At 45.0% G+C, this 72,089-nt stretch overlaps 1 pseudogene; it reads left to right on the top strand.

The window, feature by feature from the left end:
- Positions 1–2,539: 2,539 nt before the first annotated feature.
- On the top strand, positions 2,540–56,411 carry LOC120930425 (annotated as a pseudogene).
- The last annotated feature ends 15,678 nt before the right edge of the window (positions 56,412–72,089 follow it).

Consider the following 72,089-nt stretch of genomic DNA (forward strand, 5'->3'; position numbering starts at 1 on the left):
GGAGTCTGTCAGGGATGGACTGGCCATAGGGACTACAGGGAGTTTCCCGGTGGGCCGATGGCTCAGTGGGCCATTTTTTAAAACAGAGATGCTGCTTGGATGACTTTTTTTAATGCCCTGGCAGCGCCCCAGTGTGAAAGCACTCAGGCTTTACAGGCGCTATTTTTAGCCCAAAAGCGCCTAAAAAACGCCTCAGTGTAAAAAGGGGTCCTACACTCACCCCCTCTCTTTTACACTCACTCTCTTTTTCTTACACACACCCCCTTTCGCTTAACCCTCCCTCTCTCTCATTCCCCTCTCTCTCACCCTCTCATGATATACAATAATGGATGTAGGGGATTTTGGTGGGCGTGATTTTTCGGGGGGGGGGGGTGGGGGCAGCATTTTATTGAATTGAAGTGGGCCGGTCTGGATGAAGTCCAGGGCCAAATTTTTGTCCCAGTCCAGCCCTGGAGTCTGTCAAGGGCCGGACATAGTGTAGTGTTGAAATCACCTAACCATATTGCCTGTACTGAGGGGTTACGAGACATAAAGGTAAAGCCTTCCAGAACCACTGTTGTGCTAAATGGAGGAGGTATGTAGAAAGCCATGATAAGGAACGGCTCACCGTATAACTTAGCATGGAGAAATACATATCGACCTTCGGGGTCAGTGCGGAGCTCACAGAGTTCAAAATGCACCGATTTGGCGATCAATACGGAAACACCCCTGGCATGAGACGTGTGAGTGGAGTGATACGCCCACCCAACCCAAGGAATGGCGGAGGGCCATTTGAAGTCTGCCCTTGACGTGCGTCTCAACCAGCACCACCACGTCTGCACGTTGTTTTTTGAGGAATGCAAGGGCAGCCGAGCGTTTAATTTTCTCGCGCAAGCCCCGAACATTCCACGTGAGGAATTTTATAGTCGCCATAGTGCTGGGCATGGATTATGACCTCGCCCCAATAAAACACGTATCCTAAGGTCTAGTGGAAAACATAAAACATAACAGACCTGAAATGCATTAGACACTGTATATGACACCCATTCAGCATATATACATTCTTCCCTGAACGGTTTCTGAGACACTGTATGCACTTTTAAAGATTGGAAAAATAACTGTTGAACAATCCCCTCCCCCCTCCCCGCCTTACACCCACCCCAACTTGTGCAGGCATGAACCCTTAACAACTCTTTACCGCCATCTGGGAACAATAGTGGCTGTACTTGCAAGGAGAAAATGAGGAACAGTCTTAGCAACTGGGTCAGGTAGTGGTTCCAGGACCGCCACCATACGGAATGATGAGGACGGGGCCCAGTAGTGTGCCCCAGCAAGTTGGCATGAGAAAAAAGCAAAAAGACCCAGTTTCTCTGTTCATCCACATAGTCCGGGTTCCCAGCGGTTAGTGGGGCGTATATTCGCTGCACTGTGCATGCAGCTGGTAGGACTAGCGTGCCCCCGTGGCTCCGTGTGACAAATAAGTTGAGGAGTATGAAAAAGACCCCCATGGGGGGGTAACGAAAAATAGTAAGTTGACTCAAGATATAAAGGGGAAAAAAATAATAAAAAATAAACAACAAATTATTCATGCCAACGTGTGACATAGTTCAGGATAGCAGTGCAATGAGGAATTCAGGCAGGTCGAGTAGCAGTAGAAACAAGAAACAAAGTGTCCCGCCGTGTGGCTCACCTGGTGAACGGTCAGTCAGCTTCTCCATGTTCAGGCCTGCGCTCCAGCCAGGAGATGACCTCCTCTGGATCCTCAAAGAACGATACGCGACCATCGTGCTCCACCCGCAGACGTGCAGGGAAAAGCATAGAATACTTCAGGTGACGGCTGCGCAGCCTGCGCTTGGCCTCCATGAAGCTCTGTCGGCGTTTCTGTACCTCGGCCGAGAAGTCAGGGAATATTGCCACTTTGATGTTTCCTACTGGGATGTTGCCCTTCTCTCTCGCCAGCCGCAGCGCAGCATCCCGGTCTTTGTAGTTCAGGAGTTTTGCAATGAAGGTACGGGGTGGAGCTCCCTGAGGGGGAGGTTTAGCAGGCATCCTATGAGCCCTCTCTACCGCCAGCATGGGGGAGAAGGCCTCCCGGCCATATGTGGTAACCAGGAGCTGCTCCAGGAACGACGTCGGGTCCCTCCCTTCCGTACCCTCCGGGAGACCAATGAATCGAAGATTGCATCTCCTCAGGCGATTCTCCATGTCATCTTGCTTGGCGATCAGCTGGTTGATCTGCCTCTGCATGTGGTCAGATCCGGCCTGTAGTGGCGGCAGGACGTCCTCCACCGTGCTGATGCGGGTTTCCGTTTCCGTGACCCGGAAGCGAAGTTTCTGAAAATCCTGCCTAATCAAAGAAATGTCTACCTGAACCTCTTCAATCTGGGCAGTGAGGGAGGTCCTGCAGAGAGTAATTGCCTCCAGCAGTTTATCCGTGTCTCCTTGCCCGCGTTCACCTCCCGTCTTTTCAGCGCTGCCATCTCCCTCAGCCTCCTCCCCCTCATTTCGGCGGTACTGTGCGAGCTTTGCCGCGGTAGATTTTTGGCTCTTTGGTGGAGACATGGTATCGGGTGTGATGGGTGGCTACCAGGTTCAGTATGCCAGGGAGGGCGGAGAGAAGGCCTCCAGGCCGTTAACAGTGACAAGGCCCCACACTGGATCAGGGGTACCAGAACTATCACGGACCTCCGCACACAGGCCAAAGCTGCAGTCTCCACCGTGTGGTCAAACGTCAGAGGAGGCCAGGTGTGGAGCAAGGAGGGCCCCCGGGCCGGCAACAGGAACAAGGCCTAATGCAAAGAGAAGTACCAATATGGCCGCCGACCTCCGTGGGCAGGCCGAAGCCGCGGTCTTGCCTAAACATGGCCCCCGTGCGGAAGGAGCGCTGCTCCGATCAGAGCACCCGGTTGCTGGGGGTCAGCGGAGGCCTGGTGTGGCGTGGGGTGTGCCTCTTGTCCGGAGGCAGGGATCGGGCCCGGCGCTGGGCGCGGAGGGAGAGTGCCAAAATGGCCGCGGACCTCCGCAAGTAGGCCGGAGCCGCGGAATTTCCTAATCCCGATCGCCGTGCGGGAGGGCCGCCGCTCCGCTCGGGCCGCCGGATGGCTGGAGGGCAGGTGAGGCCAGGCAGGATGTGGAGGGGGACCCCAGGCAGGCGGCAGAAACTGGAGGGAGGATTAAGGAAGAAGGAGTAATGGACGGAGCCTATGGTGCACACGTCCTACTCCATGCTGTGTCAGGCCACGCCCCCATTTAAATTCCTTTTTAAAGAGAAACCTGGCTGAGGCTAACAGGCTGACATTGAGAAAATGGATGAGGATGACTGTGTGGGGATGAGTTACATTGTGAAGAGGATCTCCACAATGTAACTCTCATATCCACCCAGAGTGATCCTCATCCATCTTCACAATGCAACGCAATCATCTTCATCCCCACCCAGCACCATCCACCCCTCTCCAACGCATCCTCTGCACAATCCATCCATCCATCCATCCCTTTCCACAACACATCTCCACCCACGCCCAGCACCATCCATCCCTCTCCACAATGCATTCCCACCCACCACTCTCCACAACACATCACCACAATGCATCCCCACCCACCCCTCTCCACAACGCATCCCCACCCACGCCCTGCACCACCCACCCCTCTCCACAACGCATCCCCACCTAACCCTCTCCACAACGCATCTCCACCCACCCCTGTCCACAAGGCATCACCACCCACGCCCTGCACCACTCACCCCTCTCCATAACGCATCTCCACAGCGCATCCCCACCCACGCCCTGCACCACCCACCCCTCTCCACAACGCATCCCCACAACACATCCCCACCCATGCCCTGCACCACCCATCCCTCTCCACAACGCATCTCCACCCACCCCTCTCCACAACGCATCCCCACCCACGCCCAGCACCATCCACCCCTCTCCACAACACATGGCTGTGGAGGAGGTGGGTACAGAGAGAGGTGGCTGTAGAGGAGGGGGGTACAGAGAGGTGGCTGTAGAGGAGGGGGGTACAGAGAGGTGGCTGTAGAGGAGGGGGTACAGAGAGGTAGCTTTACAGCCACCTCTCTGTACCCCCCTCCTTTACAACCACACCTCTGTACCCCCTCCTTAAAATGACTAAGATTTGTATTTTTTTTTCTTTTTTAATAATTATGAGGTGGCACTGATGGGCTGCACTGGTGGGCACTAATGAGGTGGCATTGATGGGCTGCACTGATGGACACTAATGGGCTGAACTGGTAGGCACTGATGAGGTTGCACTGACAGGCTGAACTGGTGGACACTGATGAGGTGGCACTGATGGACACTGATAGGCTGCACTGGTGGGCTGCATTGGTGGGCACTGATAGGCTGCACTCCACCTCTCCACCCTAAACAATAACCTCCTCCCCAATCTAGATTTTCTGAGATAATGAAAAAAAAAATCGGCCTAAAATATCAGCCGCAAAAATCGGCCTAAAATATCGGCCATCGGCCGCCCCAATTTTGAAATATCTGCATCGGTATCGGCCAGAGAAAAACCCATATCGGTCGACCTCTAGTCAGGACTGTCTCTGTGGAATGAAAGGCTACTTGCTCAGAGCACACAGCTCCTTCTACTGGCCTCTTCTACTGGCTACAATTTACCTTCACTAGTAAGGAGGCATGTCCATCATTGTAAGGTGGCACTACACTACTAAACACTAAACACATGTAAACACATGTAAGGGAATACTATACTGACTGCAGTGCATACACCAAAATGCTCTCTGTAAGCTGTGCTCTATACTATATAGTTCTAACTAGGTGTCAAGAACCAGCAGCAGGGATGGCCAGATCTGTGTGGCTAGTGGCTACACTCAGGAAACTCTGACCAGACTATCTATGCTTTCAGCAAGGCTATTAACAGTGAAACAAAACACATGCATACACCAGCAACCAAAATATACAGCATCTGTGAAAATACAGGTGAAACCATAAACCAAGTGACAAAATACCTAACAAGCTATTTATAGTTAGGTATATTGTACAATATATACAAAATGGGGATCACAGAACAGCAGGGTAAAACTGAAGGTGGAGGGAACATATAGGAAGGGGGAACTAAAACTAGGACCAGGAACGAGGTGGAGTAGGAACAAGGCAGCATGGTTCAGGGTATAGGTAAATGGCAAAGAGCATGATCAAAAGAAGGAACAAGGTAAACAGCTAGCAGTATCTGGCAGCAAAGCAAAGCAAAACACTGGAGCATAAGGGAACAAAACACCCTATAAGGTGGAAAATGATTACTGGGATCTGCTGGCTGCTGGAAGACACCAGAACTAGAGCTTTCTGCTTTTGAAATAGGGTTGCCACCTTTCTTCAAGCCAAACCTGAATACATTAGCAGCGCACAGCAATTTTTTTTTTCAGTAGTACATTAAATTCATTACCTCCGTACAATGCAAGGCAATTTTTATGTATTTATGTAGTATACACTATACATATATTTTGTGATTAAATAACATTTCTAATCATACGGAGTTAATCACAAGAATCCCCCTTTACATCAGAGTCAAAAAAGTTGACACTCTTGGCTTACAATTGCAGTGAGCAACCGTGCTGGGTAGCCACAGTCTGGGCCAGGGGTGGACTGATAACTCATGGGGCCTCAGGGCAATTGAAGATCATGGGTCCCCCAGGTTTTAAGATGTCTGTCTCATGGGAGCCAACATTAATGTGGCAGGCCGAAGCTTAGAGACACAGAGCTCTGCGACATGCAGAGTGGCAGAAGGAGTGTGGTGGGGATGATGGGGGTATGTACAGGAGAGGAGTGTGGAGGGTATGATGGGGGTAGTATGTATAGGAGAGGAGTGTGTCAGGGATGATGGGGGTACAGTATGTATAGGAGAGGAGTGAGGAGGGGATGGTGGGGGTAGTATGTATAGGAGAGGAGTGCGGAGGGGATTGTGGGGGTAGTATGTATAGGAGAGGAGTGCGGAGGGGATTGTGGGGATAGTATGTATATGAGAGGAGTGCGGAGGGGATGGTGGGGGGTAGTATGTATAGGAGAGGAGTGCGGAGGGGATGGTGGGGGTAGTATGTATAGGACAGGAGTGTGGAAGGGATGGTGGGGGTAGTATGTATAGGAGAGGAGTGCGGAGGGGATGGTGGGGGTAGTATGTATAGGAGATGAATGCGGAGGGAATGGTGTGGGTAGTATGTATAGGAGAGGAATTCGGAGGGGTTGGTGGGGGTAGTATTTATAGGAGAGGAGTGTGGAGGGGATGGTGGGGGTAGTATGTATAGGAGAGGAGTGCGGAGGGGATGGTGGGGGTAGTATGTATAGGAGAGGAGTGCGGATGGGGATGGTGGGGGTAGTATGTATAGAAGAGGAGTGCGAAGGTGATGGTGGGGGTAGTATGTATAGGAGAGGAGTGCGGAGGGGATGTCAGGGGTAGTATGTATAGGAGAGGAGTGTGGAGGGGATAGTGGGGGTAGGTATAGGAGGGGATAATGGGGGTAGTATGTATAGGAGAGGAGTGTGGAGGGGATGGTGGGGTAGTATGTATAGGAGAGAAATGCGGAGGGGATGGTGGGGTAGTATGTATAGGAGAGGAGTGCAGAGGGGATGGTGGGGGTAGTATGTATAGGAGAGGAGTGCGGAGGGGATTGTGGCGGTAGTATGTATAGGAGAGGAGTGCGGAGGGGATTGTGGGGGTAGTATGTATAGGAGAGGAGTGCGGAGGGGATGATGCCAGCTGGATGTATGAAGTGACCTGGGGGGGGGGGGGTGATGCACCTGGGGGGAGTTGGGGGCTGAGAAATAGTGATGTATATAAAAACAAAAGCTATTGTACTTATCCACTAATATTTACAACAGTACAACAATAAAAACTGCCGCTCTGACTCTGTAACCCATCCCACCCCCTGCCAGCCAGATAGTATATTATATAATGACAATGACATGCAATTTGCAAATGTGTGTGTATGTTCACTGCTCTACCAAATGCCAAGTATGTATCAAGCCCCCCCTCCATGAGCCCGCATTTGATTTGCGCTGGTAAGGCCGCATTTGATGGGGCGCTGGTGAGGCCGCATTTGATGGGCGCTGGTGAGGCAGCATTTGATGGGCGCTGGTGAGGCCGCATTTGATGGGCACTGCTGAGGCCGCATTTGATTGGGCGCTGGTGAGGCCGCATTTGATGGGCGCTGGTGAGGCAGCATTTGATTGGGCGCTGGTGAGGCAGCATTTGATTGGGCACTGGTGAGGCAGCATTTGATTGGGCGCTGGTGAGGCCACATTTGATTGGGCGCTGGTGAGGCCGCATTTGATGGGCGCTGGTGAGACCGCATTTGATGGGCGCTTCATTAAAAAGGTAGGGTATACAAATATTATACATAAGCAGGGCAAAGGGGGTGGAGTCCGGGGTGGAGCCAGGGGGGGCGGCAAAATTAGGTTTCGCCTAGGGTGTCAAAAACCCTTGCACCAGCCCTGGGGGAGACAGGATGGAATAAGCTTTAGATTCTAACAATTACCCCAGAACAGTGTATTTATGGAGAAGCGGTGACACGGCTGCTGTCTCCACAGTGACACATATGCTAATGGAGCTCCCCCTGCCTGATGATCTGTCCGGGTTTCAGAGAGTCTGAAAACCGGGCAGATGATTCAGAACCTGGACTGTCCGGGTGAATCCTGTACAAGTGGCAACCCTATTTTGAACGCACTGTTCCACTAGAACAGGGATATGCAATTAGCAGACCTCCAGCTGTTGCAGAACTACAAGTCCTATAAGGCATAGAAAGACTCTGACAGCCACAGACATGACACCCAGAGGCAGAGACATGATGGGACTTTTTTGCAACAGTTTTGCATATACCTGCACTAGAAGGTGATCCACGTCCTGACACTAGAGATGAGCCGACCATACCTGCGTTTGGTTTGCAAGACATTTCTCAAACAGCTCACATGTTCTGAAAATTATTCTGAACCCGACTGAAGTCCACAGGAGCCATATCTGACAAATTCTGACCATTTTCAAGGCAAATAGACAAGGGATTGTCAAACAAATTACATGGGAGGCTAGGCACTGCCAGGGGTGACATGTACCAATGCCACAACAAGTTTTAAACAATACAGTTTTTCAGGGAGCATAAATTCTAATTATGTTTAATGTGAAACATTAAAAATGTCCAATGACTGTGAAGTGGTGCACCTGTACAATGTACACAATTGTATTACAGCAAAACTGACATTCACAATAAACAAAATGGAGCCTACATTTCTAAATGACATTGTGACATTTCTCTGCCAGCTTGGATTTCTTTGTAAAAAAGAAATAATAAAAAAAATATTTGACTAGGTGGGCCAAACAGGCAAAATTTTAACCAAAACCTACTTCTGCTCATTCCTAATCTCAACCAAATGTTAGCCCAGTGTATACCACAGACACGTATAACAGAAGAGTTATATTTTTAGTTTAAATAATCATTTGTCATTCAGGGTTATGTGTGCTTGTGAAACTGTTGCTTGTGGTTTAACCACTTCAGCCCCGGACCATATTGCTGGTCAAAGACCAGGCCACTTTTTGCAATTTGGCACTGCGTCGCTTTAACTGGCAATTGCGCGGTCGTGCAAGGTGGCTCCCAAACAAAATTTGCGTCCTTTTTTCCCACAAATAGAGCTTTCTTTTGGTGGTATTTGATCACCTCTGCGGTTTTTAGAGCGACAATTTTGAAAAAAAAAAAATATTTTTGACTTTTTGCTATAATAAATATCCCCCAAAAATCTATAAAAAACATTTTTTTCCTCAGTTTAGGCCGATACGTATTCTTCTACATATTTTTCGTAAAAAAAATCGCAATAAGCGTTTATTGATTGGTTTGCGCAAAAGTTATAGCGTTTACAAAATAGGGTATAGTTTTATGGCATTTTTATTAATATTTTTTTTTACTAGTAATGGTGGCGATCAGCGATTTTTATCGGTACTGCGACATTATGACGAACACTTCGGACACTTTTGACCCATTTTTGGGACCATTGGCATTTTTATAGCGATCAGTGCTAAAAAAATGCATTGATTACTATAAAAATGCCACTGGCAGGGAAGGGGTTAACACTAGGGGGCAAGGAGGGGGTTAAGTATGTTCCCTGGGTGTGTTCTAACTGAAGGGGGGGTGGACTGACTTGGGGAAATGACTGATCACTGTTCATACATTGTATGAACAGACGATCAGGCATTTCTCCCCCTGACAGTTTACACACACATAAAGTATAAAATGGAGAACCTGCACGTAGGAGTGGCTTGTTGTAAGACTGCAGCCCCATCTACTATGTTCCCCCTAAGGAGAGCATATAACAAGTAAAATAATAAAAAGGAAGGGTGATGGCGCTGTCTTTTCTTTCCCCTACAACTAGGGGGTTTTAGCTAAGCTGACCACTTACACAAGAAGTACCAATCTATATTACTAAGAAAGCAACTTCCGAGCCAGGGTCAAACAATAGATGTATATGGTAATTGTACCTGTGATGTCACACACAGGGATAAGTGATAAAAATATATATGACGCGTTAATATGCGTTAATGCAGTGTAAATGTGTACTGGGGTAGAGCATGCCCCAGGGGCTATTATCTAACCAGAAACTATATATATAATTATACAGTGATATATAGTTGTAGTTTTTAAATGTGAATATAATTGCGCAAAATATGCGCTATTAAACTTGGATAATAAGTGTAATACTTGTGTATGTATAAATACACAAAAAATACATAAAAATGAAAATATATCAACACAAGGGGCCAGATTCACAAATGAGATACAACGGCGTTTCTCCTGATACGCCGTCGTATCTCTGTTTCTATCTATGCGACTGATTAATAGAATCAGTTACGCATAGATATCCCTAAGATCCGACAGGTGTAATTGTTTTACACTGTCGGATCTTAGGATGCAGTACCGCAGCCGCCGCTGGGGGGAGTTTGCATCGTAAACCAGCGTCGGGTATGCAAATTAGGAGTTACGGCGGATCCACAACGTTTTTTTTCGTTCGCTACGTCGTCCGTAGTCAAGTTTCCCGTCGCAAAGTTACACTTTTTTTTTGGTGCCTTAACTTTAGTCAGCAAGTGTATTGCTGTCTAAAGCAGTGTTTCTCAACTCCAGTCCTCAAGGCGCGCCAACAGGTCATGTTTTCAGGCTTTCCATTATTTTGCACAGGTGATTTGATCAGTTTCACTGCCTTAATAATTACCATAGCTGTTTCATCTGAGGGAAATCCTGAAAACATGACCTGTTGGTGCGCCTTGAGGACTGGAGTTGAGAAACACTGGTCTAAAGTATGACCGTCGTTCCCGCGTCGAAATTTAAAAATCAACGTCGTTTGCGTAAGCCGTCCGGGAATACGGAAGTACGATACGCGCGTCGCCGTTCAAAAAAATGACGTCACGGCGCGCAAAGCACGGCGGGAGTTAGGAAACGGAGCATGCGCAGTAGGTCTGGCGTGGGAGCGCGCCTAATTTAAATGGCACACGCCCATTTGAAGTGGCCCGCCTTGCGCCAGAGGCCGCGGGCGTAGTTTTCATCGCAAGTGCTTGGTGAATCAGGCACTTGCGATGAAAAATTGCGGCGGTGTAACCTATCTAGGATAAGTTACGCCGCCGCGATTCTACGTGAATCTGGCCCAAGGTGTATCAAATACAAGTGTGCCACCAATATCAAACACGGTAAGGCTGCTACCTGTGAAATTATAAACATAAAGTCCTAGGCGTGTTTGTGATACAAAAGTTCAAACATCAATAAAGTTAAATAAACAAATGAAATTGCATATGCAACTGCGTATGTCAGCATCAGCATTGAGAATGTATCAGTCCAAAGCCGCATGTCAGATCCATCCAAACGGTTATCTTGGCGCAATATATATCACAATTAGTGCTCTAAAACGATCAATAGTGCTTCCACGCGTGATTCCAGTGCTTCCCCACCAGGGTCCCCACTCACCAGATGTCCCAACCCCTGCAGGGGTAGACAGCGTAGTATAATTTTTCCGCTCTGGGATATAGATGTCCTTTTTCTCTCCTTCTAATCTGCTGAGGTGTGCTGTTCAGGTCAAGTTGTCAACAGATGCCAGTGATCAAAACAAAAGAGATAGGCTTCCATGGTGTAGTAAAAAATAAAAAGTTTTTATTTGTAATACCCCCACAGATCCAGGGAGATGCAGAACAGGATTGGCTTAACAAGAAATAGCCAGATAAACGGTAATTAAAACAAAATTATAAAAAGTAAAACAAAATTAAGCTAGCATCCAGCTTCCAGATATTGGGTTCTGTGTCTTGCTGGTATGAACGCTGTGTGCTCCAGCTGATTAGCACAGGCGTCTCAGATGACTTCCTGGAAGGGATGCAGTAGCAAGTGTGCGTGCTACCCGCCTGACGTACGTTTCGTGTGTCGTTTTCAAAGGCCTTTGAAAACGACACACGAAACGTACATGTCCACAATGGAAGATTTCCCCTCTATTATTTTTATGGGGACAAACCAAAATTTGTGATTTTCTTTTAATTTCATTTTTAGTGATAACAGTAAACAGGACAAATAGAGAGGGTAAATCTCCTTAATGGGGACACAGACAGCAATAAAACTGACAGGCGTTCTAATCCAAAACTATTGCCAATCTGTGCAAAACTAAAAAAACAGAAATTGTTTCATACTTACAGTAATTTTCCTTTCTTGGTGCATAGCTACGGCAGCATACTAGTGATAGGGTCCGCCCTCAGGACTATTATAAAAGAAAAGGTTTAGGACTCTCCCATCATTCTCCATGATATAGAATACAGAGGCAGGGTGAGTATGCTGCCATGGATATGTACCTGGTGCATCCATGGCAGCGTACTAGAGATAAATAACTATCTGAAACGGGTGGGTGATGCTTAGAAAGAAAAAATAGATTTAGTTGAAACAAAATCTGATTCAATCGTCTTTTTGCCTAAATCAACTGATGTCAGAGTTCCTGGGTCTACCCTATAGTGCCTCCTGAATGTGTGCTACGGGGACCATGTTGCAGCCCTGCGGCCCATGAGGATGCAACTGCTTTGGTTGAGTGTGCCCTGACCAAGGAAGGGGGATCCAGTTCTTTGGACCTGTATGGCTTCTGGATTAATTCTACTATCCATGTTGCGTTTGTTCTGGCTGAGGCTTCCTTGCCCTCGTTTTTGCTTCCTGGCAGCATAAATAGGTTTAACCACTTGCTGCCGGCCGTACGACTTTATACGGCCACAGTGTGGATCCCAATTGCCGGGAGGCCGTCTATATACGGCCTCCGGCCTCCAGCCACTGGGGGCCGCGATGTCTGCCAGGCACCCGCGATTGGCGGTTACACAGACAAGGACGTGGATCTGTGTGTGTAAACACATAGATCCACGTCCTGTAAGGGAGAAAGGAGACCGATGCTGTGTCCCTTGTACATAGGGACACATTTAACCCCTTCCTCGCCCCCTAGTGTTAACCCCTTCCCTGTCAGTCACATTTATACAGTAATTAGTGCATATTTATTAATAATTAGTGCATATATATATATATATATATATATATATATATATATATGTCGCAGTCCCAATAAAAATTGCATTACTAGAAAAGAAAAAATAATTAAAAAAAATAATAATTCTGTCCCCTATTTTGTAGGCGCTATAATTTTTGCGCAAACCAGATGCTTATTGCGATTTTTTTTACCAAAAATATGTAGAAAAATACGTATTGGCCTAGACTGAGAATTATTATTTTTTTTTTTTAAATTGGGCTATTTATTATAGCAACAAGTAAAAAATATAGATTTTTTTTTCAAAATTGTCGCTTTTTTTTTTTGTATAGCGCAAAAAATAAAATCCGCAGAGGTGATCAAATACCACCAAAAGAAAGCTCTATTTGTGGGGAAAAAAGGACGTCAATTTTGTTTATGAGCCACGTCGCATGACTGTGCAATTGTCAGTTAAAGCGACGCAGTGCCGGAAGCTGAAATTTCACCTGGGCAGGAGGGGGGTATATGTGCCCAGTAAGCAAGTGGTTAAAGATTTCACAAAGGAAGTTTTGAGGCTCAGATAGCATCTGAGAACAAAGGCAACATCTAACTCATGTAGGGAGCTTTAGGTAGAGTCTGAAAACACTGGAAAGCCCAAGGTTCTGTCAGAGAAGCCGGAGTAGATACTTTAAGAACAAAACCGTGTATTATGCATAACGCCACCCTGTCTGGGTAGAAGACGATGTGCTCTTTCTCCGCCTGTAGGGCTTTTAACTCTGAGACTCTTGAGCCTGATGTTTTTGCTATTAGGAAGGCCAACTTTAGGGTCAAGTTCTATATTGAAGCTGTCTCGGATGGGGCAAAGGGTTGCTCAGACAAAACCTCCAAAATAAGGGGAAGATCCCACTTGGGAAAACACTGGTTGGTGGATGTAGCTTCTTCACTGCTAGTCTGAAGAATTTTACTACAAGAAGGTCCTCTGCCTGTCTCTTGTCTGTGGCCACTGAGATTGCTGCCACTTGAACTTTAAGTATGCTGAGACCTAGGCATAGGTCAAGGCCTGTTTGGAGAAAGTCCAAGAGCAACGAGGTGGAAGGAACTGAAGGGTCCGCCCCCCCCCCGGACCATCAGAAAAAGCTTTAAACTTGTCACAGACTATGGAATACATGTTATTGGTTGACGTTTTTTGGCTTTCATGAGAGTTGAAATTACCTTGGATGAACACCCCAGCAATTTGAACCTTTGCCTTTCAGTATCCAGACTTTAAGGTTCAATCTGACTGGGTTGGGGTGTGAGAGGTTTCTCTGGAAGAGCATGTGTGGCATTATCGGTATCATGACTGGTCGTTGAGTGCTGAGATGTATTGCTAGGGGGAACCACGGACGCCATGACCAATAGGTGAGAACCACCATCACAGATATTGGGTCTGCTAACAGCCTTGTTAGAAACCTTGAGATAAGAGGGTGGGGTGGAAATGCATAAGCCCAGGTGCATTTCCATGGGTTAAGGAGGGCATCCACCGCTTCTGCATTGGGATGAGGAAGGCGCAAGGTAAACCCGGTTAGTTTGGTGTTGGCAGCTGAGGCAAAGAGGTCTCTCTCTGGAAATACCCAGCGACCCACCATTCAGCTGAAGACAAGGGGATGGAGTGACCACTCGTTGACGTCCTGGAAGTTCTGTGACAGATGATCGGCTTCCTGTTTCAGGTGACCTGGCAGATAAACCGCCTTTAAGTCCATCAAGTTTCTTTTCGCCCATATGATGGGCTCTACTTCTGTTTATAAGGCTTGAATGTGTGCAGGATACAGACGCACGATTGTTCATGCGCAGTAAGACTGACTTGCCCTTGATCTGGGGGCTGTTAGTACCAGGAATGTTGCCCAGATCTCCGGAATGTTCGAGACAGTCCCCTGGTGTGAAAAGACCATTTTTCTAGTACTGATGTCTGATCGCAATGTGCCCCCCCAGCCCTTCATGCTGGCATCTGTTGTAATTATGGTCCAGGAGGTGTACCCCAACTGGTGTGGTCTTGACAGCATATCCTCCTTTGACCACCATAGAAGACCTCTCCTCATATGGCTTGTGAGATATTTTGCTTGAGACATAGGACGTCTCCTCCATTGAGACAGGATGCCCAGTTGGTAGTGTCTCATGTGCCAATATGTCCATGGCAACATCGGAATGCAGGGAAATACAATGGGTGGTGGGGCAGGTTATAGTATAGTGATATGCCATGTACAAATCATGTGGTAGTCCTTTGAACTGGATCAGTTCTGTGTGGGCTACGCAGTCTTTTGTTGATAGGGCAGCCTTTTATAGGGAGTTGAAGCCACTCCAAATATGGAAGAGAGAAAAACAAGCAACAGGCGCCTCTTATTATGACTGATCAACATTTAATGACAAGATGCATTAAAAAACTCACATTTAGGTAAGTGTAGTCAGGCACGGGGAGGTCCAGTACTGTCACTCTTCATCTCTGTAGTCAGCATGATGGTGTGCTCTGTTTGTCCAAGTGGCCGGCATCCTGTTCACAGGAGACTTTCAGGGTTTGTGGCAGGAAACAAAGCGAGGCCTGGAGCGCAGCCTGACAATCACAGAGAGAGCTGGGATGCAGAGTTCAGCAATGTGACGTAGCTGGCATACAGCAACCGGTTTCTGAGCATGAGCACCAGGAAATTGTACGAGGTGCATGCTCCTTTCTCAAGCTCTGGCTCGGGCTTGAGAAAGGAGCAAGCACCTCGTACAATTTCCTGGTGCGCATGCTCAGAAACCAATCGCTGTATTCCAGCTACGTCACATTGCTAAACTCTGCATCCCAGACCTCTCTGTGATTGTCAGGCTGCACTCCAGGCCTTGCTTTGGTTCCTGTCACAAACCCCGGAAGTCTCCTGTGAACAGGACGCCGGCCACTTGGACAAACAGAGCACACCATCATGCTGACTACATAGATGAAGAGTGACAGTACTGGACTTCCCTGTGCCTGACTACACTTACCTAAATGTGAGTTTTTTATTGCATCTTGTCTTACTAAGAGGCGCCTGTTGCTTGTTTTTCTCTCCAACATCGGGATGCAGGCTGCCATAGTCCCTATCAAACTCAGACATCTGGAAGCTGAGAGGTGATGAGTTGACCTGAGTGATTCCATCTTCTGGGCAATAGACACTATCTTGTGGCGAGGTAAGGCAACTGATCCTTCTGCCGTATCGAAGAGGGTTGACAAGAGAAAGATTCTCATGTCAACCCTCTCAGATTTCGGGTGGTTGATGAAAGAAAAGAAGAGCCAACATATACCAACACAGAATATGGTGTATCTAGGAGCCCTCTTCGAAACGGAAGAAGGATCCTAGATACACCATATTCTGTGTTGGTATAAGTTGGCTCTTCTTTTCTTTCATCAACCACCCGGAATCTGAGAGGGTTGACATGAGAATCTTTCTGTGCGACAATAGCTGGGCTGGACTTTTTGCCAATAGAAGTATTTTTTCTATATAATAAAAAGACTCTGAGACCTTCTTCCCTCAGGGGAGCAAGTATTACTAGGATCTTTGTAAACACTCCCGTGGAGGTATAGAGTCCAAAGGGCAGACTCTGAAACTGGAGATGAAGCTGACCGACTGCGAAACCTCAGCCTGTATAATTGTTTGGAGTGATTCCATTTTGAAAGAATCCAGGTGTATCTAATGGTTTAATCTTTTCAGGTTGATTAAGGTCTCCAGCCCCCACTCTTTTTGGGGACGTGGAAGAGAGCAGAGTAGAAACCAGAGAATCTCTCTGTCAGAGGAATTGGGACTATCACTCTCTGTGTTTGTAAGGATGTTAGAAAGTGTCGCAGAGCTTCTGCCTTCTGAGAGTTCAGGATTCTTGTTGGTTAGAAGTGATCTTGAGGGTATTGGTTTGTGAACATCCAGAAGTAGCCAAAGCGAATCGTAGAGACTGCCCAGGGATTCGTACATCGGCGCTGCCAAGTTTTGGAAAACAGCTGGCCTGGCGCTGATTTGAAACTCCTGGGATGGCCCAGAGTCAAAAAGACTTAGAAGTGTCCTGAGGATTAGGTGGAACTCACATATTTGATTTCAGGAAGGTAGCCTGTGTGCTCCTCCAGTTTCTATTGAAATTCTGCCTAACTGCCTAAAGCCTGTTTCTTAATGGTTGGGATTTGGACATGAAGATTCTTGACCTCCTCTTTCTATCTTGTGGTAGATGGCCGGTATTTCCACCTGTCACTCGGGAAATGGCTTTCTCAAGCTTTTCCCCAGAGAGAGCCTTCCCTTCAAGTAAGATTCTACACCAATTTTGCTTGGAAGCGGCATCCGCTGCCCAAGGCCTTAGCCAAAGTGCATGCTTTGCCATGACAGTATGGAGCATTTTATGACTTCAATAGAGGCCTCTTGAGGACCTATGACTGGCACTTGAACAGTCTCTAGAAGAACGACCATAACAGTCTGGGCTGAATCTTCTGGTCTCATGCCTGAGAGTCTCCTTGGACGTTCCTTAGCGTACAGGACTGGGGAGAAAAAACAAAAAGATCCCAGTGTAAATGCACTCTTTTTCCCTTTTCTTCTTCTCTTTACTTCTGAAATGAAGGCCCTTACCTTAGGACGTGGCTTGAGGTACAACAAGCAGCTGAAGGAAGATTGAAAATTAGAGAAAGAAGAAAAAGATTTGCCTGAATCTCCAGCTCTCTTTTCTCCCATTTTCTTTTTTCTTTTTTTTATATATATAACTTTTTTTTATATTCTTTCCCTGTCCTCCTTTTTTCCCCCGTTCTCTAGTTTTCTTTTTTCTTCTTTTATTAAAGATTCAAAAGAAAAAGGAAATCTTACAACATACCACACAGGAAACCCTCTGCTGGATAGGGGGCTGCATACTGAGCTCCACTACCAGAGCTTAAATCTAGAATATGGGCAGTCCTATGAAGATAGGACCACCCACCGCCCGTAGACAATGAACAGAGGGCATTTTGCCATCAACCAAGACGGCCGCCGTAGCTTTCTCTTGGATAGACACGCGCGCACAACATACCAGGTTGCTCCTGGCTGCCCGCCCCATTCAGGCCCATTTGCCCCCCAAAAAAATCACAAAAAAACAAAATAAAATTGAATGACTTTGAGGGTTGTGAATCGGTGACCAGTGGTCACTGAGACAACTTTTTGGGGTAGGTAGCTGGAGACCTACCCCCCACTGGTCAAAATGTGGGGCTCCTATAATTAATGGTTCCAGAGATATGGGGCTGCTTGCGCAGCCTGTAAGAAGCAACATACAGAGAGGCCAGTTTAAATACAAGCTGACACACTCTGCAGTAGACTGAGAGGATTAACTCACAGTGCTTATAATAATTATTTGTATATTACTTAAAGTAATTAACCCCTTGCCACCCAGGTCAATTCTGACACTTCTCTCCTACATGTAAAAATCATATTTTTTTTGCTAGAAAATTACTCAGAACCCTTAAACATTATATACCGTATTTATCGGCATATAACACGCACTTTTTCCCCCTGAAAATAGGGGGCAAATTGCGGGTGCGTGTTATATGCCGATAGTGTACCTTGGAAGGTAAGAAGGGGGACAAACAAAGCCAGCATTTTTGATCTTCTGTTCGGGTCTTACTCAGCTCTCACATCACACACACAGTCCTGCCTCCGCCACTGTCTATCACAGAAGCTGGTCCAATGCCGATGGCAGGGGCGGGACTGTGTGTGTGACTGCCAAGTGAAAGCCGAACAGCCGGAATTCACGAGCCGTCATCTCCTGTTCGGCTCTCACGTCACACACACAGTCCTGCCTCCGCCACTGGCATTGGACCAGTGTTCTGTCTATCATAGGAGCTGGTCGAATGCTGATGGCGGAGGTGGGACTGTGTGTGTTTGTGTGACTGCCAGTGTCGAGTGAGAGCCGAACAGGAGATGACAGCTCTGTGATTTTATGCACTGTCCAGGCTGCATTGATGGTGAGGTTGCATTGAGGCTAAAAAGGGGCATTGATAAGGCCGCATGATGAGATGGGCATTGATAATGCTGCATGATGAGATGGGCATTGATAAGGCTGCATGATGAGATGGGCATTGATCAGGCCACATTGATCAGGCTGCATTGATCAGGCTGCATTAGTGAGATGTGCTGCAGATGGGCATTGAACAGGCTGCAGATGGGCACTGACCCTTATTTTAATTAAAATTTGTTTAGTTAAAAAAAAAAAAAAATCCTGAAACTTCCCCCTTAAAATGTAGGTGCGTGTTATACGCCGATAAATACGGTATATATTTTTAGCATAAACCCTAGGGAATAAAATGGTGGTCGTTGCAACTTTTAATGTTACACAGCATTTCCCCAGAAATTTTCAAATGTGTTTTCTTTTTTAAAGAAACTGTTTCATGCATGAAAAAACAAACAAAAAAACCCCACAAAAGTAAGCACGATTTTTTACAGGTTACAGGTTACATGTTTGGAGTTACAGAGGAGGTCTAGTGCTAGAATTATTGCTCTCGCTGTAACCTGTGTGTATCTGGCTCTGATACTAGCCAGTGCCTCACCAGCCACTCACCTCACCACATGTCCCGGACCCAAATCTTAAAAATACATTTAGACAGGGCTGTACGAATGCCGTAGCTGTGATGCTTTACTTCACAGTAGCAACTTTTTTTTTCCCGTCATTTCTTTAGCTGCAGCATCTTTAACAGAGTTTGTCAGGCAGCACCGCCTGTCAAACTCGCCTATTGATTTCAATGGGGCCACTCTGAAACTGCAAGTCAAACTGGCTCGCAGTAGCAGCATAGTCCCACAATGTAAAACTACCATTCAGCAAAGTAAAAAAAAAAAACAAGGAGGTTGCAGTAGCACCTCATGAACGCCAGAGGGCAGTAAGCATTACCGCAAATGTGAAAGAAATTTGAAACACATCATCCATTTCACACTCACCACCAACCATGTCACTCCCCAGCCACTGCCCATGTTAGCCACCTCTGTTCAACCTATATCACAGGTGACCATTTCCCAACCTGCAGATGACAGACCCTACTCCAAAAGATATCACTCCACGTTACTCCCCCCACCCGCCGATTGATATCCCTCCATGACCACCTCACAGCCCCCTGCTGACAGACCTCTGTCCCCAGCCTGTCCCCACACACCCTCTCACCTGCTGACCTGTTGATGGGGTATTCACTCCCGCAGTGTTATTGCATCTCCTATACATAGTGCCTACTGTCATACCCTCTACACTCCTCTCCTGTACATACTGCTCACTGTGTTACCCTCCACACTCCTCTCCTATACATAGTGCCCACTGTCATACCCTCCATGCTTCTCACCTACATAGTTCCCACTGTCATACCCTCTGCACTCGTCTCCTGTACATATTGCCCACTTTCATAAACTCCTCTATTGTACATAGTGCCATCTGTCATACCCTCCACACTCCTCTCCTGGGCATACTTCCCACTATCATACCATACACACTCCTCTCCTGTATATCCTGCCCACTGTCATACCCTCCACACTCCTTTCCTGCACATACTGCCCCCATCCTACCCTCCACACTCCTCTCCTGTACATACTGTAACCCAACCTTACCCTCCACACTCCTCTCCTGTACATAATGCCAACTGTCATACCCTCTGCACTCTTCTCCTGTACATACTGCCAACTATCTTTCTCTCCACACTCCTCTCCTCTCCTGTACATACTGGTGAGTGCGGGATACAGCAGAGCACGGCGGAAGGGAGCACGGAGTGAAACACAAGATTAATATATTAAGTCAGGCACAAAGCACGCAGCACTTTGCATGGACTATTAAAATTTATTTAGCAGCCTAAAACTATATGGATATTATTAATCACTTATTTAATTGATCTGAACATACCATTATCTCAGGATCATTTATTAACATTTATATTTTTAGGTTTATATATTATTTTTTATTTTTCTACTAAATGTGTATCTATTAATGCATTTTATATATTTATGCACTTCAATTTTCATTACACTTGTGAATTAACACTTTAGGTGCACTCACAGTAGTGAGGACACATTATTCCATATCAACTCAGAGTTTATTTATTTATTATTTTTCATCAGTAGGCACCACCACCTACTTCTTCCATTTGTCCACTGTCATACCCTCCACACTCCTCTCCTGTACTTACTGCCCACTGTCATATGCCCCACGCTCCTCTCCGGTACATACTATCCTCTGTCATATCCCCCACAGTCCTCTCCTGTACATACTGCCCATTGGCATACCCTCCACACTCCTCTCCTGTATATAGTGCCCATTGTCAACCCTCACACTCCTCTGCTGTGCATACTTCCCACTATAATACCCCCCACATCCCTCTCCTGTACATAATACCTGCTGCCATACCCTCCGCACTCCTCTCCTGTACATAGTGCCCACTGTTATACCCCCCACATTTCTCTCCCTCACCTGTACATACTTTCCACTTTTATACCATCCATACTTCCCACCTATGCCTCTTACCCACAAAAACTGTTACTTACTTAATTTTGTGATTACTACTGTGATGTATAGAGGAACATAAGGGATCTCAGCTACTCTAAATATACCACTGGTAAAAAAAGTTTCCCTGAAAATATTTTTGAAATGTTGGCAACTATGCACTTAGGCACTGCCCAATGGCCATCGGGTCAGTAGGGGGTCCTATGAAAGGCTCCTGGGATCCTGTATTATTAAAGCAGTAGTAATCGTTGCTAACATTACTACTTTTTAGAGGCCCTGAGGTAGGTTATGCCATAATAAACAAGTATGCACATCATATTAGCACATTAGGGTACATTTACCTGTCAAACTGAGCCCTCCAGCGCTGCGCTGTGATCAATCCTGCAGGTCCTGGGCGCTTCCATCTTCACCCAGTCTTCCTTCTGGCTTCTGTGCCTTCGATCACTTGCCTTGGCCGGGCTGTGTTGATGCCACTCCCATTCTCTCTCTCTCTCTGTCATCCTCCCTCCCTTACCCCTTATCCTTTTTTTCTCTCTCTCTCTCATCCTCTCTCTATTTAATTAAATTTGTTATAATAAAATATTGTTTGCATTTTTATTTATTGTTTTATGTATTTATTTTTTATAAAAGGCCCCACCAAAATCCTCAGCACCAGCCCCATGATGTTCTTAATCTGGCCCTGCATATAGTGTGCCTGTATTAAAGAACAATACTGCTTTCTGAAACCCAGAACTGTTGGTTAATTTTGACTTGCAGCCAAATTGAATTCTGAGATTAGAAAAAAGAAACATGTACTGCCTTTAGAAGTACCAGAGTTGCAAAATAGTTAAATCCTGAGTTCAGGGTGTTGTTTATATAAAATAAATGCACACTGCTCATCTGTTATTAAGGCCACAATTTACTTATTTAACTGTACTAAAGTTACAGGTTTAGCATAAAGAACGATGTTGTTGGGGATGGGGGTTGGCACGTGTTGCCCTCAACATATATTTAAACAGATGGTTACGTTTTCTTTTACCTTTTTCTGTGAACCAATTGAAATGTTGCTTCTATGGCATTTGCTCCTTTAAATGTTAGCAGAAAAAACAAGTAATCTTCAATTGAAGGGGTTCAATAAAGAATATCTCTCTGTCCAGCATCACCCTATTTTGGTTTTGTGACAGATCGGATCACACTCCACAAAATGTCAGTGTCACCTGAGGGGATACACAGAAATGAAAGAGTGGACTGATGGAAACTGCCAGACACCCACTGTGTGACATGTTATTGTAAGAAGACGTTACCAGTTTGATGAATTAAATATCAATGTATCCAGGGCCGCTTATTCTGACTGCGGTCTAGCAATTCTTGATGAGGTGGGTTGCAGTGCACAGCATGGGTAATGTTAAAAGACATATAACTGGATATACAAAGGGTCAAAGCGCATCAAGTGCCATCTCAAATAGCACTTCTTCTTTTATGTGGGTGCAGCAACACCAACCTTTTGTTCTTTACTGTGTTCTTGCATTATCAGCTTTGATTTCCTCTTTTCTTTCTTAAATTATAGGTATTCACAGCCACACAGGTGATTATAGGATAAGTGTACAAAAGTGTTTTATAACATATCTTAGAAATCACAGTATTTTTTCACCATATTTTCTATCCTGATTTTTATCTACACAATGTGAAAAAAATACCTTTGCAAGTGTACATACATTGATAAAATGCATCGTGGTAATATGTGATGTTTTTAAATAAGTCATGTTTCAGTGCCCCATTGTTCTAGAAAGGAAAGTGACCCCCTAGATGTACATATGTATTGGATACTGGTTGGAAGATCTGACTAGCTGTGATTGTTTATGCCCTGTGAACACTAACTCGCCATCAACCTTATCTCATGTGAACAAATAGAAGATCCAGTATAGCCACTCAAAGAAGTTTTATTTTTTTAGTTTACAATATTATTTTATTATTTTATATATATATAGATATTACAGGGGTTTACCTATACACAATAGGTATAAATATATATACTGTAACTATGAAGACCATCAACATATATTAACAGCATACATTAATATTCTTACATATCTTCAATACATGTCATCTCTATACCGGATAAAGACAAAAGAAAGAGAAAAAAAAAAGAAAGGAGAAGAGAAAAAAAAAAGAAAAATAACAAGAGAGGAAGAAAGGAGAATGGAAAGGTTATAAGAACATTAACAATTATAATCACACAATCATAGCTAAACAATGGTAGAATTTCCCTTAACCCAGCTTAGAAACTCAGATGACTGACGAAACTTGGACCAAACGGACAAAGTTTGAAAAAACTGTTCTTCCCTTCCAGTTTCTCGCGCCAACAGACCTTCCAAATCTCTAATAATGTCCATTTCAATTGCCCACTCCCCCAGGGAAGGAACTGTCGGTAATTTCCAGTGTCGTGGGATTACTGCTCAGGCTGCAGCGAGGAAGTGTCTAAGCACTTCCTCCTTTGCTTTCTTTAAAGATCCTGGAATCATGGTTAAGAGAGCCACTCTGGGTGTTGCGGGGATAGTTATATCCACTAGTTTTTCATATAGATCAAGGATATGTTTCCAAAACATTTTCACCGGGGGACAGTCCCACCAGATATGGGTCATATTTCCCTTTGACTCATGACAGTGCCAGCAGATATCAGATATATCCTGGTTAAATTCATGGATAGTAGAGGGACACCTGTACCATCTACTTATCACTTTATATGCCTTCTCTTGAGTTCTTGTATCTATTGACATTTTATGGGTCAAAATAAAACTTGTTTGCCAATCTGCTATAGTAAAAGTCTGTTGGGGTTCTTTTTCCCATTTCCGTGTGTACAGGGGAAGATCTGAATGGGTTGATAGCAAGAGAATAGAGTATAATACAGAGACCGGGTGTAATACTGGTTCCTCTTGCAAGAGCAAAGATTCAAATGCAGTTGGACTAGCATAAATATCATGTTTTGATGGAATAGATCGTATATAACATAAAGTTTGATGTCTCTGTAACCACTGCACAGGATTATAGGAGAGCATTGTAGATGTAGAGTCTACCGTTAAAAATGTCTCTGATTGGAGGACTTGAGCAATTCTTCTATGTTCCGGTTTGTACCAAGGACCAAACACAGTTGAGTGTAGGGCTGGTAGAAAATCCGGGGGTTCCAAAGAAGGGAGTCATGGGACTTAATTGTTTTGATATTCTATAAATGGGTATCATACGATCCCATATATGTAATGTTTGCCTAGTGAGATCTGCTGGAGGCCCTTATGTAGAGTATAAGAAGGTTTTTTTCTGTCTAAACAGAAAAAAACACTGCGCTAACGTATATGTGAGAAATTAACAAACACGTGAAAATGTAAATAAGCAGCCAGTACTAATTACTAAATACCATAGTAAACAAAAACTAAAAAACACAAGATAGTACAGCGCTGTGAAATAAAATGACCACCAAAAAATACAATATTGATCATACAAGGTGAACTACTAAGTGACAACAAAAAAGGTTTGAAAAAATTGAAGAGTAAAACGTGAAGAAAAAAGGGGGGGAACCATCCAATTCAGTGAAACAGTTCATAAGTGAAGTGAATCTTCTTAAGTAGATAATCATATGTGTCTGAAATAGTAAATCCTCCACCAAAAAGGGACACCGGATAAGTGAGAATGAGATCTCCTTACCAGAAGGAAAGACCGTATTTGCAGCGGTCTTATGAGGCCTAGGGATGTTTAAGACTAGTCTTCCCAAAAAGACTGCTCCAGAAACTGCAAAGATCCAAAGGGCTGGCTCCTGATCAGATATGCTCCAGCAATCAATTGGCGATAATTTTAACCATGGAATGGAAAATAATGGAAGACCACATAGTGCATTACTGTATAAAGGGCTGGTTTAATGAAAAACAGATGTGCACTAACAGTTATGTAGTAAATAAACCGCATGTGGGATGTATCGTGGTGGGAGAGAATAGCGTCTCTTTGAGTCCTCCTCCATCTGCTTCAGAACTCCGTTGTCACGTGTCTCCGTATAGCGTGATGACGTCACCCAGCTAAGCCACACCTACGCGTTTCATCATGAGTAGGACGTCTTCTGGGATAGGCTGCCTATCCCCGAAGACGTCCTACTCGTGACGAAAATGCTTATAAAATTTGGGCGTAAAGCCATCAGGGCCTGGACTTTTACTCACAGGGGTGTTAGTGATAGCCTTAGCGACCTCTTCCCCCGTAATTGTGGGGTTTCTAATTCTAATTCTTCTATTGTATATGCATCCAAAGTAGGTAATGAAGTATCTGTTATATAAGATGCCACATTATCCTCTTCAATAAGTGAGCTTAAAGGTTGGTGCGGGGGTATATTGTATAGAGACTGATAGAAATCGCTAAATGTTTTCATAATTAAAGAGGGTGAAGATATAGCTTCCCCATTTGGTCCCTGAAGCTGTGAAATAAAATTAGGAGTCTGTTGTGAATTTAGAGAACGAGCCAGCGACTTCCCACATTTATCACTAAATTCATACTGAAACAGAGCCAATTTCCCCTCATATGAACGTGCCGAGGATTCATATAGATTGTGTAAGCATGTCCGAGCTGAAGCAACCTCCAGTAGAGTTTCTGTCGTGCTTGAGCACTTGTGTTCTATTTCTAACGTTCTAAGCTTTTGGACCGCCATTGTAATGGCTGCTAATCGCTTCTTTTTCAGAACGGTGCCTATTTGAATAAAAGACCCTCTCAGAACTGCTTTCAAGGCCTCCCATTGAATGGGAAGTGTAGTAGAGTCTAGGGCGTGGTCAGCCAGAAAGTTTGAAATAGTTTCTGCAATATAAGTAGAACATTCTGGATTGCATCATTCAGATGCTACGTCCATTCTCTAAATGGAACCGAGGGGATTTTAATTGTCAAAAAGAGAGGTGCATGGTCTGACCAAACCATAGTACCAATATCACATGTTGGTGACCAGTCAAGACAGTTATGGTCCACAAAAGAAGTTTTATAATATCAGCATTATCATAGCAAAATAAACAATAGTTATTTTGACTATACAATTTAAGCTTACTTGATAAATTTCCTTTTAATGTTATGCGTTCTGCCTGTCTGCTGGCCATCTCTTCCTATAACTTCATGGACCCCCTGCATGCTTTGCAGCTTCTCTTCTGTTGTGCACTTTCAGTTTTGAAGGACTACATATCCCATGGTACCCAGATATTCCTGTGCTGACTCTGCCTCCTGATACTCCTCTTCTCAGCACCTCTGTAGCTCAGACACAAGGTTCTGTGAAATATGTTTTTTTTCTGTGAAATGCATCAGACCCCGAAGTGCAGGATTTACACTCGAAGATCTAACTGTATATCCTGGGTTACTCCCTGGAGCCCATAGTATTGCCGACGGGTGTTCCAATTAACTCTGAGTGCACCAACTCTCTTCAAAGGTGGGGAGGAGGAGAAAACCAAAGTCCATACATGATAATATAAATCAAGATGACATTTCATTACATATAAGAGCTGGGGAGGAAGAATCAGAATATAGTGTCTCCTCATCCATTGAAAAGCTAAAATATACATGAAACACATCTGCAGTATACAGATGTGAAACATATACAGTAAAACCTTGGTCTTAGAGTAACTTGTTTTAAGAGCGTTTTGCAAGACAAGCAACATTTTTAAATAAATTTTGACTTGATATACAAGCAATGTCTTTTTATAATAGTGGCGTCATGTCACAACTGATTATAAAAGAGAAGAGAGGCGCCTCTAAGTGTAGCAATATGGTTACATTTAATGAAGGTACAACATTTAGCAAATCACATGGTTGATGATTAAAAGAGGCACATCTAAGTATACAGGCATCTAGGGTAAAGCTGTCTAAATACACCATCCTCCGCACCGCCATCGATGTCATCCCTTCCACGCTGCGCTCCACAAGCCATTCAAGCCTTGCTTTCAGATCGCCCTACTGCAGGGTAGTCTTCCCGGTCATGATTGCAGACTGACCGCGGTGAGAACCGGCAGTGCGGAGGATGGTCTATGTGGACAGCTTTCCCCCCGGATGCCTGCATACTTAATTGTGTCTCTTTTAATCATCAACCATGTGATTTGCTAAATGTTGTACCTTCATTAAATGTAACCATATTGCTACACTTAGAGGCGCCTCTCTTCAATTTTATACTCTCTAGCTCCTGCTGGATTTTTCTTCAAATCCCCTTATGGAGGCTGCCATTTGTGGATGGACATGTTATGGTTACACAACCACAATCACATTGCTATAATCTTTTTATATGGATTATAAACTGAAGGATTTATGAATAAATGGTTGTGGAACGAATCCTTTGAGTTTCCATTATTTCTTATGGGAAAAATTGCTTTGATATACAAGTGCTTTGGATTGCAAGCATGCTTCCGGAACGAATTATGCTTGCAATCCAAGGATTTACTGCACTGTATATATAGCTATAAAGATCTATATATACAGATATATAAATCTCACTCAATAAATACATTTTTGTGAAATGTGTGAAACAATACATTTTACGGGGCATTGTGCATACAGTGATGAAAATAAGTATTTGAACACCCTGCTATTTTGCAAGTTCTCCCACTTGGAAATCATGGAGGGGTCTGAAATTGTTATTGTAGGTGCATGTCCACTGTGAGAGACATAATCAAAAAAAAAAAATCCAGAAATCACAATGTATGATTTTTTTAACTATTTATTTGTATGATACAGCTGCAAATAAGTATTTGAACACCTGAGAAAATCAATGTTAATATTTGGTACAGTAGCCTTTGTTTGCAATTACAGAGGTCAAACGTTTCTTGTAGTTTTTCACCAGGTTTGCACACACTGGAGGAGGGATTTTGGCCCACTCCTCCACACAGATCTTCTCTAGATCAGTCAGGTTTCTGGGCTGTTGCTGAGAAACACGGAGTTTGAGCTCCCTCCAAAGATTCTCTATTGGGTTTAGGTCTGGAGACTGGCTAGGCCACGCCAGAACCTTGATATGCTTCTTACAGAGCCACTCCTTGGTTATCCTGGCTGTGTGCTTCGGGTCATTGTCATGTTGGAAGACCCAGCCTCGACCCATCTTCAAAGCTCTAACTGAGGGAAGGAGGTTGTTGGCCAAAATCTCGCAATACATGGCCCCGGTCATCCTCTCCTTAATACAGTGCAGTCGCCCTGTCCCATGTGCAGAAAAACACCCCCAAAGCATGATGCTACCACCCCCATGCTTCACAGTAGGGATGGTGTTCTTGGGATGGTACTCATCATTCTTCTTCCTCCAAACACGGTTAGTGGAATTATGACCAAAAAGTTCTATTTTGGTCTCATCTGACCACATGACTTTCTCCCATGACTCCTCTGGATCATCCAAATGGTCATTGGCAAACTTAAGACGGGCCTTGACATGTGCTGGTTTAAGCAGGGGAACCTTCCGTGCCATGCATGATTTCAAACCATGACGTCTTAGTGTATTACCAACAGTAACCTTGGAAACGGTGGTCCCAGCTCTTTTCAGGTCATTGACCAGCTCCTTCCGTGTAGTCCTGGGCTGATTTCTCACCTTTCTAAGGATCATTGAGACCCCACGAGGTGAGATTTTGCATGGAGCCCCAGTCCGAGGGAGATTGACAGTCATGTTTAGCTTCTTCCATTTTCTAATGATTGCTCCAACAGTGGACCTTTTTTCACCAAGCTGCTTGGCAATTTCCCCGTAGCCCTTTCCAGCCTTGTGGAGGTGTACAATTTTGTCTCTAGTGTCTTTGGACAGCTCTTTGGTCTTGGCCATGTTAGTAGTTGGATTCTTACTGATTGTATGGGGTGGACAGGTGTCTTTATGCAGCTAATGACCTCAAACAGGTGCATCTAATTTAGGATAATAAATGGAGTGGAGGTGGACATTTTAAAGGCAGACTAACAGGTCTTTGAGGGTCAGAATTCTAGCTGATAGACAGGTGTTCAAATACTTATTTGCAGCCGTATCATACAAATAAATAGTTAAAAAATCATAAATTGTGATTTCTGGAATTTTTTTTTTTGATTATGCACCTACGATGACAATTTCAGACCCCTCCATGATTTCCAAGTGGGAGAACTTGCAAAATAGCAGGGTGTTCAAATACTTATTTTCCTCACTGTACATGTCACATAATTTAAGGAGGTAAATGTGTGAGGATTAGGGATGAGCCGAACATACCCGCATTCGGTTCGCACCAGAACTTTTGAAAGGACCGATCGTTCGAAAGGACCGTGTGTAGAACCCCATTGAAGTCTATGGGACTCGAACGTTAAAATTTAAAAGTGCTAATTTTAAAGCCCAATATTCAAGTTATTGGCCCAGATTCAAGAAGCACTTGCGCCCGCGCAACCATAGTTGCGCGGCGCAAGTGCTTACTTGCTCCGGTGTAACGAGTGCTCCTGATTCAGGAACCTCGTTACACCGAATGCAGCCTAGGATGTGATAAACATAAGCCTCCTTATGCCTTCACATCCCAGGCTGCATTCTTGCGTTGGCCGCTAGGGGGCGCGGCCTTTGTGATCGGCGTGTAGTATGCAAATTGCATACTACCACCGATTCACAAAAGTTGCGCGGGCCCTGCCTACGCAAGGTACGGAGTTTCCTTACGGCGCCTTTAGCATAAGGTTGCTCCTGCTAATAGCAGGCGCAGCCAATGCTAAAGTATAGCTGCGCCTCCCGCTCGCGACGTTCAAATTTAACGTCGTTTACGTAAGTGAACCGTGAATGGCGCTGGACGCCATTCACGTTCACTTACAAGCAAATGACGTCCTTGCGACGTCATTTGCCGCAATGCACGTCGGGAAAGTTTCCCGACGGAGCATGCGTTGTTCGCTCGGCGCGGGAGCGCGCCTAATTTAAATGATTCCCGCCCCCGGCGGGATCATTTACATTAGGCAGCCTTGCGCCCGGCTGCTTAGCATATTGCCCGCGCAATTTACGGAGCAACTGCTCCGTGAATCGCGGGCAAAGCGCAATATTTGCGTGGGCGCAGAGAAAAAAATGTGCTCTTTGCCCACGCAAATATTGCGCGATTCTACTTGAATCTGGGCCATTGTTGGAAAACGTCTTTGAGAACCTGGGTCAATGGAAAAAAAATGTTTTAAAAACTGTAGTTTTTTCTAGAGCAGCGATTTTAATTATGCTTAAAGTGGAAAAAAATAAAAAATTCCTTTAAATATCGTACCTGCTGGGTGTCTATAGTAGTGGCACGTGTTTAGAAATGTCCCTGCACAACATGAGATTACTCTCAGAAAAAAAGTAATTTAATACTGCTTGCAGCATTAATGTAATGTTTGGTCTCTGCTAAAAATCATTGAAAAAATCATTGAAAAAAATAGCATGAGTTTCCCCGCCACCACTCCCCCCAGGTCATTACAAGACCCAGTGCCGATCCTGACTTCCCTGGGGCAAATAAATAGCACAGTGCAGTAACAGCTAATGCGTGTATGTGCAATTAAATAGCCCACGTGCAGTAACAGCAACTGCGTTTATGTGCAAATAAATAGCACACGTGCAGTAAGAGCGACTGCGTATATGGGCAAAAAAACAGCAAATGTGCAGTAAGAGCGACTGCGTTTATGGGCAAAAAAACAGCACATGTGCAGTAAGAGCGACTACGTTTATTGTCAAAAAACAGCACACGTGCAGTAAGAGCAAATGCGTTTATGTGCAATTAAATAGCCCACGTGCAGTAACAGCAACTGCGTTTATGTGCAATTAAATAGCCCACGTGCAGTAACAACAACTGCATTTATGTGCAATTAAATAGCCCACATGCAGTAACAGCTAATGCGTTTATGGGCAAAAAAACAGCACACGTGCAGTAAGAGCGACTGCGTTTATGGGCAAAAAGACAGCAAACATGCAGTAAGAGCGACTGCGTTTATGGGCAAAAAAACAGCAAACGTGCAGTAAGAGCGACTGCGTTTATGGGCAAAAAAACAGCAAACATGCAGTAAGAGTGACTGCGTTTATGGGTAAAAAAACAGCACATGTGCAGTAAGAGCGACTGCGTTTATGGGCAAAAAAACAGCACACGTGCAGTAAGAGCGACTGTGTTTATGGGCAAAAAAATAGCAAAAGTGCAGTAAGAGCGACTGTGTTTATGGGCAAAAAAACAGCACAGGTGCAGTAAGAGCGACTGCGTTTATGTGCAACTAGCTGAATACCCGGCATTGCCCGGTCTTCATATGTTAACCTTTTGGGGAGGAAAATCATACAGTAGGTGAACCCGATTTTGTGTCAATCTCGCTCTCTTTCTCGGCGAGATTGAGCACCTACGAGCCCCATCGCGGGAGCCAGCGCCGAGCTGGCTTGCCGCGATGGAGACAGAGCCGTCATAGAAGCGACGGGAGATCCGACTTGGATTCCCGCCAATTCTACACGCGTGCGGCGTTTGTTATGAATCCTGAGGGGGAAGTCCCCGCCGGATTTTAAATAAAAATCCGGCATGGGTCCCCCCCTCAGGAGCATACCGGGCCCTTAGGTCTGTTATGGGTTGTAAGGAGAGCCCCCCTACGCCGAAAAAAACGGCGTAGGGGGTCCCCCTACAATCCATACCAGACCCGTATCCAAAGCACGCTACCCGGCCAGCCAGGAAGGGAGTGGGGACGAGCGAGCGCCCCCCCCCCTCCTGAGCCGTACCAGGCTGCATGCCCTCAACATGGGGGGGTTGGGTGCTCTGGGGCAGGGGGGCGCACTGCGGCCCCCCACCTCAGAGCACCCTGTCCCCATGTTGATGAGGACAGGGCCCCTTCCCGACAACCCTGGCCGTTGGTTGTCGGGGTATGCGGGCGGGAGGCTTATCGGAATCTGGGAGCCCCCTTTAATAAGGGGGCCCCCAGATACCGGCCCCCCCACCCTAAGTGAATGAGTATGGGGTACATCGTACCCCTACCCATTCACCTGCAAGAAAAGTGGTAAAAACACAAATAAACCACACAGTGTATTAAAATATTTTATTTTTCTGCTCCGGAGGCCGCCCCCTGTCTTCTTTATTAGCTCTTTTACCAGGGGGGGCTTCTTCTTTGACGTCTTCGGGTGGGTGGGGGCCGCCGTCTGGTTCTCTTCCACCGCCGGGGGGGGGTGGCTTTTAAAAAAGCCCCCACCCCCCGGCGGGTTTCCTCCGGCGTCTTCGGCGGGGCTCTTCTTCTTCCGCTATCCCGACGGGTCTTCTCCGCTATCCGGGGGGTCTCGCCGCTCTCCGCTGTTGACTCGTCGCACCCCGGTTCTTCGTCTCGCAGTCCGGTCCCTTCTTCCGTGCTGTACGTCTTCTTCCGCGCTGTGACGTCATGTTCTTCACTTCTCTTCTTCTCCCGATGTTGACTCGCCGGTCCTCCTCGCTGAAATGACGGATGCGCGCCTTGCATCGGACCTATATAGGCCTCACAGTCCCATCATGCTCTGTACCTACCCATGTGATACCTACCACGTGGTAGGTATCACATGGGTAGGTACAGAGCATGATGGGACTGTGAGGCCTATATAGGTCCGATGCAAGGCGCGCATCCGTCATTTCAGCGAGGAGGACCGGCGAGTTCATCCCGTCGCTTCTATGACGCGCTTGCTGGGATGTGCTGTCACTATTCCAGTGAGTGTGAGATGTCGGCGAGATCTCGGCACCCTGTCGCCGAGTATCAGCGCGTCGCTGTCCTGCTAAAAGCACAATATCACAAACACCTACTGTAGTAATATAAATGTACCCATCTTTTATATAAGGGTGTAGGTAAGGGTTAATTTAACTGTCATATATTTTTATTTGGCATATAAGTAATATGTGTACCAGGTATTATTGAAATATCTCCAGGCGTACAGAAGTTATGTGGGAACATACATTTCCCATTGATTTGCATGGGACTTTAAACAAAAACCCTGATCCTCACAAATGGGGGTAGTTAAGGGATAAATTAACTATCCTATCGTTTAAGTGGACATATAAGTAACATGTGACCAAGTGTTATCGAAATATGTACAGCCGTTTGGAAGTTATGAAGTAACATGTATTTCCCATAGAGTTGAATGGGACTTTAAAGAAAAACCCTGACCATGGCAAATGGGGGTGGGTAAGGGTTAAACCACCTATCCTATGTTTGTTGCTGACATATAAGTAACATGTGTGCCAAGTTTCATGTTAATATCTTTAGCCGTTTGGACAATATGTGTACCAGGTATTATTGAAATATCTCCAGGCGTACAGAAGTTATGTGGGAACATACATTTCCCATTGATATGCATGGGACTTTAAACAAAAACCCCAACCCTCACAAATGGGGGTAGTTAAGGGATAAATTAACTATCCTATAGTTTAAGTGGACATATAAGTAACATGTGACCAAGTGTTATCGAAATATGTACAGCCGTTTGGAAGTTATGAAGTAACATGTATTTCCCATAGAGTTGAATGGGACTTTAAAGAAAAACCCCGACCATGGCAAATGGGGGTGGGTAAGGGTTAAACCACCTATCCTATGTTTGTTGCTGACATATAAGTAACATGTGTGCCAAGTTTCATGTTAATATCTTTAGCCGTTTGGACGTGATGCTGGAACATACATACATACATACACACACACACACGTTGAGTTTTATATATATAGATTAAATAGCCCACGTGCAGTAACAGCAACTGCGTTTATGTGCAATTAAATAGCCCACGTGCAGTAACAGCAACTGTGTTTATGTGCAAATAAATAGCACATGTGCAGTAACAGCTAAAGCGTTTATGTGCAATTAAATAGCTCACGTGCAGTAACAGCAACTGCGTTTATGTGCAAATTTAATAGCACACGTGCAGTAACAGCAACTGCGTGTATGTGCATTTAAATAGCACACATGCACTAACAGCAACTGCATTTATGTGCAATAAAATAGCACACGTGCAGTAACAGCCAATGCGTTTATGTGCAATTAAATAGCACACGTGCAGTAACAGCAACTGCGTTTATGTGCAATTAAATAGCAGACGTCCACTAACACAGTATTATGTTTAGGTGTAAACTAAACAGCATGCAGGCAATTCAACACGTTAGAGCACTGCAGCTAGCACAATCTACTGCCTAACAAATAGGAATAGCTGATCTAGCTAAGCTATACAGTGTATAAATATATGTACAACGCTAGGATGTATATATATCCTCTACACACTGTAAATTTAACTAAACTGACTAGCCTGCCTGCTCTATCTATCTATCTATCTATCTATCTATCTATCTGGTAGAAAAGACACTGGGCCTGATTTACTATGCTCTGTGCGCTGCGCTGGTTCATGCCTTAATTAGTGCACCGGGTGGAGGCTTAATTGGGCGCATGAACCAGCGTAGCAGCCGGCGCATTGAAAGTAATATGTAAAGCCGCGCCGAACTCCCTATAGAAGTCTATGGGAGAAATCAAAAGTGTTCATTTTAAAGGCTAATCTGCTAGTTTTGTCCTAAAAAGTGTTTGGGGACCTCAGTCCTGCCCCAGGGGACATGTATCAATGTTTTTTTATTTTTTTAAAACGGCCGTTTTTTCGGGAGCAGTGAAATTAATAATTCTTAAAGTGAAACAATAAAAGTGAAATATTCCTTTAAATTTCGTACCTAGGGGGGGGGGGTGTAATGTCAGCATGTGAAATAGCGCATTTTTTCCGCACTTAGAACTGCCCCTGCACAAAATGACATTCAGAAGGAAAAAAGTAATTTAAAAATTCACACGCGGCTATAATGAATTGTCGGCTCTGACAATTCTAAAGGGATTCATTCAAAAAATAAACAAAAAAATGTGTAGGGGTTCCCCCAAATTCAATTACCAGGCCCTTCAGGTCTGGAATGGATATTAAGGGGAACCCCGCCGTAAAAACCAAAAAAAAAAAGACGTGCAGTTCCCGGCAAATATCCATACCAGACCCTTCAGGTCTGGTGTGGATTTTAAGGGGAACTCCACCCCAAATTGAAAAAAAAAATGGCGTGGAGTCCCCCTAAAAATCCACACCAGACCATTATCCGAGCACATTGACCTGGCCGGCCGCAGAAAAGAGGGGGGGACAGAGTGCGGCCCCCCCCCTCTCCTGAACCGCACCAGGCCACATGCCCTCAACATGGGGAGGATGTCCCCATGTTGATGGGGACAAGGGCCTCATCCCCACAACCCTTGCCCGGTGGTTGTGGGGGTCTGCGGGCGGGGGGCTTATCAGAATCTGGAAGACCCCTTTAACAAAGGGGACCCCCAGATCCTGGCCCCCCCCTATGTGAAATGGTAATGGGGTACATTGTACCTCTACCACTTCACCCCCAAAAAAATGTCAAAGTGTTAAAAATGACAGTAGCCGGTTTTTGACAAATCTTTTAATAAAATCTTCTTTTCTTCTTTCCTTCGGGTTTCTTCCGCTGCTTCTTTCTTGGGTCTTCTCGTCCACATCTTGCCCGACGTCTTCTTCTATCTTCTCCGTCCGTCCTTCAGCCTTCTGGTCCCGCATCTTGCCCGTTGTCTTCTCCTGTCTTCTTCTCCGTCCGTCTGCCAGCCTCCTCGTCCGCATCTTGTGTCTTCTCCGGTCTTCTTCTCGGTCCGCCAGCCTTCTCGTCCACATCTTTTTCTTCCCCGGACTCAGCGTTTGAATTTAGTTTGGCCGCCGTGTTGCGCTCCTGGGACCCGCCCCCCTCTGACGCCACAAGTAAACTCCTTAGAAGGTCATGTGCGTCAGAGGGGGGCGGGGTCACAGAGCGTCACACAGCGGGGGAATTCAATTTCAAGCGCGCCGCCCGGAGAAGAAGTTCCCACCGTGTCACACTCATGTGACCCCGCCCCCCTCTGACGCACATATGCCACACGCGGACTTTCATATGATTTTACCTGTGGCGTCAGAGGGGGGCGGGTCCCAGGAGCGGGAACACGGCGGCCAAATCAAATTCAAACGCTGAGTCCGGGGAAGAAAAAGATGTGGACGAGAAGGCTGGCGGACCGAGAAGAAGACCGGAGAAGACACAAGATGCGGACGAGGAGGCTGGCGGACGGACGGAGAAGAAGACAGGAGAAGACAACGGGCAAGATGCGGGACCAGAAGGCTGAAGGACGGACGGAGAAGATAGAAGAAGACGTCGGGCAAGATGTGGACGAGAAGACCCAAGAAAGAAGCAGCGGAAGAAACCCGAAGGAAAGAAGAAAAGAAGATTTTATTAAAAGATTTGTCAAAAACCGGCTACTGTCATTTTTAACACTTTGACATTTTTTTGGGGGTGAAATGGTAGAGGTACAATTTACCCCATTACCATTTCACATAGGGGGGGGCAGGATCTGGGGGTCCCCTTTGTTAAAGGGGTCTTCCAGATTCTGATAAGCCCCCCACCCGCAGACCCCCACAACCACCGGGCAAGGGTTGTGGGGATGAGGCCCTTGTCCCCATCAACATGGGGACATCCTCCCCATGTTGAGGGCATGTGGCCTGGTGCGGTTCAGGAGAGGGGGGGGGGCGCACTCTGTCCCCCCCTCTTTTCTGCGGCCGGCCAGGTCAACGTGCTCGGATACGGGTCTGGGGTGGATTTTTAGGGGAACTCCACGCCATTTTTTTTTCAATTTGGGGTGGAGTTCCCCTTAAAATCCACACCAGACCTGAAGGGTCTGGTATGGATATTTGGGGGGACCCCATGCCATTTTTTGGGGGGGTTTTTACGGCGGGGTTCCCCTTAATATCCATTCCAGACCTGAAGGGCCTGGTAATTTAATTTGGAGGGACCCCCATTTTTTTTTATTTTTTTTTTATTATTTTTAATGAGCAATGACTGTATTCTTTATAGCCATGAGTACTTTAAACTTCCTTTTTTTTGTTTCACTTCAGAAATGACATCTTGTACAGGGACAGTTCTAAGCACGGGAAACATGCGTGTACCCCCCCTCCCCCCCTGTATGAAATTTAAAGGAATATTTCACTTTTATTATTTCACTTTAACCACTTCCATACCGCGCCTATTCTGGCACTTCTCTCCTTCATGTAAAAATTATATTTTGTTCCTGGGAAATTAATCAGGACCCCCAAACATTATATATAATTTTTTAGCAGACACCCTAGGGAATAAAGTTAGCGGTCATTTTTTATTTGATTTCCAACGGTATTTGCGCAATAATTTTTCTAACGCCTTTTTCTTGGCCCAAAAAAAAAACACGGTTCATGAATTTAAAAAAAAAAAAAACAGTAAAGTTAGCCCAATTTTTATGGATAATGTTAAAGATGATGTTACACCGAGTAAATAGATACCTAACTTGTCACGCTTTAATATTGTACACACTCATGGAATGGCGCCAAACTTCGGGACATAAAAATATCCATAGGCGATGCTTGTTTTTTTTTTTACAGGTGACCAGTTCAGAGTTACAGAGGAGGTCTAGGGCTAGAATTATTGCTCTCGCTCTAACGCACGCGTCAATACCTCACATGTGTGGTTTGAATGGTGTTTACATATGTGGGCGGGACTTACATGCATATTTGCTTCTGAGTGCGAGTTTCTAGGGACAGGGGCGTTATTTTATTTTTTTGTTTGTTTTTTTTACCTCATATTTTTATTCTTGCATTTTTTTTACACTTTTTTTGATTTTGGATCACTTTTCTTCCTATTACAAGGAATGTAAACATCCCTTGTAATAGGACTAGTGTGTGACAGGTCCTCTTTATGGAGAGAGGCGGGGTCAATAAGGCTGGAAAGCATGGTATTGAAAAAAAATAAAAGATCTCATGCTTTCAGCTGCAATCATGTTCGTTCAGCACAGTGGTGTAGTGTATAGCACTTTGACCTAGCAGCAAAAGGGTCGCTGGTTCGAATCCCGCCCGTGACAGCATTTGCATGGAGTTTGCATGTTCTCCCTGTGCCTGCGTGGGTTTCCTCCCACAATATAAAAACACGCTGTAAATCGGATCCGGTCTAAATAAGCCCTAATATGCAGTAGTATATTTAGGTTTTGTTTTGCCCTAGGCCTGACTACATATCTGCACCTCCTAATAGAAAAATGACCCACCCCTTCCTGTCAAGGTCACACCCTGTTTTTGTATGACCCGCCCAGGAATTTTCAGGGGACCCACACACTAGTTCTGGGGGGGCACTGGATTCCCTTAACCACTTCCATACCAGGCACTTACGCACCTTCCCGCCCAAGCCAATTTTCAGCTTTCAACACTGTCGCACTTTGAATGGCAATTGCGCGGTCATACAACACTGTACCCAAACAAAATTGGCGTCCTTTTTCCCCCACAAATAGAGCTTTCTTTTGTTGTTATTTGATCACCTCTGCGATTTTTTTTTTTGCGCAACAACTAAAAAAAGACTGCAAATTTTGAAACAAAAAAACGTTTTTATTTTTTTAGGTTAATTTTTTTGTAAATAAGTTTTTCTCTTTCAATTACGGGCACTGATATGGCGGCACTGATGGGCACCGATGAGATGGCACTGATGGACATCGATGAGGTAGTACTGACGGGCACAGATGAGGTGGCATTGATTGGCGGCGCTGGTATGCGGCACTGATGGGCACTCATAGGCGGCACTGATGGGCACTCATGGGCGGCACAGATGGGCACTCATGGGCGGCACTTATGGGTGGCACTGATGGATACTTATGGGTGGCACAGGTGGGCACTGATAGGTGGGCACTGTGCATGGATGGGCACTGTGGGGTGGCACTGATGGACACTGTGGGGTGGCACTGATGGACACTGTGGGGTGGCACTGATTTTCCCAGGTTGCCAGTCAGTGCCCATTTGTGGGCACTGATTGGCATCTTTTTTTTTAATGCTTTTTGTTTTTTTTTCCCATATTTTTTTTTTTTTGCCCATCCTGGTGGTCCAGGGTGGGCATCCCTGGTGGTCCAGTGTGGTGATCCGAGGGGGGGCTGCACTGATAAACAATCAGCGCGAACGCCCCCTGTCAGGAGAGCCGCCGATCGGCTCTCCTATACTCGCGTCTGTCAGACACGAGTGAGGAAGAGCCATCGATGGCTCTTCCTGTTTACATCGTGATCAGCCGTGATTGGACACGGCTGATCACGTGGTAAAGAGTCTCCGTCTCCGTGAGAGACTCTTTACCCAGATCGGAGATGCAGGGTGTCAGACTGACACCCCGCATCACCGATCGCCGCGCTGCGTGCCCCCACAGGCGCGCGCGGCATGAAATCCTGCAGGACGTCCTGTCAGGATTGTGTAACCACTTCCCGGACGTAAATCGGCCATAGGCTGGGCGGGAAGTGGTTAATTTGCATAGTTTTTCTCTCACTTCCTGTTTGGCTATGGGGCAGGAAGTGAAGGCAAATCTCCCCAATTGGACACAGATAATACAAAATAAACTGACAGGGCCTATAACCCTCCCTCACTCTATCCAAAATTAAAGAAAATAAAACTTGTTGATTATAGTTCTTGTCAGGGGCGGACTGACCATTGAGTCACTCGGGCACTGCCCGAGGGCCCCATGCCACTAGGGGGCCCCATCCGGGTTGCCAGGCTCAGTAAAACCAGGGACAGTATGTAAAAATCTGTGTTTTTTTTAGATCTGTCCCTGATATGTCCGAAAATGACATGCTTTTAATGTGAATATCCCAAGATTTTAGCTGCCCGCCTCTGCACTACCTCCTGGCGTGGTGGCCATCTGTAAGCCAGAGGGGCCCCATAATCTTCTATTGCCCGGGGGCCCCATGAGTTGTCAGTCCGCCCCTGGTTCTAGCTTAAGCACAAATTTCATAGAGTTTTATTGAGAGCCCTAAGAAAATATAACCATGCCAATAGGCCAGGATACAGCGTTGCTAATATGTAGGAATGTGTGTGTTAGAGCACCCCACCCAATGTTAACTAAAAAATTATTAATTTGCAAATAAGTATTATCTGCTCATTTTTTTGGGGATGTCTGCACCCCTGATAGTGACAACATTTGTGAGGTGTCTTCACCATTTCTAATTCATTCACTTCCTGTCACATAGCCAAACAGGAAGTGAGGGTAAAACCTTACTAATATCTTTTCTTGGGGACACAGAGATCAATCTAAATAGTTTCCCATTATGTAAATTGCACTCTAGCATTTTGCTGTGTACACCCCAAATTATTAGGGATCTTGGACTTTGGGGTCCATTTACTAAAGGCAAATCCACTTTGCACTACAAGTGCAAAGCAAGGAAGAAAACAAAACAACTTTGCTTCTACAGGATTGGATGTTAAAACCATCAGTGCTTCCTCTCTGATTTTCAGAAACTATGCTTGTACTGCAGAGTGGCTTTGCCTTTACTAAACCCCAAACTAAATAATCATTTGGGGCAGGGATCCTCAAACTACGGCCCTCCAGCTGTTGTAGAACTACACATCCCATGAGGCCTTGTAATGCACTGACATTCACAGACATGACTAGGCATGATGGGAATTGTAGTTCCTGAACAACTGGAGGGCCGTAGTTTGAAGACCCATGATTTGGGGTGTACACAGCAGTGCTGGAGTGCAATTTGCTTAATGGGGACACTATTAGATTGACCTGTGTCCCCAAGAAATGACACTGGTAGGGTTTTAACCTCACTTCCTGTTCAGCTGTGTGACAGGAAGTGAAGCCAATTTTAAGAAAAGGGACACAAAGCTCAACCCAAAAATAAAAAACACAAAGCAGGGGTTCTAACACTCACTTGGCTTCCCTCAAACACCCACAATTTGAATAGGATTGCCTTGCGCTAGATTTAAGCACATTGCTGTAAATCAGCACGTCAAGCCTGTCCACCAATAGCAAACCCCCCCCCACAGGCCATGTTTGCAGGTTTTCCTTCATCTTGCACATGTGCTTTAAAAGACAGTCTGGACAGCAATTCTTGATAAGAGAAATCCACAAAACATGTCCTGTCGGGGGTACTTCAGGGCTGAGGACCACTGCAGAAAAAAGAAAATACTTACCAGTTTTGTCTTTAAAGTCATGGAGAATAAACATGGCAAACATTTCATGATTACACACCAGGAAAGAAGCTTAGACAAAAATCACACATAATTTGTTAGGCCCAAACCGATTTCAGCTGCAGCTGTCAACATATGTAGCATGAAAAAGTAACAAAAGACAAACTTAACAATTTTAAAGTAATTTTTATTGGTCAACAAAACAAGGAAAGCAAAAAAAGACAAACAAACAAACACAAAACAAAAATACATTTCAAAATTCAAAATAACCATAGCTTTAACATCTTCACACATTTTTCATAAAATAAGGCCACATAGAAAAATACATCAAAGTGAACATCATTTAAAAAAAAAACAAAACCATTGGCAAAACAAAACCCATGCAACAAACCACATTTGTGTTTAGCAACAGCATTTCTGCCAGCCTGCCCCTTCTGAGGGCAGCTGAGGACTGCTCGATCCCTGCTTTTTATAACAGTGCTAGTAATGAAGCAATTGAAATCACATGAACAAATTGCAGTCTCTAGTTTGGGTGAGCTTGTAATTGGGCACACCTGCAATTAACCCAAACCACGCTCTATGAGCATCCAAGTGTTTTTCACCTTTTAAAAAGAAAGGATAATTTTTTTCTAAGTGTTTGAGCATGCTCAGTTCATCACACATGTAGGAACCAAGCTGCAATGGAATGAGAGCTTTTTTTTTTTTTTTTTTCCCTGATCTGATGCTTTCCAGCCTGAAGGGGAGGTGTTAAAGAAAGAAGTAAACACGCACATTTAATAATCTATTTGTGGGAAAAAAAAGGTTGCCAATTTGCTTGAAATTCCCCATAGGCGACCATTTTTTTTTTCAGGTTACCAGTTTATAGTTACAAAGAAGGTCTAGTGCTAAAAGTCTTGCTCTCGCTCTAACGCACGCGTCAATACCTCACATGTGTGGTTTGAACGATGTTTATATATGTGGGCGGGACTTGCGTAAGTCCCGCCCACATATGTAAACACCGTTCAAACCACACATGTGAGGTAGTGACGCGTGCGTTAGAGCGAGAGTAATACTTTTAGCACTAGACTTTCTCTATAGCTATAAACTGGTAACCTGAGAAAAAAAAAAAAAAAAGGTCGCCTATGGGGATTTTTTTAAGTAATGAATTTTGGCCCCATTCCAGGCGTGTTTTCAATAGTAAAGCGTGACATGTAAGGTATCTATTTACTCGGTGTAACATCATCTTTCACATTATCACCAAAAATTGGGCTAACTTTAGTGTTTTGTGAATTTTTCGAGCTATAACCAAAAATAGAGCGACAATTTAAAAAACCAAAAAGAGTAATTTTGACTTTTTGCTATAATAAATATCCCCTAAAATATGTATTCAAAAAAATAAATAAATCCCTCAGTTTAGGCCGATACATATTCTACATCTTTTTGGTTCCCAAAAACTCGCAATTAGCGTTTATTGATTGGTTTTGGCAAAAGTCTCCAAAATATGGCATTTTTGTTGTATTTTTTATTTAACAAGTTATTGCGGCGATCAGCGATTTTTATCGGTACTGCGACATTATGGCGGACACATCGGACACTTTTTTGGAACCATTGGCATTTTTCTAGCGATCAGTGCTGTAAAAATGCATTGCTTACTCTAAAAATGTCACTGGCAGGGAAGGGGTTAACACTAGGTGCGAGGGAGGGGTTAAATATGTTCCCTGGGTGTGTTCTAACTGAAGGGGGGGGACTGACATGGGTAAATGACAGATCGCTGTTCATGAAGGGGAACTCCAGACCAAAAAAAAAAAAAATGTGGGTTCTCCTTCAGGTGCATACCAGGCTCTTAGGCTTGGTCTGGAACATAAGGGGTTAAACCCACACCGAAAACCAGCGTGGGGTTCCCCCCAAGATCCAAACCAAGCCCTCATCCCAGGCACGCAGTCTGGCCGGACAGGAATGGGGGCGGGGACGAGCGAGCGCCCCCCCCTCCTGAGCCGTACCGGACCGCATGCCCTCAACATGGGGGAGTGTGTGCTGTGGGGGAGGGGGGCACTGCCCCCCCACCCCAAAGCACTCTTGTCCCCATGTCGATAGGGACAAGAGCCTCTTCCCGACAACCCTGGCCGTTGGTTGTCGGGGTATGCGGGCGGGGGGCTTATCAGAATCTGAGAGGCCCCTTTAATAAGGTGGCCCCCAGATTCCGGCCCCCCACCCTATGTGAAGGAGTATGGGGGTACATCGTACCCCTACCCATTCACCTGGGGGAAAAAATGTAAAGAAATAAAACACCACACATGAATAAATTAATTTATTAGTCTGCCGGGGGTCTTCTGCCGGGGCCCCCCACCACCACCCCATTAGGCCCCGGGCTTCGCCGTCTTTCACCGGGACCCCCTTCACCAGTGAGGCTCCTGTCTTTGGGGGAGGGTCCCGGGCTTCTACGACGGTTTCTGCGGGGGGGGGTGCACTGGCACCCCACCCCCGTCTTCAGCGCCGTAATTCACCAGGACCCCCTTCACCAGTGAGGCTCCTGCCTTTGGGGGAGGGTCCCGGGCTTCTACGACGGTTTCTGCGGGGGGGGGGTGCACTGGCACCCCACCCCCGTCTTTAGCGACGTAATTCACCGGGACCCCCTTCACCAGTGAGGCTCCTGCCTTTGGGGGAGGGTCCCGGGCTTGTACGGTGTCTTCCGCCGGGGGGCGACACCCGCGGGCTTCTGCGATGCCTTCCGCTTCTGCCTGTCTCCTCCGCGGAGCACAGGGCTTGTCTCCACTGTCTTCTCCCTTCTCTTCCATTCGATGTTGACACGACGAGGTCCGGCGCTGGAATGCCGTCTGAGCAGCGGGCATGGACTTATATAGGGCAATGCCACCATGTGACCTCAACCCATGTGACATCATATTCCCATCATGCCCAGGGAATGTGATGTCACATGGGTTGAGGTCACATGATGGCATTACCCTATATAAGTCCATGCCCACCGCTGACACGGCATGTCAGCGCGGAACCTCGTTGTGTCAACATCCAATGGAAGAGAAGGGAGAGGACAGCGCAGACAAGCCCTGTGCTCCCGGAGGAGACAGGCAGAAGAAGGAAGAGAGAAGAAAGAAGACGGAAGAAAGCCCTGGCTCCACGGGGGAGCCAGGCAGAAGAGGGAGCAGAGAAGACAGAAGAGAAAAGACCTGGGAGTTGGCGCACCCCCGGCAAAAGACCAGGAAGACCGGAACCCTGGCGGAAGGCTCCGGAGAGGACCGAGGAATGGCGCCCTCCCCCGGCAGAAATCACCGAAGCCCAGGGTCCCGGCGGAAGATCGGGAGAGAAGAAACCCCCCCTTGTAAGAGAGCTAAAGAAGAAAGGGGGGGCTCCGGAGCAGATTAATAAAATATTTTATTCTGTGTGGTGTTTTATTTTACTTTACATTTCCCCCATGTGAATGGGTAGAGGTACAATGTACCCCATACTCATTCACATAGGGTGGGGGGCCGGCATCTGGGGGCCCCCTTATTAAAGGGAGCTTGCAGATTCCGATTAGCCCCGCCCGCATACCCCGACAACCAATGGCAAGGGTTGTCGGGAAGAGGCTCTTGTCCCTATCGACATGGGGGCAAGAGTGCTGTGGGGTAGGGGGGCAGTGCCCCCCTCCCCCACAGCACACACTCCCCCATGTTGAGGGCATGCGGTCTGGTACGGCTCAGGAGGGGGGGGGGCGCTCGCTCGTCCCCACCCCCATTCCTGTCCGGGCCAGACTGCGTGCTTGGGATGAGGGCTTGGTTTGGATCTGGGGGGGGGACCCCCGCGCCGAATCGGCGCGGGTTTAACCCCTCACGTTCCGGACCAAGCCTAAGAGCCTAATGTAGCCCTGAAGGGGGACCCGCGCCGATTTCAAGTTTGAAATTTGGCGCGGAGTTCCCCTTCATGGCTGAAAACAGCTCGGAGATTCCCGTGCGCCGCGTCACGCAGCGCATTCACGGGTACGCCGCTTGGTATTTACCAAGATTTTCACGGCGTACTGACAAGGCGCACGGGAAGCACCGACATTTCTCTCTGCGCATGCCCAGTATGCAAATGAACCTCCCGAGGTTCAGGCGCACTGTGCAAGCGTACGGGGATCTGTTTTCAAAAAACACTTTCCCTTTCAATTCGGCCCGCCAAACACATTCAAACACATGTCACTTCACTTCCCCTGCATCCCCCCACCTCCCCCCCTAATAAACTCCCGCCCGAATCCCCGCAATTTACATTTCAATGTGTTGTGCGCCAGGTCTGTACTGGTGCACAATGCACCCTCTCCTGGGCGCACGGAGCACATTAGTAACTAGGGAAATACACTGCACTAGCAGCGTATTTCTTTAGTAAATGGCAAAACGGCTGCTATTCCTGCTTTTACTCCATGAGTCATGGAGTAAAGGCTTGGTAAATCAGCCCCATTGTGTCTCTCCACCCTGGCTTTGGCCAATTATGGTTCTTTGTTTTTTGTGCGCTGTGATTGGCCAAGCATGCAGGTTCATGGTGCATGCTTGACCAATCATCAGTGAATTATGGGCCATTGTGCGTCACTCGAATTTGGTGCGAAAGACCCATTTTGTTCTAAATTCGTCGAACGTACGAACAGACAATGTTCGAGTCAACATACGTTCGCATCGAACACAAAGCTCATCCCTAGCGAGGATCATCACACAGTAAGTTTATAAACTTCAAGCTTATTCAGATAAATAGGAATTGGCTATAAATAATTGAAATACAATGTGGAAATCAATATATGAATTAAAATTTGGACCATTTATAAATCTTAACACTTTCCACAAGTGAGTGAGGGTGTAATGGCTAGAAAGAGGATACAGCCTCTAAATGCCCCTCCCTGTTAGCCTATGTGTTCATGCACACATAGGCATTTAGAGGCAGAACAAAACCCCCACTGCCAGCACGTCCACTTTTAATATTAGCACACTTACCACCCAAGGGATCCAGAGATGCCCTCACCCAAACTGATTCTTCAATCGGCTTTGGGTGCAGGTGCTTTGCGGCTTCACAGACGGTTTTCTACTGCGCATGTGCGAGCCACGCTGTGACTTGTGAATGATCCCATTGTCTTCTGGACCTGTGATGTGCCCCAGAATACTGGGGGAAGGAGGAGAGCCTGAACTTTGGGCTCAGATCACAGTGGGAGTGGGTACCAGGTATGCCCCCCCCCCAAAAAAGTGCCACATATGACAGTGGAGGGGGGAGGATAAAAAGAAAATGTCCCCTTTTGGGTGTGGAGCTCCACTTTAAGCCATCGGCTTCATGGATCAGGTAAGAGTAGGCAGCTTGATCTCTGTTTTTGGACACCTAGGTTGCCCACTCAACAAACAGAATGACTGATGCCATCTCAAACAACATACTGGGCTTGACTTACTAAAACTGGAGAGTGCAGAATCTGATGCAGCTGTGCATGGTAGCCAATCAGCTTCTAACGTTAGATTGGTTAATTAAGCTTTGACAATAAAACATGGGAGCTGATTGGTTTCTATACAGAGCAGCACCCGAATCTGTGCTCTACAGTTTTAGTAAATCAATCAACTGTTTTAAGCACACTGTATTCATTTACCATCTAATGTTGCAAATGTTAAATAATCAGAAACTTTTGCCCTGTACACACGGTCAGTTTTTCTGATAGGAAAAACGTTTTTTTTTTGCAGGAAAATGACTGAAATTTGTCTTGCATACATATGGTCACACAAATCTTGGCTGAAATTCCGAACGTCAAGAACGCAGTGACGTACAACACGTACGACGAGCCGAGATCAATGAAGTTCAATAGGCAGTTTGGCTCTTCTGCTTAATTCTGAGCATCCGTGTTGTAATTGCATACAGATGACCACGATTCCCAATAGTAATTTTTCCTGTCACGAAAATTTAGATCCTGCTCTCAATCTTTTCTTGTCTGGAATTCGCACAGAAAAAGGGTAATGGAGCATACACACGGTCGGAATTCCTGACAAAAAACTGATTGTGTGTACGAGACATAAGAGTAAAGCCTTGTACACACGATCAGTCCAATCCGATGAAAACGGACTGAAGGACTGTTTCATCAGTCCAAACTGACCGTGTGTAGGCCCCATCAGTCTGTCATTCTTCGGTCGCAAAATTGAGAACTTGCTTTAAAATTGATCCGATGGACGCCAAACCCATGGTCCAAACCCATGGTTAGTACGCAAAAGCATCGGTTTCAAACCCGCACATGCTCAGAATCAAGTCAACGCATGCTTGGAAGCATTGAACTTAATTTTTCTCTGCACTTCGTTGTGTTTTACGTCACCGCGTTGGACTCGATCGGTTTTTGAACTGATGGTGTGTAGGCACATCAGACCATCAGTCTGCTTCAGCGGTGATCCGATGAAAACGGTCCTTTGGACCGTTCTCATCGGATGGACTGATCGTGTGTACAGGGCCTTATGCCACGTACACACGATCGGTCAAACCGATGAGAACGGTCTGATGGACCGTTTTCATCGGACCAAACCGATCGTGTGTGGGCCCCATCAGTTATTTATCCATAGGTTAAAAAGAAGCAATCTTGTTTTTAATTTAACCGATGGATACCTAACCGATAGAAAAAAAATGATCGTTTGTAGGCAAGTCCATCGGTTAAAAATCCATGCATGCTCAGAATCAAGTCGACGCATGCTTGGAAGCATTGGACTTCGTTTTTCTCAGCACGTTGTTGTGTTTTACGTCACCGCGTTCTGACACAATCGTTTTTTTAACCAATGGTGTGTAGGCACGACTGACCACCAGTCAGCTTCATCGGTTAACCGATGAAAACGGTCCATCAGACTGTTCTCATCGGATGGACCGATCGTGTGTACAGGGCTTAAAGCGGGGGTTCACCCTATCGACGGGAAATTATTATTTTTTTTTTATTTTACCTTAAAATCAGGCATTGTAGCGCGAGCTACAGTATGCCTGTCACAAATTTTTTACCGCCGTACTCACCTTGTAGTTGTCCATCGAAGATTCCGGGGAATGGGCGTGCCTATGGAGACGGAGGATGATTGACGGCCGGCTCTGGCGCGTCACGCTTCTCCGGAAATAGCCGAAATAGGCTCGGTCTTCACGACGCGTGCGCATAGCCTGTGCGCAGGCGCCGTGAAGAGCCGAGACCTACTCCGGCTGTCTTCGGGGAGAGTGACGTGCCAGGGCCGGCCGTCAATCATCCTCCCTCTCCATAGGCACGCCCATTCCCCGCGGGAGCCGGAATCTACGATGGACGACTACAAGGTGAGTACGGGGTTAAAAAAATCGGGACAGGCATACTGTAGCTCGCGCTACAATGCCTGTCTCGATGGTAAAATGTGTCGGGGGGGGGGTGAACTACCGCTTTAAGTGTTTTTTAATTCTGTCCACATTCTCATGGTTTAATTTTAAAGGATAGGCGGAGAGCATGAAATGACCTATAAAATGCCACTATGTGATTGTGTTTTTAAACAAAAAGCATTTTCTGAAGTAAAATGATATTTTATACCTTCTGTTTTCCAAATAGTTAAGCAAATGTTCACTGCATACTCGCAATGTATTGGTTCAATCCATTTAACATGTAATTTGTTACAACTGCATATACAATATCCAATAACTAAAGTCTAGCACAACAGGGTACTGTAAGTGAACTGCTACTGGGCTTGTTTTTAGCAACAATTCCTCTGTTTCACAGTTACAATAGATGACTTTTCAGTTTATGAGAAAAAATATTTCACAATGTGTGATTTGCCTGAGCCCTTGTTATGCTCCCTCTGACCTTAAGTAACCTACAATGAAATGCTGGATTACACTTCTTACTGAAATAAACAAATACACACTTACACCTTATAAACAATCATAGTGGTAAGGTCAAGGCGCATTCACTGAATCTTTTTGGCTTATGCGTTAAGAAAGATGTCCATTTATTTTGATTAATTTTTCATTTGATAATAAATGTTTAAATGCAGTGATGTTTAACCACATCAGCTTCTGCAATTTCAACCCCTACTGACCAGAGAAATGTTACATTTCTGCTATGGGTCTTTTGATTTAGCAACTTTGGTGTTGTTTATGACACACAGTATTATTTGGGGTTGCAAACAGTGCATTTTTTGGTTATTTAATTATTTTTGAAAAAAAAAATCTATATTTTTAAAGATAGGAAAGAAATGATTAAAAATTACAGTTTATTATTTAGAGTTTGCCCAGTTTTAGGATGAGCGAGCACAACTAATGTTATTGTAGATACAAAGAGCGTGGTCTATTATGCTGTGTGGCTAATTTATCATGGCATTAAATAATTTTCCTGGTAAAAAGTGTGGAAGTGTTATTTAAAAAAAAAAAAAAAAAAACATGAGCACATTTATTTGACACAGTATTACAAAACAAATTGTATTTATTTTTAAAACCGCATAAAGACATTTGGGTTGGTTTACCAAAGAAGTAAAGACTGTTCACTTAGTTAAAGGGGCACACTGACCACTGACCACCAATGTAAGAGGGCATATTCAGCACTGACCATCAATGTAATGGGCACACTGAGTATTGACCACCAATGTAAGGGGGCACGCTCAACACTGACCACCAATGTAAGGGGGCACACACACCACTGACAACCTATGTAAGGTGGCACACTGAGTACTAACCACCAATATAAGGTTATACTCAACATTGACCACCAATGTAAAGGGACACACTCAGCACTAACCACAGGGGCACAATGAGCATTGCCACCAATGTAAGGTGGTGCGCAGAGCACTAACCACCTTTGTAAGGGAGCACACTAAGCTCTGACCACCAATGCAAAGGGCACATTGAACACTGACCACCAACATAAGGCTGCACACGGAGCACTGACCACCAATTAAAGGGAGTACATGCAGCACTGTCCACCAATGCAAGGGGGCATGCTGAGCATTGACTACCAGTGTATGTGGGGCACATTGAACACTGACCACCAACATAAGGCTGCACATTGAGCACTGACCACCAATTAAAGGGAGTACATGCAGCACTGTCCACCAATGCAAGGGGGCATGGTGAGCATTGACTACCAATGTAAGGGGGCACACTGAACACTGACCACCAATGTAATGGGCACACTAAGCACTGATCACCAATGCAAAGGGCACATTGAACACTGAGTACACACAGCACTGTCCAATGTAAGGGGCACACTGAGAAAAATACCAACAATGTAAGAGGGAACACCAAGCACTGACCACTATTATAAGAGGGCACAATGAGTACTGACCACCAATGTAAAGGGGCACACTGATCACTGACCACTAATATAAGGAGACAGACTGAGCATCTATGAAAGGGGGCACACTAAGCAAATACTTTTGTACATAGTCCTGACCCTCAGATTCTATATAGTACATATTGCTGACCTCTTCATTCTATACACTATTTTGTATGTTTCACAAGACAGGGAGTACACTGACCACACAGTCCTGACTGCTATACTTTATCCGCTATGCTGTGTGTTATGTAGTGCTAACCACTGCACTACATATGATATTCTGTATGTTACACAGTCCTGACCATTGCATTATACTGTATACCATATGTTGTACATTGAATAAATAGTCTGCTAAATTGAATGCCCATCGGCCATTTTCTTGAAGAATAATAAAAGAATAAAGAATAATATATTATTTTTACAACAGCCAATCCTATAGCGGGCTTCAAGAAAATGGCCGACGGGCATTCAATTTAGCAGACTATTTAAACCAATGGATTGTACTTAGTGGTATCCCCTGATGAAGTCACATGATGTGACGATACGCGTCGGGATTGGAGCACTAGGTTTAGCCACTATCTGACGGCAGGAGACGAGCTTGGCGCTCATGGATGATACACACCGCAGATTATTTTTTAATGTGAGTTTTTAGCTCTGTTCTTTTCAATAAATGTGACACTCTTTGCGGGGTTATGCGATGAGTCTCCCTCTTTTGATTTTTACTGCTATTGCCATTGTCTGAGTAACCACACAGAGGGTTTACGAACTCGTCGTTCGTGGAAATACGCCCATGGTCCCTTTTTATGAGTGAGTGCATCACTGTGTGACCTGTCCTTGCCCCATCACTGGTCATTATACAGAGTCACGCTATATAAATATATTCTTTGTTTTTTTCACATTCAACATCTGGCACTGAGTCTTCTCAGCTGCGTATAGGACATCACTGCAGTGCTGTAACCATCCACTTTGTGTACATCTGAGGATTTTTCAGGCTGTTAGTGTAACAGCTGTGAGGTGAGCTGCTAGCAGACACAAGAGGTGTTCACACTGAAGTTTGCTTCCTTTTAACACATGTGCGTTGGTGTTGGGATCACCACATAGAGACTTTATTGTTTATATATTTCTTCTTTTGCCAATGTTGGCTTCTATATGTGATTCACGCTGGACGTATTTCATATTATTCACTTATGCTTTTTATTCACTTATTATTGTTTGTTGAAGATTTGATGTTATTTGATCATGTATTGCTTACTTATTGTGATTTACATATTTAGTGTACATTCACTAATGCCCTGTACACATGATCAGGTTTGTCTGATGAAAACGGACCGATGGATTTTTTCATCTGATATCCCATGAAGCTGACTTTCATCAGTCTTGCCTACACACCATCGGTTAAAAATCCAATTGTGTCCAACAAAGTGACGTAAAACACAACGACGTGCTGAGAAAAATGAAGTTCAATGCTTCCGAGCATGCGTCGACTTGATTCTGAGCATGCGTGGATCTTTGACCGATGAATTTCCCCACAGACAATCGTTTTTTTCTATTGGTTTTTTAACCATAAGAAAAATTTAAAACAGGTTCTATTTTTTTTCACCGATGGGAAAAAAAACGATGGGGCCCACACACGATCGGTTCGTCCGAGGAAAACGGTTCATCGGTCCGTTTTCATCAGACGAACCGATTGTGTGTACAGGACATCAGTGTGCCCATCAGTCACATTTTTTCCCTTTGTATCACACAGCGCAGACATCATTATTTATTCATTTTACACTTCTTCTGGTTAGGACAGATCACCAGGTGTCTGCAGTAGTGCCCCCTAGCTTAGTTTATAGACAGCGCGGGAGTCCCTCTTTTTACTTATGTTGTACATTACATTGTCCTGATCACTCGCTCCATATGCTTTGTTATCTTACATAATTCTGACTGCTAAACTTCTTCTATAAAACCCTGCAAATCCAATGTTATATACAGCTTCAGTACTTATCTTGTTTACATATGCAAGTGAATGAACTTATTCCTGGACAACAATAGGGAAGTTTACAGTATACCAAGTGAAGTACTTATTGAAGCCTCTGGGATGCATGCTTAAGATGGTGTCCTTGTTATGTACCTGAACCCAGTAGTAATGTTAATCCTTGGAAATCACAAGAAAAATCAGTAATAGTCTAAAAATGTACATAGGTCAGCTAAAGGGAAAGAGTCATAAATTATACATTACTTTGATGGATAACTGTTTAAATAAAGGTCCTCTCTCTCTCTGAGTTATTACAGAGCACTGGTATTTTGTAACAAGATAAGTGCTAAGTGCAGCAGTCTTGTTTTATGCAATCTGTGTACTTCTGTCCTTCATGTATTTTTTTCCCTTTTTAAGTTGTAGTTGTCACTTTTAAAACAAAAGCTGCATCCAAACCAATGTTTCAAAATTGAAAATGCTGTAAAAATATAATTTTTATCAAATAAAATAAAATGTTTACATGCTGTCAGTAGCATCAATGGTGTCTGCTATAGGAGCCAAAAAGGAGGAGAATAGTGATGCTGTTGACCTGTTCAAAACCTGAAACTGCTGCCCAGTTTAGATACGTATGTGTGAAATGTTTTTACCTGCCAAAGGATTTGTAATTCTGTTCAGCAAGCTGTGTGATGTATGCACATCTGCCTGCCACTAGAGCCAGAACTTTTTGTAGACTACACTGCTGTAAACCTATACAGGCAGGTCCAGGTCCTGTCCCAGCCTATAATTGGTCAATGAAGCAGCACAAAAATACGTATGACATCATCCCTTTGCTCACCCCTTTTTGTAAGCATGGATTCCACTCTTCAAAACCACAGAGCCTGATTGGTCCAGAATGGTGCCTTCCCTTTCCAAGTGTGAACCTCTCTGTATAAAGGATCCCAGAAGGGTAATATAAAGACAAATTCAGGTTCTTCATACTAGTTCTGTTTAAAGTGTAAGTAAACCCCCCTATCATTTTCAGCCAAGGAAGCTGCCATCTTGGCCACTGTTTAATCTACAACTTCCATGATGCTGCACATGTGATCAGTTATGACACGAGCCATTGGATGGTTTGACAGTTTGGTTGAGAGCACAACCAATGGGAGTGTTATATTTCCGGCACGTTTTATGGATGGGTTTACTTCCGCTTTAAGTAAATTTAATTGAGGTGGCTATTGGACACCACTATTGAAACATGAGCTGAGGAATTATAAATGGACTTTAGAGGCATATATATATATATATATGTTGTGCTTTTTTAAGGTCATATTTACCCGCACAGTAATTTATTTTGAATTCTTTTATAACGAAGATGCCATAGTCTGTAATATGAAACTTATTCACGGAGACGTATGATCATACAAAATAGCTAATTTATTGGTAGACAAATTATTAATATTTACATGAAATTAAAAGACCAGTTGCATTACATTAACGACTTGAAAATCAATAAAATACCCCCAAAATGGGCATGTAATACCTTTGATTTATATATATATATATATATTGTGACAGGAAGTCAGGTAAATCTGTGGGTGTTGTCACAGACGGAACATACATTTCTGCCTTGTTTAGACAATACACCAATTGTTATTAGGCGTCGGCTGCAAATGTAGCCAGAAAAGGCTAAAGGCCGTTGGAAGACTCCAGCTGTTCAGAATGAGGCAATTAAGGCCTCTATAAGTAGTCCAGAGGATTACCACTGAGTTGCTGCATCCTGAGTCTTTGTGAGTAAGGAGAGCAGTGCCAGAAAGTCTTCTGAGGAGGTGAGGAGAGGATTGATTTTTCTGTGTGATAAAAATCAAAAGACTATTGTTTTTCTGCTGTATGACCAGCAGTGTCTGACCAGCACTAGGCTGAGCCAGACTCCATAGATAGGTTCCTGTGTGGTGAAGATAGACGCCCCAAGTGGCCAGGGTTTATTTTATGTTTGATTTTGTTTATGCTGTTTGGATGCTTACACTTGTTTCCAGCAAGATGGAAGAATAAACCAAAATCTTTGTTTTCAACCGGCTTCGACTGCCTGTCTGTATAAATTCAGTGTGTGGTGAACCCATCCAAGGGGTCACACACCCCGCTACCGAGCTAACCCCTTACACATGGTGGAGTGCTGCGGGCAATTAAAGTAAACCCAAAATGGAGGAGATACTGAAACAGCTGGTTTTAGCAAATGCAAACAACAGCAGATGAATGCAGGTTTGCAGCGGAGCCTGGCAGCTCAACAACAGGCTCACGCAGCTCAACAACAGGCTCACCAAGAGAGCATGGCAGCTCACCGAGAGAGCATTGCAGGATTGGAACAGAGACACCAGCAGCAAATGGAGGCCATCGTGAAACAGCTTCAGAGACAGCAGACCGAGGCTGGGAGTCAGGCCAGTAACATACCGACTTTTCGGGACAGAGAACTGGGATACCAACAAAGCCCAGCAGATAATTTTCTGTTGTTGGAGGAGTGCAAAGACTTTGAAATATTTGACTCATTTACTGGTATCCTTGGAAACAGTCCACCCTTAACATCTCACTGGGAGCAGTGGGACACATATTGTGAGGATCTGACCAAGGACACAAAGCTAACTAGTTTGGAAATATGGGGAACAAAAGAGGTGGCATCGGGAAGGGTGGCTGCTCCGGTTTGTTCATCTAAGACTGCCCCTGTCATCGAAGTGCCATCCCCTGACTGCTCCCAAAAGGCTGCCAAGACAGCAGCAAGTACCCAAATGGTACCAAAGACTAATATTTCTTGTGATGAGAAAATGAATATCCATGGAGAGTGCAAGAACTATGTAAAAAAGGCTAAGGTTAAGATCAGCTCAGCACTTCCAAGCCAACCAACAAGCACTGTGGTTGCCATAGATGCAGTCAAGGAAAATACTTGTTTTTGTGGTGCTGTAGCCAAAAAGCAGGAAAGGACAATTGAAGAGCCCTCCATAGGCCGAAGAAGCTGTGCCATTTTGCCTTTCATAGAGACTCAAAAGCTTTTCTGTCCTCCACAGAATGTGGCCACAATTGGGGTTGTGGAAGTTACTGTTTCAGCTTCTGTGTCAAATCCCTCACAAAAGAAAGAGGAGCACAACTGATCACTTTTCATCTCAGAGGGGCTTACCGAATCGGCCATTAAGACAGATGGCCAGCAGGACAATGAGGACGAGAATATTGATTTAGATGAAGAAGAACATGATGAAGGATTTGGTAGTGAACACAAACTTTCTGAGAATGAAGAAGAGGAAGAAGAGGAGTAAGAGGAAGAAGAAGACAATGAAGATGACAAACATGATATCAGTGATACCTTCTCAGAGCCAGGTTATGAAAATGATTCTGTTGAAGATTTGAAAGGAATAACTGCCGTGTCATCGAGGAAAAGAGGAAAGCGAGGTATTTCTGGGAATATAGCGAGCAATTAATGCCTTTTCAACAGGAAGGGATGCTGAGACCTTCTGAATGGGACAGAGACACGCTTCCCAGTAATATGTACCAGAAGAATGGTCTGCATCACGGCAAGTACACTGTGAAGAAATCTCGCAGGACAGATGTGGAAGACCTGACTTCCTGTCACAATATATATATATATATATATATATATATATATATATATATATATATATATATATATATATATATATATATATATATATATATATATATATATATATATACAGTATATATAAAAGGTAAAAATCTATTAGTAAACATTAAAAGGATTTTTCACATTCAAAAAATGAATACACAAGACATCTAAAATAACAAAGGGCTCCACATGATACCCCTAAGGCTGCATTCACACCTGAGCGTCGGTCGTTTGGTCGTTTTTTTTGGTGTTTTTTTCCGGCGTTTTGTCGCACGTATTCATGCTTATTTGCACGTTTGCATACAGCGTCGTCCGACGTTTTTGTACTTCGACGTTTTTTATTTTAGCCAATAGGAAAAATTATCATCTTTTCATCAATTGTTGCTATGTTGGTAGATTTTTTTAATCTTCTGCCTGGGTGAAAAGTTCTATTGATTAAAGCGACAAAACATCCGTAGCAAACGCTCGTTGTCGCGCAAGTCGCTTGAATCGAGCGTTTCCATTACTTTCTATGGGAAATGGAAATGCTCAAATACGCCCAAACCGCCCGATATGCGCGAAAAAAAAAGGGTCCGGGACTTGTTTCAGCTTCAGGCGTTCGGCGTTTCGGTGTTCGGCGTGGAGATGTGAACCATCTCCATAGAGAACAATGTTATTTTTCCCCTCCAGCGCATTGTAGCGTCGCGCTTCAGGCGACAAAACGCCTAGGTGTGAATGCAGCCTTAAGGGTATAGTACCAGTTATGTATATATACCCATACATTAATAGCTTCACATTTATATATTCTCCTTCCAATTGTAAATGTCTCGTGACTATCATAGTCGCTTCTTCAGGAGCTTGAAACATCTATTTGAATACAGAAACATATCTTGATTAAAATACACATAATACATTTAATTTATACAAGTAATCTAGGCAAAATCCTTGTTCATCAATGAGACTCACTTGTGACACAAACTCCAGAGCTGCAGCGCTACTCACCAAGGCCCCCAAGATACCCCAATCCGGTCGCAACCAACTCATATGCCGGAATATGGAGACACACAAGGTAGGTAAATATATACATATATATATATATACTGTAAGGGGTTAGCTCTGTAGTGGTGTGTGTGTGACCCCTTGGATGGGTTCACTACACACTGAATTTATACAGACAGGCAGTCGAAGACGGTTAAAAACAAAGGGCCAGATTCAGAAAGAACTGCAGCGGCGTAACGTATCGTCTTTAAGTTACACCGCCGCAAGTTTTCCTCGTAAGTGCCTGATTCACAAAGCACTTGAGTATAAACTTGCGGCGGAGTAACGTAAAGAGGTCCGGCGCAAGCCCGCCTAATTCAAATGGGACGTGTACCATTTAAATTAAGCGCATGCTCCGCTTTGAAATTCTGGCGTGCTTTGCGCGAAGTGACGTCATTTTTTTGAATGGCGACATGCTTAACATACTTTCGTATTCCCGAACGTTTTACGCAAAAAAAAAAAATTTAATTCGACCCGGGAACGACGGCCATACTTTAACATGGCTCGTCTAAAGTTAAGCCATGTTAAAGCAGGCTTAACTTTGCGACGGGAAAAAACGACTAGCGACAACGTAATGAACGCGAAAACCTTTATGGATCGCCGTAAAAGCTCATTTGCATACCCGACACTGGAAAACGACGCAAACTCCACCCAGCGGCGGCCAAAGTATTGCATCCTAAGATCCGACGGTGTAAGTCAATTACACCTGTCGGATCTTAGGGCTATCTATGCGTAACTGATTCTATGAATCAGCCGCATAGATACTCTCAGAGATACGACGACGTATCAGGAGATACGCCGTCGTATCTGTGAATCTGGCCCAAAGATTTTGGTTTATTCTTCCATCTTGCTGAAAACAAGTGCAAGCATCCAAACAGCATAAACAAAATCAAACATAAAATAAACTCTGGCCACGTGAGGCGTCTATCTTCACCACACAGGAACCTATCTATCTATGGAGATGAAGCTCATCTATCATGCTCTGTTTACTGTCCAGATCGGACTTGCTCTGTACGCTGCTCATAAAACGTTTCACCCTTTTTTTCAGTTCCTCATTTTCCTGGTCTACTTCATCTTTTTCCTTCTGTTGCTTATTAAGGGTTTTCTGCTTTGTTCGCAACTCTTGGTTTAGGTTTTCAAGGTCTTCTGTGAGGTTATTCTCTCTAGCCTTGCTAGTTTTTAGGGCCTCTTTAAGCTTTAGTTGTAGCTCATTTAAATATTCAATCCGTGCCTTTAAATCTTTGGTCTGTCTGTCAACAATCTGCTGAATGTTTAAATTGTCCTCCTTTTGTGCTGCAGCGGAAATAATCTGCTGTTCAGCATGAGCAGTCATTTCTGCCCGAAGAGCAAACAGAGCTTTGCTTAAAGCCTTCTGCTGCTTTACCTTGTGGGATACTTGGTTCTTCAGGCGTTCCACAAGATTCTTCATTGTTGCAGTTGCAGCTCTGGTGTTTGCCTCTTTTTGGGATTCAAGTTCAGTATTCAAGTAATTAATTTCCTTTTCCATCTCAGACACCTGTGCTCTTAGTGTCTCAGCTTCACTCTTAGGTTTTTTGATCTCCATAATGTAATTCTCTTCAAGCCTGGCTTTATGGTTTTCCAGTTCACTCATTTTAGTCAGATGCATCTGCTTCTGGTACTCCAGTTCTGTGGTGGAATTCTTCAGTTTGCTGGAGAGGGCAGACAGGGAGTTGTCTTGTTCAGCAACTGTCTGCTCCATGTCTGCTAAGCGCAGTAAGTGAGCTGTGGATGGCACTTCCAGAGTGTGTCTCTTCACAAGCTCCAGAGCAGCCTCCTTAAATTTGCTAAGTGAGGCATCTGAATGTACATCCAGCTTCAGATGTAGCGCTTTAAGATCCTCTGCATGCTTTTTTGCACCCTCTTGCTGTTCCTCTCGCGCTTTTGCTAAAAGATGTTGATATTTCTTAACAACTTCTTCTTTTTGATTAAGTCGAGCTTGCATATTCTCAATTGTTTGATGAGCAACTTTTAAGGCCTGGCACATCTCTGAATCCTCTTCTTTTTGGTTAAACTCGGATAGCAGCTTCTCTCTGTCTATGACTGCAGGTATTCGCAATCTCAGTTCATTTATCACTTTGTCACGACTCAAAACATTTTGCTCAGCTGTCCAGAGGAGAGCTCCTTTTTCTTTAAGTTTCTCTTGTAACGTTTGGCATATGGTTTTGGTTTCCAGGATGGTGCGCACATGCTCTTTTATTTTGTGCAGCGCTAGGTCAAGTTGTTGCGGTAGGGGTAGACTAGAATCGGGCATTTCTCCAGTAGCTTCTTCAAACTTCCATGCAGTGATAAGCACTTCATGTTGTTGCTGCTCATACATATCTAGCTGACACTCAAGTTCAACCTCTCTTTGATCCCAGGCCATTTGACGTTCCTCATGAAACTTGCCTTGTTGAACAAGCTCTTCCTCCAGATTGGTAAATTGTTCGCTCCTGTTCAGACATGACAGTATTCAAAAATGTCATTTCTTCTTTCTTCTGATTTAACTCACAAGTTCGTTTCAGGTCCTGCAGACGCACATCCTCCATTTTCTTGTGCCATTCTGTAACCTTCTGAGCTCCTCTAGCATCTTTAAGGGTGGCAATAAGCTCTTCCAAGCCCTTCAGCTTTAGCTCTAGCTCTAAGGCACGGGTCTCAATATCCCTCTGTTCTTGTTGCACAAGCTGCATTTCATTAACAGTCTTCATCTTGTCACTCTGCAGCTCCATTATTGTCTTGGAGAATTTCTCCTGTTGGGCTAATGGAAGTGCACCGCTGAACTGCCTCCTCAGTGCCTGAATCGTGTGGCGAAGGTGCTTGACTCGGTTTCTGCCTTCTAAACGGGCATTATATAATGCCTGCTATTTATCATCTATCTTCTGTTCTAAACGTAAACTGTAGGCTTCTAGAGTAGATGAATCAGACTCAGAAGAACCACCTACTGGGGAATCTGGGCAGTCCCAGAGTTCCCAGAATTTTGGGAAATCCCTTCCCACAATGCCGTCATGTGGCAGTTTGGGAACTAAACCCACCTGGTGACACAAGTTACCGAGGGAGGTTTCAAAGGAAACCGTAGTCACCGGATATTCTCGAGTGTCCCCATGTACACAAACTACAGCCATTTTCCTAGGATGTAAGGTTTTTCCCACCACTAGATCACTTTTCACTAAGGTGACCAGGCTACCTGAATCCAACAATACCACAACATTTTTACCATCTAAGCACATTCTATATAAAGGTTTCTCATTTCCCTTTACTGCAGTGCATGTGGTTGCAAAAAGGGACTGTCGTCTCTCCGTCAGAAAGTCATACTGCATGGGTTCATCACCCGCTGGGCAAACCGATGCTACATGTCCCTCTTCCCGGCAATGATAACAAATCAACCTTCTGGTCCTCTCCTGTGGGATGGGACCTCCAGGCCGTTCTCGCCAAACATCAGCAGTAGTCCCGATAATTCCTCTAGTTGCTCCTTGGTACCTCTCTCCACCCCCATCCCTTGATGCAGTCTTACCTATAGGTGGGGAGCGTCTGATCTTGGGGTAAAAAGTCTGTGCGTCTCTGGTGGAAGAGGACAAATTCTCTGTTGTTAGGTACCTTTCGACCAGGTCTACAAGTTTGTCTGTGGTTTCCGGACCACCATGGTTCACCCATTTCTGCAGGGTGTTAGGAAGAGACCTAAGAAATTTGTCCATGACTACTTGCTCCAAAAATTTTGGTCCGGACAGAGTTTCTGGCTGCAGCCATTTCCTAGCCAAATGGACAAGGTCATACATCTGCGACCGAGGTGGCTTCCTCTGCTGATAACTCCAATTGTGGACCCGCTAAGCACAGACATCCAGGGTTACACCGAAACGTGCCAATATTTCCTCTTTTAATCGATCATAGTTTTTTGTGTCTGCAAACTCCAAATCAAAATATGCCTTTTGGGCTTCTCCAGATAAAAGGGGGGCCACTAGTCCAGCCCACTGGTCTTTAGGCCAACTCTCTCTTTCCGCTGCTCTCTCAAACGTGATCAGAAACATCTCAGGGTCCTCATCTGCAGTCATCTTTGGCAATAAGTGTATTACCCGAAAAGTCGGTATGTTACTGGCCTGACTCCCAGCCTCGGTCTGCTGTCTCTGAAGCTGTTTCACGATGGCCTCCATTTGCTGCTGGTGTCTCTGTTCCAAGCCTGCAATGCTCTCTTGGTGAGCCTGTTGTTGAGCTGCAATGCTCTCTTGGTGAACCTGTTGTTGAGCTGCAATGCTCTCTTGGTGAACCTGTTGTTGAGCTGCGTAAGCCTGTTGTTGAGCTGCAATGCTCCGCTGCAAACCTGCATTCGTCTACTGTTGATTTGCATTTGCTATAGACAGCTGTTTCAGTATCTCCTCCATTTTGGGTTTACTTTAATTGCCCACGGCGCTCCACCATGTGTAAGGGGTTAGCTCGGTAGCGGGGTGTGTGACCCCTTGGATGGGTTCACTACACACTGAATTTATACAGACAGGCAGTCGAAGCCGGTTGAAAACAAAGATTTTGGTTTATTCTTCCATCTTGCTGGAAACAAGTGCAAGCATCCAAACAGCATAAACAAAATCAAACATAAAATAATCCCTGGCCACTTGGGGCATCTATCTTCACCACACAGGAACCTATCTATGGGGTCTGGCACAGCCTAGTGCTGGGCAGACACTGCTGGTCATACAGCAGTAAAACAATAGTCTTTTGATTTTTATCACACAGAAAAATCAGTCCTCTTCTCACCTCCTCAGAAGACTTTCAGTACACTGCTCTCCTTACTCACAAAGCCTCAGGATGCAGCAACTCAGTGGTAATCCTCTGGATTACTTATAGAGGCCTTAATTGCCTCATTCTGAACAGCTGAAGTTTTCCAACGCCCTTAGACCTTTTCTGGCTACATTTTCAGCCAACGCCTAATAACAATTGGTGTATTGTCTAAACAAGGCAGAAATGTATGTCCCGTCTGTGACAACACCCACAGATTTACCTGACTTCCTGTCACAATACATATATATATATATATATATATATATATATATATATATATATATATATAATGGATAAGAGGATGTTTTTTGGCTTTAAGTGTGGAGTGTATTTGCTCAAACGGTGCATACTTACGTAATGTATAAAAATAATTGCTGCTGGCACTGGAACATATCTAAGCTAGTATACCAAAAAGTACCAAAATATGCCTATAGGGGAGCAATAAGAGAGGTTCCAGTGAGTCCCTATGGACATACTATTCCCCATATCCCACAGCGGAAATGAAGGGGTAAATAGAAAGGGGAAAGAATTGATACCTTGTCATCAGGTTGGTGCTTGAAAGTTCACGGTTTTCCTATGTACTGTGGAATCCAACGTTTGACTTCAATACAGCACTAGTCACATTTAAAATTATTCTGATGATAGGACCTATAGGAATATACAGTAGTAAATAGTAACCATATGGCAAGGGGTCAGACAGAAACATACACAGTGTATCATAGTATCATAGTATCATAGTATAGTATCATAGTATAGTTACAGCCTGCTCAAGCACCAAACTTCAAAGAGTACTAGGTTTTGCTGGCTACGGATGTCCAATGCTTCTAGGTGAGCTGGAGGCATAAGAAAATGAGGGGACAGCCGCCTCCCTCAAAGCGCCTGAAGCAATGGCGCAATCCTCCCCTGTGTTTGTGTGTCTCGGCTGGGATCACGTGTCAGATGGGCATCTTACGATATTTCAATCTCTTGAAGAAGCGACTATGATAGTCGCAAAACATGTTGAGCAGAACTTTTGTATTTATTTGAGGGCAAGTGATATCCCAATTGGAAGGAGAATATATATATATATATATATATATATATATATATATATATATATATATATATATGTGAAGCCATTAATGTGTGGGTATATATACATAAGTGTGAAATCCTTTGTTATTTTAGATGACTTGTGTATTTATTATGATTTTTTGTATGTGAAGAATCCTTTTAATGTTTACTAATAAATTGTTTACCTTTTATATATACAGGCCTCTAAAGTACATATATAATTCCTCAGCACCTTTTATGCTAGTTCTGTTTAAGATACATGTAATGATTTTATAGTTAATGCATAACTGGATTAAACTGTATTATGTCTGCCCAAAATTCAGAGCTAAAGGGACACTGTCCTGAGCGATTAACTGAGGCTGCCATTACTGAACTCTCCTTTTAAAATGGTAGTTCCCTGGCTGTCATTTTGATGCTTTGACTTCAATGGTGTGTGAGTTGCTGATCCAGAACAAGTATAAAAATAATACAATTCTGATATTTAGTGCAATGATGGCGCTGCGCTGTCAGGTAATGATGCAATAAAGGTGTTATAAAATGATAAATACAAATGTACTTCTTTTTTTTTTTTTCGTACAATAGTTTTTATTGAGAGGAATTTTCAGAGTACAAAAGTAGAAAACACTCACATGTATTCCCATGAAACATTCGGGAAAGTCAAACAATATTAACAACTCCAAAGATAAGCAGATTAATCAGAGTAGAGCATATGAGTATGGGTAAGACATTCACAGTGTAACATCACTTAACGCAGGATAGGGGTACATGGTACATGAGTCCCTATCCTCTTATCATACTCAGAGGAGTACATGAAGGAGTACAGCGGGGGGGAGAACAGGTGGTGAGAAAGAGAGCCAGGGGGGGGAAGGGCGGGAAGCAGAGAGGAGCGGGGACGGGGGGGGAGGAGGAGGAGGATGGGGATGGGGGGAAGCAGGGGGGGGGGGGGGGGGGGAAGAGATGGACACTCGTGGGAACATTGTAATTACATTCTTTTTTAGGTAGTCGTTTAGAACATATCAAAATGAACATGGCATGAGGAAGACATTTCAAATTCACCCGCTCACTTCACTTTGAACCAGTCAGTCCAGGGCCTCCACTGGGTATCAAATTTCGCCCTCCTGCCCTCTCTGTTTGCTAATAGGGATTCAAAAATGTAGTTGCTTCTGGTGGTTTCTAGGACCTCAGAAACATTTGGTACTGTGTGTGATTTCCAATTCCTAGTTAGTAGCAGTCTGGCCGCTAGCAGAATGTGTGTGACTACGATTCGAAAATCTGGGGGGGAAACCCTCGATTCCCAAGTTCAGTATCGCTAGTTCAGGGTTGGGGGGTGTTAGTATACCTGTTATACGAGAGATGCATCTAAAGATACCTCTCCAGTAGCTCGTGAGGTGTTTGCAGGACCAGAAGACATGGAGAATACTGCCTATCCCTCCGCAGTCTCTCCAACACAGCGGGGAGGCCGAGGGGTAGAATTGGGCTATACGATATGGGGTTAGGTACCACCGTAGGGCTATCTTTTGGGACAACTCCCAGTGGTTAATGCATCTGGAGGCTTTGTATATATGTCTAAATGAAGACTTCCATTGGGTCGGGGAGAAAGTTGTGCCCAAGTCCGCCTCCCATTTACAAAACGGGGGGGTCATTTTAAAAAGGAGCTTGTCCTGGAACAGGTTGTAGAAAAGGGAGATTCCCTTGGGAGGGAGAGTTGCTTTAGTGTAAAATTGCCATATGGCGTCAGGGATCAGTACATTGCGAGATTGTAATGAGTGGAGAAAATGGGATGCCTGCGAATGTCTGAAGCTATCCACTTGTGACAGGCCATATTCCGCGGCTAGTACGTCAAAGGGTTTAAGTACATTCTGACAGTATAGGTCCTCAACCTGGGTAATGCCTTTGGTGGTCCAGCTGGAGAAGGAAGTATATGGTATTGCAGCTGACAAGGTTTCAATAGGAATTGGTACAAAGACAGAACTAGAGGACGTGCATGCTAGGGTGCGCAGCTCTCTCCAGGCCAACATGGTGGCCTGGAAAGTCAACGGTAGTTGACGCAATGGGAGAGGTCTCCAGGCGTCAAGTATCAGGGCACTGTAGAGGTCCTTGGTCGGGCTGAGGGCTTTCTCTATACTACACCAAAGGATGTCAGGGGTCGGGGATATCCAACGTCTGATCTGGGCAAGTATAGCTGCTCGGTGGTAGTCTTTGAGGTCAATCATGCCCATGCCCCCCACTGACCTGTGTGTAATTAATAGGGACTTAGCGCACCTAGGTCGCTTGGTACCCCATATATAGCGATTGAGGGTGCTGTTGAGGGCTCTGAGGTGGCTGCATTTCAGTGGGGTGGGGAGTGTGCGGAAAATGTACAAGATTTGGGGGAGAAGCAACATTTTGAAAGAGGCCAGGCGTCCTGACCACGTCAATTCGACCCTGGCCAGACGAGCCGCCTCCTTAGAGATTTTTTCTATTAGAGGGATGTAGTTGGCGTCTGCTAGTTTCGCTGGGTCTGTTGTGATTTGTATCCCCAAGTATTGTATAGTGGATGCGGCCCAGGAGTATGGAAAAGAAGTTTGTAGGTGGGATTGGAGGGAAGGAGGGAGGTTGAGACCCAGAATGAAGGATTTAGTGTAGTTAATCTTATAGTAGGATATGCGGCTGAATTCTGCGAGGACTGTGTGTGCCTGAGGAAGGGAAGAGACTGGAGAGGTTAGGAAGAGTATAATGTCGTCCGCAAATAAGCTTATATTATGGGATCGGCCCGCTAACACAAACCCTGGGATATCTGCGTGAGCTCTAATTTTTTCTGCAAGGGGTTCTACGAGTAAGTTAAATATGGAGGGGGATAGGGGACACCCCTGTCTAGTGCCATTGGTTATGTTGAAAGTGGAGGAAAGCATACCTGAGGTATAGACCTGTGCACAAGGCGTGGAGTAGAGTGCCAGAATTGCCGACAGAATGGGACCTGAAAATCCAAATTTCTCCAGTACCCGGGTCATGTATCCCCAGTGTACCCTGTCGAACGCCTTCTCCGCATCCAAGGAGAGGAGCAGAGAAGGCGTTCGAGAGGCCCCCGCGTGGTGAACCAGGTCTATCACCCTTCTAGTGGCATCTGAGGACTGTCTACCAGAGGTAAACCCCGTCTGATCCGAATTGATCAGAGAGGGTAGGATTGGGAGCAGTCTGGATGCTAGGATCTTAGCATAGAGTTTCACGTCTGTGTTGAGAAGGGAGATGGGGCGAAAATTTGCGGGCGTAGTAGGTGTCTTCCCCGGTTTTGGAATAGTCACAATAAAAGCATTAAGCATTTCATTTGGGAAGGAAGCAGAGAGCATCGCTTCAGAGAATATCTTACCTAAAGCAGGAGCTAAGAGGGAGTCAAAGGCCTTGTAGTAGCAATTGGGGAGTCCGTCCGGGCCCGGGGATTTCCCCGGGGGGAGGGTCTTGATTGCTCGCTTGATCTCGGATTCCGAGATCGGCGCATTAAGAGCTTCAAGTTGAGCTTGGGACAAGGTGGGCAGTGCCAGGTCAGCAAGGAAGGAAGAGATTGTCTCTTCTACAGGTTGGGGGGTAGAGGGATCGTCTTGGAGATTGTAGAGGGAGGAGTAGAACTCTGCAAATGAATTTGCTATATCCTGGGGATTATATAGTTTGCTGCCGTCCGGCTGCTTAACTAGAAAAGGGATAGTGGTTTTCACTCTGCGATTTTTCAGTCGCTGAGCTAGGAATTTGCCCGCTCGATTGCCAGACGCGTAGTGGGACAGTTTGAGAGATTGCACATGTTTATCATAGCGTTCAAGTAGCAATCTCCTGAGATCTGTGCGCACACCGTGTAACTTAGTAGCTATCGAGATATCAGGAGATTGTTTGTTCTGCGATTCTAGGGAGACAATTTCAGCGAGAATAGAGTCTAGTTTTTGTGCTCTCTGCTTCCTAACCCGCGCACTAAGTTGTATCATCATGCCTCTAATGTAGGCCTTATGGGCACACCAAATAGAAAATGGATTGGTTACAGAACCAACATTGACATTGAAAAATTCCTCCAATCGAGAGGACAGATAGGCAGCGTGAGCAGGCTGTTGGAGTAAGTAGGAGTCCGCCCTCCAAATGAAGGGCGAAGAGACCGGGGGTCCCCCGTCCACCACCACCGACACCGGAGCGTGGTCTGACCACGTGATGTCGTGGATGGCGGACGAGGACACCCTCTGCAACAAAAACTTATCCACTAATATCATGTCAATACGTGAGTAAGAGTTATGTCTGGAGGAATGAAAGGAGTAGTCTCTTTCGCTTGCGTGTTGACATCTCCAGACATCAAACATACCCTCAGCATGTAGTAGTGCGCGTAAGGCAGGGTGGTGGCGTTTGGAGCGGGAGGTTGAGTCCAACTCAAAATCTACCGTTAGATTGTAGTCTCCGCACATGATCAAAGCCCCTTTTCTTATCTTATTAATTTTGCAGAAGAGTTTCCTCAGGAAGCGGAGTTGGTGGGTGTTGGGTGCGTACAAGTTGACCAATGTGTACTGTTTGTTGTTAAAGGTACCAACCAGGACCAAAAACCTGCCATCGGGGTCGATCAGAGAGTCCTGTAGAGAAAAATTTACAGAGTCCTTGATGGCAATGGCGACTCCTTTTTGTTTTTTCGAGGCGGATGCCAGAAAGACATGAGGGAACCTAATGTGTTGGAAGGTAGGTGCGCCCGACGCCATCAGGTGGGTTTCCTGCAAGCATAGGACATCTGAGCGTAATTTCAGGGCCTCTCTCCATACGGAAGCTCTCTTGACTGGGTGGTTCAGACCTCGGACATTAAGAGAGGTTACCGTCAGGGCCATAATTAAGCATGAAAAGGGAGTGATAACAGTACCTTATGGCTTCGTATCTGGGTTTCCAAACCAGCCGGTTCCAGGCAGTGAGTGTGTGCGGGTAGCAGGATGTCTTCTTTGATGAGAATTCGGTGTCCATCTCAGGGGGAAGAGAGAAAGAAAGGGAGATCTTGAGAGTCAAAAATAGGGGGGTTATAACACAGAGAAACAGTAGCACGGATAAAAAGGAAGATCCCGTCCGGGATCTGGATGCAGAGTAGCTGCACATATTGCAGGGGGGGAAGTTCGTGGAAAAACAGAACTCCAGTAGGGTCAGGGAATCAAATGAACAACTTTAATAGAGCAGGATCCCCGAGGCAAGGGGGGTTTTACGATTTTTTTTTGTTGTTTCTTTTGCGTGTCACTAGTGACCATTCGTCTTGAGACTGGGCTCTAGGTGCAGATGCAGATGCTGCGTCCCCAGGGGGGTGTTCGGGCAGAATGTCCCACTTGCGTAGGAGGGCAAGTCCCTCATCCAGGGACATGATCACACTGGAGGTGCCATCTTTGGTTACGATGAGTTTGGTCGGCTGGCCCCACTTGTAGATAATGTTGTGGTTGCGCAGTGCTTTTGTGACAGGTATAAGGGACCTGCGTCTCTGCATCGTGTGCTGGGAGAGGTCCGCGTATACTTGTAGGTTAGGATAGCGGTCAGATGACTGGGGACTCTTGCGGAAAGCCAGCATAAATTGGTCCTTGACATGGTAGAAATGCACCCGCATCAGTACATCTCTGGGTATGTTGTCAGGGAGGTGTGCAGGTTTAGGCAGGCGGTGTATGCGATCCACCACCAGTTCTGATTCAGGAGTGGAGGGTAAGAGCAGTCCCATTAGCTCACGAGCATATTGTTGTAGTTGGGCAGGCATAACAGTCTCAGGGACACCCCTCAGCTTGACGTTATTCCTGCGAGACCTGTCTTCGAGGTCTGCGACCTTTGCCCTGAGCCATGCAACCTCATCTCCTTGGTCATTGTGAGAGTCTACTAGGGAGTTGTATGAGGAAGCATATTCCCCCATTTTCTGCTCCACATGATCTACCCTGCCGCCCAGCTCCCCCATTTCTGTTTTAAATCCTCTCATGCATTCCATCATGTCAGCATGGAGGGAGCTGCGCAGGGAGACTAACATATCTTTTAGGGTAGTGTCTGACACAGGTGTATTGGAGGTAGGAAACGTGTTAATGGGGGCAGAGAGCTCACGTGTGTCCTCCATGGATCCCTGCAAAGCACTGACCTGAGAGTCACTCGGTGCGGCCGACAACCGTGGTTTGGACTTCACCGGGCTGCAGGAGAGGGGGGTGGAAGCCCCTGGAGAGTGACGCTGAGTCCCATCCCTAGATCCCGGGCTCGGTGTGGAGAGAGATGATCCGCCGGCGGAGGCCGGAGAGACACGGCCGGCGCCATCTTGGGACACGCTGCTAGGCCTGGGAGAGAAGAAATCCTCCAGTTTTGCCGGCTGCGCGGCGTTTTTTCGCTTTTTGGTCATCCCCGGGAGACGTGCGGGCTAATGGGTGCTGTTGTAGGTGTTTTTATACACCCCACGATGCCTCGGTGTGCTGGTTTCCCCGACGCTGAAGCGGAGCTCTTGGTTCAGGCGTCCATTCCACTGCGCGGTAGCCACGCCCCCCACAAATGTACTTCTCAATAAGTGATAAATGCAAATGTTCTTCTCAGGAAGTATACAAATAAACAATAATAATAAATTCCCACAATGAAAAATGCCAAAAGTTCCTGCTGGTTATGCATAAACATCAACCGACAACTTGATATCAGTACAGCAACTGGTGTGATATTAAACCAAAAATATAGTGAAAATATTACAAATAGAAAGTCCAAAATGTAATGATAAAAACAGCTGGTAAGGTACTCACTTTTAACAGTAACTGTCACAAACATCAACTCCACAAGCAGCAAGCTTGTACTCATGCGTCACTTTCGGTATGCCTGTCGCTTAGTCCCGGAGCGTATCATCACACCCACGTGACTCCCTCAGGGAATAACGACTGGCATAAAATGTGTCCTTACATGGTGTAGTAAAGGTGTTAATGCAACAAAAGAAAAATTGGGTATAGAATAGCCCAAGGTCAGACTAGAGGCACACTGGACAGTGGTAAATATTAAAAATATATTTTATGTATAACAATACGTGGTACATAAAGAGCAAAAACGATAAAAAATTAAAAGCATATGGTACACTCTATACACAATACATGACATAAATGAAAATGCATGGTATACCCCCTGTGTGTCAACACGTTTAGCTTTCTAGCTTCGTCAGGGCACACTCAGGGATTGCTGGAGAAAACAGGTCTTACTGTCTTGCAAGGGAGTCCATAAAATATATTGTCACCCATTAAGCTTCAAATGTTCTCATATAACATATCTCCAGTATTTGGGTATTCAGAGAGCCAGTAGCTCAAAGTGCCCAGGAGCACCTGTATTAATAATAATAATAATATGAGCATATATTTAAAACCAGCTCCATATACCTAAATAAATACTCAGCAAAAAAGCCCAGCTTGTAGACAGCAAACCAAGAGTCAAATTAGGTCAAGTTCATTGGTCCCTTGGTGCCATCATGTAACAGGCGCTGCCTGTCACTTCCTATAGTGGGCACTGTGTTTGAATTACTGCTATGCACTATAGCTGTCTGCTGGCTATAAAGCCATTCACAAGGCAAACAGCTAGTGTTCTATTATTGGAATTTCACTGTGATCCATTGCACCTGATCTCCTGCCTATAAAGGCATGCATATCATTGCCAGCCGTATCCCAGCCATATGTCAGTCGTGGTGCAGCAGTAGTGAGAGCTATAGCTTGTTAACTATGCGGCCCTGTTACACCAGCCGTTTCTCCAGCTCCCTATGCTGCAACACTGATCCCGGGAACCACTACTCCTTTTGCTGCTGATGTCTTCTCTGCAACACAGTCCTCTCCAAACCAACTACAGGGCATTTGGCAACCATCCTCCTTCATGAGACCTTATCAATCATCTACAGAAGCTACAAACGGATAAGTACCCTTTGCTACAATTATAGTCCTATAGAAGATCTACTACTAGTGTTTCAACTGTTACCCTGTTACCAAAGTGTTACTACAAATGTTGTATGCTTACCAACATGTTATATGGGAGCTGTTACGATGTTAAATACTGTTTACTAAATACTAACTAAAAGGCTCAGCAACCTACAAGATACCAATGCTATGACTATCCATTATATGCAGCTATAAATACCTTATCTATGCATAATACATACCTGAGCTATACTGCCTCTCTCATGCAACTAATAATGAGCTATACTGCCTCTCTCAAGCAATACTAATGTCTCTATAAGAATTACCTCAAGAATGCTACTGTAATTACCTCAACTACTTTATTACTTATACGCAGGTGCTACTACTTTACTATAGTATGTGCGATATACAAGTACCCAGTTGTTGCTACAACACTCAAAATACGAGCTTGGCATAAGTACAAATGTCTTATAGGCCTCGGCCTAATTGTTTGAACTTGTTCTTTTAAAACCTTTCTTGGCTAAGGGTTGATGCTAATTCCTGGCATCACCCTTAGCAACCTAATACATCCCTGCATGCTGCAGGTGATATCATGTAGTGAACCTCCAAACTCCTGTTGCTAGGAGCGATGCCTGGGGTTCCCTACTGGTATCACGCGCATGAAGAGGTGTATTGGAAATAATTCTTAAAACTAAAATATATTTAAATTGCTAAGGTCTGGTCGCATGTTGTAATGCTTCCATCCTTAGTAAATCAACGCCCTTCTATATGTGACAGGAAGATGATGTAGAGACCCCCCAAACTCCTGTTGCTAGGAGTGACGCCTGGGGCTAATACTGAGTTGTCGCATATAGAAGTGCATTGAGGTCCTTGTATCCGCAGTTGTGATTCACTCCTGTTTTTCCCAGTGCTGTTACACATCATAGCTAGAAGTCTGCTCAGTGAACTCCCCAAAAAGTACCACTAGTTGAACAGGTGGTGAACATGTGGTTCTTTTTGGGGGGTACGCTGAATGAACTTCTAGCTATGAAGGCACCGAGGCACCGAGGGACCAATAAACTAATTTGACTCTTGCTTTGCTGTCATACATGATGCCTATGCTGGTTAATTTGAAACTAAACTTTTCGTTAGGGTGTTTGGTACATATACACACATAGCATCACCACAATTTTTTTTACCACTTTATCTCAAATCGTGGGGGCTCTTTTGAAAAAAGAATTTGGCGCTGACCTCACCTGACCAATCAGGCTTTATCCCGAACAGATTTATCACTGATAATATTCGTATGACGCTGAATGTTCTACAAGACGCTAATCTACACAAGAAACAGGTCCTATTGTTGAGTCTAGACATAAATAGGGCATTTGATAGCGTCCTTTGGCCCTATTTGATCTCTGTCCTACGTCATATGGGATTCAGCAATGAATTTCTGATGGGTGTACGGGCCTTGTACCACCATCCCATGAAGAGAATTGAAAGGCCAGGGTGTAACTCTGATTTTTTTTCACTGGGCAGAGGCACTCGGCAGGGGTGTCCTTTGTCGCCCCTGCTGTTTGCCCTAGCTTTAGAACCCCTGGCCATTGCCATCAAATAACATCCGGATATATCTGGCTATCCTTTGGCATCCACTACTTCAAAACTTTGCATGTATGCAGATGATGTCATGCTCTTTTTGACCCAACCCCAGATCACCCTACCCAATCTTTTCACCCTTCTTTCCAAATTTGCTTCTATCTCTGGACTTACAGTTAATGTAACAAAGTCTACTGCACTCCCCGTCAACTTACCCTCTGCTCAGTGTGAAACGCTCCGTAATTCCT

The sequence above is a fragment of the Rana temporaria genome, chromosome 3 (assembly GCF_905171775.1).
Source record: "Rana temporaria chromosome 3, aRanTem1.1, whole genome shotgun sequence".
Taxonomy (NCBI): domain Eukaryota; kingdom Metazoa; phylum Chordata; class Amphibia; order Anura; family Ranidae; genus Rana; species Rana temporaria.